At 39.3% G+C, this 65,265-nt stretch overlaps 2 protein-coding genes across 2 annotated transcripts; both read right to left on the bottom strand.

Annotated features, from left to right (window-relative positions):
* Positions 1-37,839: 37,839 nt before the first annotated feature.
* Positions 37,840-40,829, bottom strand: LOC131220608 (cysteine-rich receptor-like protein kinase 10). The gene is made up of 5 exons (XM_058215432.1): positions 40,516-40,829; positions 39,933-40,143; positions 39,041-39,278; positions 38,402-38,552; positions 37,840-38,305 (listed from the first exon to the last, which is right to left on the bottom strand). Exons 1-5 carry the CDS (start codon positions 40,786-40,788, stop codon positions 38,219-38,221), a joined length of 960 nt encoding a protein of 319 aa, XP_058071415.1. The 5' UTR covers positions 40,789-40,829; the 3' UTR covers positions 37,840-38,218.
* A 7,789-nt stretch (positions 40,830-48,618) lies between these two features.
* On the bottom strand, positions 48,619-49,437 carry LOC131220198 (cysteine-rich receptor-like protein kinase 25). Its single transcript, XM_058215161.1, has one exon. It carries the CDS (start codon positions 49,435-49,437, stop codon positions 48,619-48,621), a length of 819 nt encoding a protein of 272 aa, XP_058071144.1.
* Between the last annotated feature and the right edge of the window lie 15,828 nt (positions 49,438-65,265).

Raw genomic sequence — 65,265 nt, forward strand, 5'->3', positions numbered from 1 at the left:
TCAGTACGACCTAGGGTAATGAGTTACGCAGTACGTAATCCGCTTCCCCTAGCATTACTCTTCCATACCAACGACCCGACCACCTTCGAAAAGGGTGCAGATGCCTGTGACCCTGGAGAGCGGATTAGGTGAGACCCCAGCGTCAGTCTTGGGCACTTCCTGTAGGGCCTTCTTCGATGTACGTATTATGTATCCATGCACTCCATTTTTCCAGATTATTTTTGGGCATTATTTTAAAAATGAAATATATCCAATTATCAGGTGTACCGTACGAAAAGAAACAGTTGTGATGGACTGTCCTACCATTAAAAAAATCTTAAGCCAGACCTTAATGTTTCTGTGTTGTTTATTTACCGTCCAATAAATTAAAAAGGTCACATAAACTTAGATGAAATGAAAAAATAAATATCAACTTGATCCAAAACTTTTTAAGTTAATCAATACTGTTTTCTATAGTATGGTACATCTGATAGTGGATGTGTTTCATTTTTCAGATAATATAATAAAATAATCTAGAAAAATGTATGGACTGCAGATATATAATACATAGATTGCGGATACACAATACATAGATCAAGGTGGCCCTACGGTAAGGGCCGCACCGTCTTGAGTGAGGCAAGGGACTCACCTAATGTTGACGTCAGCAAATTCTACAGGCCCACTATGATGTATGTATTGCATCCAAACCGTCCGGCCATTTGGCGAGGATGTTTTAGGCGATAAGCCTAAAAATTCAGACGGATTCAAAGATCAAGAGAACTACACCATAGAATTCAAGGGGATTGAACGTCTGCCATTGAAAACTTCTTGTGGCCGCTGAAATTTTAGATCAATCTGATATTTGCCTTTTCCCTTCGTCAAGGTCGTTGTGATCTTATGAACAGGTTAGATGGAAAATAAACATCATGGTGGGCCTTAAGAAGGTTTCAACAGTGAGAATCATTGTCTCCACTGCTTACTGCTTTCTGTGGGGTGGTCCACTTGAACTTTGGATCTACTTCATTTTTCAGCCTGTGTACTAAAATGATGTCGCAAAGTAGATGGACAGTGTGGATATAACATACACATCATGGTGGGGGCCACAGAAGTTGATGACATCAACACACGAGGGACACCACACAATCGGCTTCCGAAATAAAGGTCATGATAGACAAGCCGACAGGACTGTTGATACAAATTTTCAAAAGCGTACCTATCTGTTGCTCTCGCGGAACCGAAATCATTTGAAAATTTTAATCACCGAATTATAAGAGTCATAGTGGGTGGGTCGACGATGGATACATGTGTTGCTAAAATTACAACTAACAATTTCAGAAAAATAATAAAGAAATTGAAAAATTAAGGATAGACTTGTGCACATGTGACCATACATGTGATCATCTTTAAAGCGTTATTCACTCCTCAAAATGATTGAGAATGTTGCTAGGTTGCAAACAAATAACTTAGAGGATACGACGAGCTTATATAGGGTTCCGCGTTCAACAAAAACAAAAAACCATGAATGAAACTCTGTGTACATAAATTATTCTTGGCAGATAAATAAAATAAAATTTCAAATTAGAGAGAAAATTAAAAAACTCATAGTTGGTTTACACTATTACTTTGGCTTATTTTTTGGAGGATTGTTGTGTAAGATTTGTACTAAACCTTGCTAACTTGATCTCTTCTTGTTGGGTTGTTTGTGAGAGTGGTTCAAGTTGTTGGTAATGGAACCACCCGAGCATGTTTATATAGGCCAGGGTTACTGGCTATTTTGGTATAGAGTCACAATTCCATATGACCAACTTATGGATGTTGGTGAGAAACTAACTGTTATTGGTTGTTTCTAACCGTTATGCATGTGGGACAACTAGCTGCTGCATGCTAGCCATTTAGACTCATTAGCTAGCTGTTTTATGATGGTTGAGCTAGCCGCATGCAACAATTTATGCATGGCCTGGTTTAATGTTGCATGTGCAGTTAAACTTATCTTAAATGGTTAGTTTTCAGCCTCTACAAAGATAGATTAGTTTCATTCGGTCACAACAAGTTGCGAGAGAGCGAATCATCTGTGACACGATGTGCACACGTAAAGTGCAAAGTACATTAGTAGTGCCTTTACAGCCACACTGCTTTACATGATCACACCTTCGCAGTGAGCCTGATCCCATGACCGTGCTCGTGTCCATGTACTCACCACGCAAGTCATAGTACTCCACAGATTTACCAACTAAATAATAAGTTACTTCATACCTCATATATAATCACATTATTTTCTTCTCTCATTTCTGATATGGAACTATTCCCAAAATATCAAAAAACCAAGTTTTTGATATATATATATATATAAAATTGTAATCAATATTTTCACAACAACATGTGTGTATGTATGGTGCCACCTTCTTTTCTCCTTGTGAATAAACAGAATGAAATCTAAAATAATCAGGGGTTTTCTCATATTGTGTAATGGGTAGATCCAAACATCTAGAAAACAAGACATGATATAAACATTGGCCCATTACAGGTACAAAACCGCAAGAAAAATCACAGTCAAATTATCGAGAAATTCTGACCTAATTAAGTGATCCATAACCTAACAGTGATTTTTCTCGTTAGGCAAGGCATTCCATGGAGCATCTCAAGTTTACCACAGGCACATATGGCCAGCCTTCTATTTATCCATTTATGCCTGTAATTCTTGTCAGCATTGGGCAGGGGCTAGGCTTTTTTTTTTTTTTCTGTCCTTTCAATTTCATCAGATGTCTTTTCAAATTCACCAGATGTCTCTAAAGTCGGAGACAACTTTCAAACGGCCATTAATTGTCAAGTAATTAGTTTGGTATGAATCAATGCAACTATAAAAACATAATCAATGCAATATGTACCTTTTGGTTTATGATTAATCTAAACCAGGGGTTCAAAGTTTGAACAGTTTAAGTTGAGTTTCATATAAGCATGGTGTGAAATTCCTTAGTTCGTATTATCCGCTGCACTGTATTCCAGTATCAAAATTTCCCTTTTCAAATTTAGAAGATACCTCTGAGAACATTTAAGAGGTTTTTATTTTATTTTATTTTTTTAAGGTGGAAGCAGGTTCTCCATTATATACCATGTCTTACGACTAGGTCTTCCCCACCAAAGGACAGCGGCACATGAATTCTATATCAAAGAAATGTTGGCCCCCACCGTGAATATATCGCTTTTCATCAAAAAAAAAAAAAAGAAAAAAAGTTGGTTTGGCCAATGTGGTGTACCGGAATAGTAGCACTCAACAAACAGGTATGGCTCCCCTGATTTGCGGACCGGCCTCATTTTTGTGCTAGGTGATTTTGCAGTGGCGCCCACCATTTCCATGGCATGAGTTTATGTTGGCTGGAATGAATTGGTTGATCGACTGTCTCCAAAATTTTCACACTAAAAGATACTAGTGACCAAATATGGGACTTGTTTTAGGGTTCACTTAGATGCCCGGAAATTTTGTGAGTTGGAAGGGGATTACATGTAATCAGATTGCAGAGCTGTTTGGATAAACACAATTGCCGTAAAATTTTTAATATAAAAAGTATAGCCTTTACAGCCAAAAGAACATTAGACAGAGCAGAACATCATGGTTGATACATACTTGTGATGTCCCAAACCTGGCGCACGACCTGTTGAACACAGAGTTTAGCACCCAGCACTCATATGAGCTTGTGACCTTGCCAACAAGTTGGATGGTTGGAGTCATCATAGTGGGGTTCATGGTCAGTGAGTCTCATAAAATTGGGGAAAGAAATCAGGATAGAGATCAGTCCACACATGAGGATGCTCAGGCGCCATGATGAAGCATTGAGGTACCGAAGTTGGGTCCTCAACCTGTCAATAGAAAAACTATCACTAAAAACTAGCTTTTATGTAATACAACATGAATTAACAAGTAGACTTCCAGAATGACACTGAACATCAACAAGGTTGAAGCAGCCTAAAGCATAAGGCAAGGAAGGAGAGAGGTGGAAGAGAGAGAGCGCCTGCGAAGGCTCGCCCGTCTGCGGCAGGCTAATCCCTCTCAACACCCGTCTTCCTCAAACCTCCATTTTCGTAGCCAACCTAACGTATGATACTTCTGAGGATGACCTTTACCGAATCATTGGGAAATACAGTAAGCTTTCGGATGTTTACATTCCCTGGGACCACAACAGTCACAGATCTAGGGGTTTTGTATTTATCCGCTTCATCTACGAACAGGATGCATTCAATGCAGCCAATGTCTTGAACGACAGAAGAGTTGATGGCCGTATTATTTCCATTCAGAGGGCCAAGAGATAGGGAGTTTCTTCCAGATCTGAGCAGATCCAGCCACCCAAATCACAACCAATCCCTCCCAAATCACAGCCAATCCCTTCCAAGGCCTCAACATATGTGGACCGTTTGAAGAATGCCCCAGGTACAGCTCCTCCAATTGTTACGCAGGTGCGCAATAGAGATCAGCCGGTGAACCCCTTTATGGTGGAAACAGAGAAGCTGATGGTCGATAGTCTAAGCAAATCGCTCGCTCTGGCCCTCTTTGCAACGGCAGAGAGTGAGACGATTTCGATTTTGCATCTCATTGACACTTTTCGAAAGTCTGATTTATCAGCTTCGATGGTAGATTTTACAAGGGTAGCCTCAAACCGTTTTCTTCTGAAATTCCAGTCTAAGGAGGAAATGTAGGCGCTGGAAACAAACACTCCTTTGCTCCGGAATATGGGGCTCCTAAGAGTTGAACCCTGACCGCCGATATCCCCTGCTTTTAGTCAAGGGGTCTGGATCCGATTGTTTGGTATCCCGTCCCACGTGTGGTACCTGGAAGTGATAGAAAATCTGGCAAGCACATTTGGTACGGTGGAAGAAATAGATAGTGTGGCTTCCCTTGGTATATTTCAAGCTTTTGCCAGGGTTAAATTAATACTTGCTTCTGATACCAATTTCAATCGATCTCGTACCCTACGAGTAAATGGTTTAGCTTTCCCCATTGTTGGATTACTAGAAGAGGCTTTTGTGAGAGCCCCCCAGGCTCCCCAGCCCTAAATGTGGAGGAGAATCAGCATCAAACATCAACCAGTGAGTGGTTCATGAGATCTTTCCATGCTCCCCGGCTGCCTGCTATTACCTACCCACCCGCTGTTTGTGGAAATGCCAGACAGACCCTATCAACGCCCTCTGTCCTGCTCTCTCCTAAACCTGTTTGTACAAATTCCCAGCCGACATTACCTTTGAATCCCTGCGCTGATCCCAGCCTTTTCATCACCCACCCCCCTCTACAAATCTTATCACCCAATCACTCCTCCCCCCAGGCAGTTCCCTTCATCACGGTGACACCCCGGCCCCTGACCCTCCTAGAATTCAGCCCAATGGTCTCCAAAAATGGGCATCAGGAGGACCCAGATGGTGGATTGCGGCATCCCTTGCCTCTCGCATCAGGGCCCTTTTACTTCTCTAATTCCCATGGACAGCCGGAAGGAGGTATTCTCAGCCCTGCGCCTGCCTGCTTGGATTCAGTATCTGCTGGTCCTACTTTATCAGATCGCTAAGCTCTCATCCCCTGCCCAGTTGGCACAAACCTGTCACAGTCGGACTCAGTTATTCCTACTGACGAGGACTCCAGTTCAGCTCAGGAGAATCATATTCGAAATCAGATGCAGGAATCTAATGCAGCAGCTCCATCGACAGCTTCTACCCCTCCGTGCAAAGCTACCAGTCGAACCACGTTTCCCAACAAAATTAAAGCTAGATCTGTTGGAACTTCGCCGCTGAATCCTCAACATGACCCTCTTAGTTGGACTGATCCTCCATGGCTCAAAGATCAGTTCGAGAAAGGTGGATTTGCTGATCCAGTGCAGCAAGTAGAGCCGCCCAGTGATGAGGAGACTGGGGGCCAGCTTGTAGTAGATCTTTCGTCGTTCTTCCAAAAGTTGCCCAGTGGCAAGTTTGATCAGATTTCAGTCCCATTCAGGGACATAGAAGAGAGGTCTGAAGAGCTCCTGAGGAAGTTGAAACAAGTACTACCTCCCCAGATCCAAACAACTTAGCCCATATGAACATTTCAGCTACACAAATGAGGAAAGTCAGGAAACCCACAGTCAAGAAACTTAACAGACAACTTGAAGTAGGAATGTGGAACAGCAGACTTAAAAGACTGAAGCAAAGGGCCATGAACTTGGGATGTGTGACTGATGGATAGAGCCCTTATTTGGAATGCTTATGGGGTGGGCAATGCACCTACCATGAGATATTTAAAGGATCTTACCAAGAAGTTCAATCTGTGCTTTATTGTTATCCTGGAGCCTATTTTGAGAGAAGACAAAAGAGTTGCCATTGGTTTAAAGCTCGGCTTTCACTCCTCGCTATCTAACTGCGAGGATGGGGGTAAAGTCTGGGTTTTCCATCACTCTTTCCTAAATGTATCTGTGGTTAGTTCGTCTGATCAAATGCTTTCGCTAAGCTTGTCATTGCAGGTTCACAATGAGCCGATATCCATCTTTATTGTTTATGCAAGTTGCAGTAGAATTCAAAGGAGATCTCTTTAGAGTGAGATGACAAATCTTGCCGGTTCTATTCGAGGCCCGTGGGCAGTAGGTGGGGATTTTAACGCAGTTTTGAATGTGAATGAGAAACTGGGGGCCCGTCTTCCAGACACTGCTAGTTCAGCTGACTTCTCGTAGGCAGTTCAGTCTTCCTCATTGCACGATGTAGGCTATATTGGTAATAGATTTACATGGTGCAACAACAGGGAGGGGAGCACACGCGTTTGGGCTAGGCTTGATAGAGTGCTTTTTCAACAACAATTGGGGGGTTGTTTTTCCTGCTTTCTAAGTGCAGCATTTACCGAGATATAAGTTTGATCATGCCCCTTTGTTGCTCTCATTCCCTTCCCAATTCCAGCCCAAGGTGAATCCTTTCCGTTTCCAAAGAATGTAGATGCTTCATGAGTCATTCTAACAGCTAATCAAGAAAGCCTGGGAGGGGGAATGCTCTCCTCTGCATATGATAAACGTGTAGCTCAAGATGAAGAAATGCAAGCAACTGCTAAAGGTCTGGAACAAAGAGACTTTTCACAACATATTCCAACAAATTCACAAGGTGGAGGAGGATATAGAGATCATTGATTCTCGTCTGCAGGATGACGTGGATGATGATCTGATCCAACAAAGCGTGGCCATCAAACAATGGATTGATCATCTCCATCTGATGGAAGCAAAAAGCAAGAAATTCCAGGCTGTCTGAAGGCGATAGGAATACAAAATTCTTCCATGCTTCGGCGAGAGATGGAGCAAGACACGCGGCTATCTCTTCCATCCAGGATGCAGCCGGGAATATATTTTCTACGCAAGAGGAAATCAAGTCAGCAGCTATGAGGTTTTTCTAGGATCTCTTCACGGTGGAAGGTACATCTCGCCAGTCTGTTTTCATGTAAGCTATCCCCTGCCTGGTCACTGCTGAAGACAATGTGCATCTTCTGGCTTCGCCTTCCTTAATTGAAGTTTGAGAGGCTGTCTTCTCTAACCCGAGAGATGGGGCTCCAGGCCCGGATGGCTTTTCGGCTGCATTTTTCACGAACTGTTGGGATATAGTGGGGGTAGATATTCATAAGGCAACGACTGATTTATTTTATTTTATTTTATTTATTATTATATTTTTTATGGCGGTGAAATACTGAGAGCCTTCTCCTCTTCCTTGATCTATCTCATCCCCAATCCCCTTGAGCCTCCAAGTTTTCGAAATTCAGGCCTATCAGCCTATGCAACGTTATCTACAAGATCATCACAAAAGTTATTGCCACCAGGCTAGCTAAGATTCTGCCTAAGCTGATTTCTTAAGAGCAGGGGGCTTTCGTCCAAGGCAGGGATATCTCTAGCAACATCGCTCTGGCTTAGGAGCTGATGAGAGATCTTAATAGGAAGGTTTGTGGGGGGAACATAATCATCAAATTGGATGTGGAGAAAGCATATGATAGAGTGGATTGAAATTTTCTGAAATTAGTCCTCTCCAAGTTTGGTTTCAGTGAAAGATGGATTGCCTTAGTGGAAAAGTGCTGGGCCAATAACTGGTTTTTAGTGTTGGTGAACGAAGAAGCGACAGGCTTTTTCAAATCGTCGAGAGGTTTATGCCAGGAAGATCCACTCTCTCCCAGTGTTTTCATCCTTGCCTCGGAAGCTTTTAGTTCAAGTCTCCGATCCATGGTGGCGTCCAATAGAATTTGGCCATACAAGCTACAACGTGGCTGCCCCACCCTTTCCCACCTTTTTTATGCAGATGATACTCTCCTGTTTCTCAACGGGAATTGCAGATCGCTCCTGGCGTCCAAACGTTTCCTAGATGAGTACCAAGAGGCATCGAGTCAAAAAGTGAATTGTAGGAAGAGCTGCTTCCTCGGTCCAAAGGGGTTACTGGCAGCGCGGGCTAGAAATATCGAACGACTTTTGGGTTTCTCGATGGTGTTAGATGGTGTTATGTATATGGGAATGCCTCTCCATCGAGACAGAACCAAGGTAGCAGATTTCCAGTTTCTGATTGACAAGGTTAGACAGAGAGTTAGCGGTTGGAAGTCCAAGTTTCTATCGCAAACAGGTAGGATGACTCTTATTAAGCATGTCTTGGGGAGTATTCCTATCCTTAGTATGTCAGCTATGCAGGTGCCAGGGCAAATTATCAGGAAAATGGAAAGTTTGTTTGCTAGCTTTTTCTAGGGTTGGTTAGATGGAAAAAATAAACTTCACTGGATTGCTTGGGACAAAATTGCTAGGCCTATTAATGAAGGCAGGCTAGGAATCAAACGTCTAAATGAAGTCATGGCTGCTCTCAGGATGAAGATGGCATGGGAGGTGAAATTTGGAAAGAATGTAAGCCTCTGGGTATCCCTTATGTGGGCCAAGCATCATAGGGACCTGGGGGGGAACTCCACGGTTAGAGGTTTGGCGTCAGCTTCCCTTTTGTGGACAAAAATCAGGCCTCATTTCCCTTTCATTCTAAGCAATGCCCAATGGAAGGTGGGTCCAGGGGACATAAATCTATAGGTGGACAACTGGTCCGGTTTGGGGCCTCTTTAGCGGCATGCATTAGGCCCAATCCCCGACGAGCTGATGGGCCTTAAACTTCGTCATTTTCTGGATGCGGTGGGTCCTCTCCCTTCATCTTTAGCCCTCACCTACCTCCCGATCCAGGTTCTAGATCATATCTTTAATGGTGGCTTTGCAATTTCTAATGATGGCGATGATGAATGCTTCTGGCCTTTTAACTCGACAAGGAGATTCAGGCTCAAATCAGCTTGGAAGGTGAGTCGAGCTTCCTCCCTGATCATCAAATGGAGTAAGTGGCCGTGGCACAAGAATATTCCCCCCAAAATATCTATTTTTGCTGGAGCCTGCTACAAGGTGCCATTTCGGTGGATGATCGGGTTCAGGCTAAAGGAATTTTGCTGGAGTCCAAATGTAGCTGCTGTTCAGGAGTCGTCCAAGGTGAGTCGACGAACACTGAGTCCATTGAACACCTTTTCTTCACGACTAGCACGTTGCTGCGATCTGGTGCCATTTTGGCCGTAGCTACGGGATCCCCCTCATGACCAATCAGTCTGTTGAAGGGAGACTTCTGTAGTGGCGTCGTACAGAAGCTACTGATGGAGCACCTTCATATATCAGGTACATACTCCCCATTCTCATTTTCTGGGAAGTTTGGCATGCTAGGAATGAAGAAAAATTTGAGGGCGTCAAGATGAGGTTGGCTTCATCCATTGCTCCTATAAAATGGTGGACTCCAACAATCTCGCGGAGATGCGGGCTATTCATGATGGTATCAATTTCTATCTGTCGAGGGGCCTAAAGAATATTTTTGTTGAATCTGACTCGGAGTTTGCCCTCAACCTCATCCTTGGGAAGTCCTGAATTCCGTGGCCTATGAGAGCTTGGGTCTCGCGGATTCTTTCCCTCCTCAAAGGTTGTTCGGGGTCCTTTTCCCATACCTTCAGAGAGGGGAACGGGCCAGCGAATGCTATGGCCCATATGGGCAGCGAGAGCCAAGCGGCTTCCTTCCACGTGCATCCAAACTCCCTCCCGGGGTGGCTACGGGGGCTACTCGTCCTTGATAGGACTTGGTTGGGGGTCCTTCATTCCTTTCATGTTTAAAGTTTTGCTCCTCGGTCTTGGGGCTTTTTTTTTTTTTTTTTTAAAGGTCTTTCCTCAAGATGGCTGGGAGATTCTTCACACTGTGTCCTAGTTTTTTTTTTTTTGGGCCTTTTGCTTCTGTTGATATGTAGACGATATGATAGTAGAGGTCCGGGTTTTTTTTTTTTTTTTTTTTTTGTGGTTGCCCTCCTGAATCAATACAGTGTACATCAGATGCTTGTCTTTTAAATGAAAAAAGATTTAAGTAAAAAAAAGAGTCTCATAAAATTTTTACTTTAAGTGAAGTTAATATTTGTATTTTCCCTTCCATCCAACCATTGAATAATCCAATCGCTCCTTGATCTCCACCGTGGGATCCACCAACGCTTGATCCTACACCTACATCAAAAGAGAAAGAGATTCAAAAGGATCCAAAGAAAGAAAAAGAGAAGGAGGAGTGCATTCAACTTGATGGAAGTCCTAAATCAGTTTGGATGGTAGTGATGGTCTTGATCAGCGGTCCACCTCTGCTCTTTCTCTCACTTTTATCAATGAGTGAACTAAGGATAGAAATTGTGCATTAATGTGCTTAAAATTTGGCTAGGTGAGGGCTATATGTAGAGGGGAGAGTCATTAGGAGAGATTTCTAGATTATTTCTTAAGTGGAAGCACCTCTTTAATTCAAGCTTGATTTATTCTACAAAAATATGATTTAAGGGTATTGATGACACCTTAATTAATCTCAAGTTACATTTTAGAAAATTAGAGGACAAGATACCTGGCTCTCCTTAATTTTAGAAAAAGTCATTTGACTTTTGTCCATGCACTTTATTATTTGTGTTAATTTAATCATTATTTTGGGTTAACTAATCACACATAAAAGGGCCTTAATGGTATTTAGATTAAGATTAATTGTTTCTAGAAAAGTGTGTTAGTAAGCTCTCCTTAATTTGTGAGATTTCAACAACTTTCGATTCCTACCACTTTATAAAGTTAATTAATGGAATCTATATATACCATATAATCCATAACCTTAGGCTCTAAAGTTTATTTTATTAGGACTTAATCACTTTTAGAATCCTTTAGGCACTATTGTGTGGTTAGATGGAATCCATGCCTAGGTGCACTTACCAAAAGGTCCAAATCGAACGAATAAGCCACTAAAGAATAAAGGATGAAACCATTGGACTCTAGATAAGTGAAAAGCCCAGTTTACAAGTGAAACCATGCTCTATCAGCTCGACCTACAACCCTATCCATTTGATCGATCTGAGTAGTCCCAAAATCTAGAAAATCTATATTCTGTTGGTTCAATTGAAAAACCCTATTGGTCCGATAGACAAGGTGCAATTGGCACTTTTATTTGCACTTGCAAATTACCCAACTTGAGGCCTAATGCTATATAAGCCTTCATTTTTCATTTTTCTATTTTATTTTCATTTTAGTAGCTGGAAATAATGAAGAGAAAGACAAGGGGGAGAGAGAGAGAGAGAGAGAGAGTGTGTGTGTGTGTGTGTGTGTGTGTGTGTGTGTGGGAGGGGATCAGCAATCGCCCTAAGCTGGATCCCATCATTTGTGGTTGTCCCAAGCCTCTTCGATTGGAGATTTTGGCTTGCAGGCCGTGTAGAATCTTGTTTCGCTAGGTAAGATGTCTTCCAAACCCTGCATGAAAGTTTTACCTTCAATTTTCTGTCATTCAATTATAGTTATCGAGTAATTTCCCCCATTCTTTTGATTTCCCTAAATTTATGACTAAAGCCCTGCGCATGTCAGATTTTGGGTATCCTGACTGACTATAGGCATAGCCTAGCTGTGTGCATGAGTTGTGCTAGGGCTTAATCGTGTCAGTTTGGCAGTTCGAGGCCTAAATTCAGGGCCAAGTCACCAAGTCAATTCAAGTAAACTTAGGTAATTAGGTAAGTATAAATTCCCTACTAGTCTTTAAATTAAGTTCAAATGAGACAGAATTTTATTTTAAATCTTGGATTATGACATTAGGGTTTGATATTCCCCAAAACTCAATCTTAATTTTCTATCGTAGAATCCACCGTAATTGATATGCATCCGGGTTGGCTTGCCCAAAACCTATAAGCCCTGATTTTGGAGGTGAAAATTTATCCTTCAAGCTTCTCTCCAGTATTCTAGTTTGGTCTTTGCTTGTTGTCTTTTATGTAACATATGCTAGGTTGTTTATATTCTTAGGATCTTGGAGATGTTTGAATTTTGTTTATATGCATAATGAAACATCTCAGATGTTTTCCTTTTTACTTAAGTCTAGTATGTCGTTGGTTAGGTTTATTTTACTTAATTAATGTGAAGTTTAACTAGTTTTATGAATAACTCCTTATCTATAATAATTTATATGATGATTCTTTTATAAGATTTGCTTAGAAACATCGCTAAAATCATGTAGAACCATTAGATTTTTCGCAAAAACTAAGATCAGAAATATTAATAATTTGCCATTAACCTAGACCCTTGATTTTTAGATTAAATGATTCCCTTGATCCGATCGACTTGAAATTTTATCCTATACATATCTATCATAAATGAACTATACATGTAAATTTTTAGCCCTTGGATCGTAGTAAAAGTGGCCCAATTTCTAAATCAACTCCTTAACTCTTGATTTTAGTGTCCATCAAGTGGGGAGAGTTAATGGGTAATCATAGTTGAATATTTTCCTTCATGTGAGTGGCTTGGATCATCTATCACGTAGACAAAATGTGAGATATGATTACCTTACCTCAATAATCATATTTCTTAAGCTCTAAGTTATCCTATTTATAAAAAAAAAAAACAACTTTCCCAAATATTCCCAAAGGTGGACATTCCAATTGACTCACATCTCACCAATCTATGATCCTACACCGTCGAATGATGATCACCCTAAATCCAATCTCCGACTTTTGACACTATAGGTGGAATATCAGGTTTAAGCCTTATCCGCCATCGATCTACCACAAAAATTTTGTCAATCATTTGCCTATCATGAATACACATTTCCTCCAATTTTGGGCACCGATCATCATATGTGGACACTTAATCATGATCAATTTCATGATTTATTTATGATATATGGTGTTTATATATGCTATAAATTCTATGACGGATGATTATTTTTTTTCATGAAAATTATGATTAAAGATAGAAATTTCAACAATGTTGGGTCTATAACTATACCGAGTTAATTTAATGATTCATGGATGTGGGATGTTGAGAACCACCTAGGGTTTATACACTCTCTTTCTAAATTGCTTCTGGTCTTTCTCTTTTGATGCATGGATGTTAACGAGCTTCTCACAACGTTCGGAGTTCAAAATCTCGATTGCACAAGGAATATAAATGTCGAGTTGTATTACGAGGGTTCAATTGGTTTAGTTTACTTTTCAGATTTTACACGTAGGTTTTGAATTCTAATTGGTGTTTGATCATGATTGGGTTTATACAAGGAATATAATTGGGTTTATACACGTATGTTGGTCGTGAGGTGTTCTTAAAATGGATCAACTCTTTGAATCAAAAGTTTATATAGGTGGCCGTTAGGGTTAAGATTGGGAAGGTGGTCATGAGTTATAATGAATTAAACATTTGAATATGTTTGATCGTTCTGATTGTTTTGGACGGTGTAGATGGACCATATATGCCTGCATATTATCTTTCTCAAATCTTTACCGACAATTGGCTAGTGGGTTCAATCTTTGAACAGTGCTGCTGTTGCACATTTTTTGCGAGAAGCCGAGAAGAAACCATTGTTCAGAACTGGGTCTTTTGGTTGAAATCCGATGTCAAATAAACTGTGGTTCCTACAAGTATGAACGGTTGAGATTGAGGAGTTTATAAACTCCACTATACTAGTGTCTTCCACACACAGAGAGATATCAATGCCTGGTTTTTCAATTCTTGGTTGATATTAGCAATAAAATCAAGATTGGACAGTCAAGATTAATCAATTATAGGCTTCCTAAATCGAAGTTTGGCTTGATTTGGAAAATAAAAGGACTAGAGATGATTAACTTCTCTCATTTGAATGTTGTTTGCATGAGGAAGGGAGGTAAAGAGTTTTGATTTCTTACTGGCATTATGGGTTAGGTGGTGTCCACTGCAATGTTTTTAAAGGAATCCAATCCTGCTATTTGGGTTTTCCATATCATGGTGGGGCGAGAGTTAAAAAACCAAGGTTAATTTGGATTCCCGATGTGTCGCACAAAAGGAAAAGGTGAGGATTTGATACAGGGCACCAAGGGCTACTGATGAACGGTTCCAATTAATCTAAGGTGGGTCCTGTAGTGGTGATCTATGAGAAGAGAGATGAATAAAGAGAGTGGGAAGATGGAAAGAAAAGGAAGTTTGAAAGGAAAGGGTAGTTGGGTTTTCCATTCGTGCAGGCGACGTGCTTTGCGCATGCAAATTTCATTTTTATATACAGTTGGGAAGTGGGCCCCACCAAGATGTTCACACAATATCTGGTCCATCCAAATGCTATGGTAGATCGCTTTAAGGATGAGCTCAAAAATGGGGTAATGCCAAAGCTTAGGTGGGTCGTAGTTCTGAAAATAATTAATATTGAACGGCTAAGGTGACTGAATCATTGATCATCATAATAACTAAGAGGAGTTTTACTAAGATGGTGTGCCAAATGGTTTAGGATATGGGCGTCAATCATGCACACACACATACATACACACGTTGAGTGTCGCAGTCTAGTTCACATATGTGAATAACCAATAATTGGTCTTCAAGATCAATCAAGGATCAAGGGTCCAAATTGGAAACAAGGGGTTAGGTAGGTCAATAGGCCTATGAATAGTACTCTCAATGGTTAATATTGGTAATAGATCAAGTACGTTATGATATATAGGGATTGGGATAGAAAAAAGGTGTGTTTATACCTATATTCATGAGTGGAGTTGTCTGATCGTAATCTTGACAGTTTGATATGTTTATACAAGGGTGGTGATTAAGATGAATGGGTAAGATTCACAGACTGATAAGCTTATGAATGGATGTGATGATCTTGAAGTTGGTTTACATTGATCAGGCGGTCCGACGATGAGGTAGGCAGTCGAATATCTAAGTCTAGCGATGGATAGTATTTTTAATGGTTGGTTTGGTAGTAGGTCCATTGTATGATGATATATTGGGTCTCGAAGGTCATTACGGGGTGTTTAAGGGTCTAAGTGAGCATTTATGAGCTTAAGTCCAAGCATTATATTCCTAAAGACATGGATTCAAATTAGGACCTACACTAGGACACGCACTCATGTACTTACACTAGCTGAACAAAAAAAAATCCTCAAAATTTATTCTACCTATGAGTATGTTCAAGTTGGGTGGCCTGGCGAGTATAGGTATCGAGATTACAAGTTTACATACTTATAGATATACATATACACACTGAAATTATATAATTATTTACTACATACATCATCGGTTGACACTAAATGTAACGCCCCGGTTCTTAAAACTCGAGTTTAGCATTCATTTTCTGAAAACTCAGGTGTTAACCTTTAAAAATAGACCAAATTTCACACACACACACACACACACACACACACACACACACATATATTCAAAATTGGCAGTTTAGCGGAAAAGAAATAAATAAAGCATAAAGGAAATTTTAAATATACATATCCAAATATTCAAGTGACTGCCTAAAGGCTTATACAAATAAATGTCTCACTACTAACAAATACCTAAAGGAAAACAATTTAACACGTGAACATAATAAAATGCACGTAGACTTGGGTTGTAAGATCAGGTAGCTTTCTCTTTGAGCAGATACGACCATACATCTCTAAACTTTATATTCTGCTCCTCATCAGTCTGAACATGAGTATAATTTAATTTAAATCACTTATACATATGTATAATTATATATTCAATGAATGAGTGGCCAACTTAGTGAGAGTTACCCCCAAGGTTACACACTACCGCATTAGTTAAGTATATTTTAAACAAGTAAAAACAACAGTTTACATCATATGAAACATTCGAGAAGTCTTACTTAAATGTATGAATGCATGCATATCCTCATAAACCAGGGGATGCCCATCTATTTGGAAAAATTGTCTCCCAAGGAGAACTAGTCACCTATAAAAGTATTTAAACGTACAACAAGGAGAGATCACCACCTGAAAAAGACCATGAAATGAAGACACCTAAGGTGAACTAGCCTCACATGAAAGTACTCTAGGGTACGCTTAAGAAGAACTAGCCACCCAGAAAAGTCTATATGATAAGGACAAACCACTGTAGTTCAATTGCACACAATTTTAACTTAGGATCACTCAGTAAAATACTTTATGGTATAGCCTATGATGACCCAAGAAACCCTGTGTCTTACATCGACCACCTGGTAAAGTCTGTATGAAATACATAATTAGCCCAACCATTATTATTCTAATTTCAAACAGTTACTTAAACAAAGCTCAAATGTCACTATGGGGGGCTTATCACCCACATAGGCCGATAACTCGGGCATAAAATCTTATACTATCATCCTCGACTCATGAGACATTAATACTAGTATGTTTAATGGTAACCTCTTTAACTAGTGACTAATTATAGTTTAACAAGCTCAAATGCACGCAATGTTAACTTAGGATCATTAGGTAAAATACTTTATGGTATAACCTATAGTGTCCCAAGAAACCCCATGTCTTACATTGACTAACTAGTAAAGTCTGTATGAAATACATGATTAGCCCAACCATTATTATTCCATTTTCAAACAGTTATTTAAAGAAAGCTCAAATGCCACTATGGGGGGCTCGTCACCCACATAGGCCCACAACTCAGGCATAGTATATTATACTACCATCTCCGACTCATGAGACTCCAATACTAGTATGTTTAATGGTAACCTCCTTAACTAGTGGCCAATTATTACTTAATTATAGGCGCCGTTGTCAGGGACTACGACTATATTTTTCTAAGATTAATTAGTATTAGAATTAGGTTAAGATTTTTCTTATTTTCTGAACTTTTCTAATATAGGGTTCTTAAGATTTTTTTTATTTTATTTTTTAGTTTTCAGATTTTGTTTTAGGATCCATCTTATTTTTATTTTTCTTTCTTCCCTTTCCTCTTCTAATATCACTAACATAGTTTGATTGTTTTAATTTTGTAGGATCTTCAATTATAGTTCTTCGCTTTTGGTAACTTCTTCCCTCAACTTACCTTCTATATTGCTGTAAGATTATTTTTTAGGAATAAAATAAGAATTAAGGTTTAACCAAGTACATGCCAGAGTGAACAAGTAAGTATGCTAATATACTTCTAGAAGATGAGAGATATCGAGAAGGGTTGTTAGATGATTATGTTGGGAAACAACCTATGTTTCAAAATTAAAATTTTCTAAAACTGTTATCGAGAACCGACTGGAGTATAATGCTCCACTAGTTAAGAAGTCCTTCGGTGATTATAGGCGGGAGAATAATTAAACTCCACGAATTAAGAAAATAGTACGTGATTATTGGAGTGAGAACGATCATCACCCATTAGGCAATAAGAAAACATTTTGTGATTATATTATGGGTGATAACGTGTACCAATAACCATCCAACTTTCCTGACTATGACCCATATGACTATGATCAATGGAAACATCAAAACTAGAGAGATGAACCAACAATAGATTATAGTGACTATTCTCTTGGATCACCTACCTTCTAAATTTTGTTTTATTATGAGTTTTATAAAAATTTCTCAAATTTTGATAGTGAACACTGTTCAAAACAGACACGTTTCTAAGGAGTAGTATCTCATCCTATATTTGGTCCTATAAGAGTCTAGATTTTATTTTCTATTTATTTTTCATGGAACTAGACTCTTTGGGATTCAATTTGAATTTTGAAACACCTCAATTAGAGTTGTAATTTAAAAGATATGATTTTTGGAAGTCAATAATTTTCTGTTGTTCATTGTTATCTAATACATCGTAGTGAGGTAAATTCTTAGATCCTTCCCTAAAGTCATAATTTAGGCTGTTAATACTAGGGATAACCTAGATGAGGGTAGGTTCTGTATTATCATAAATGAAAAAAGAGGTGGTCCAATGTTAGGGTTTTTAATTTAACAAAGATATCACAGGGAAGTGTAGTCCTAGATTTCAATTTCTAGTTTGATTGCTACCTTAGGTCCTCATTTTGATTCCAAGCTTGGCTTTGATAGTAAGCTATCATACCCTGAAATCTATGTATTCCAATGATGCAATTCGAGATTGAATCCCATGCCTGTGAAAAATATTTATATTCAAATTTTAATACACATTCCCAATCATCTGAAAATAGATGAGAATATACTCTAAATAATGAAAATTTAATTCCATTTCAAAGTGTAACTCATTAATCAAATGTCCATTATTATAATTAAAATAATAACAATAAATTAAACTACTATATTACACTAAATAATTTATTATAACCTATTATTACGTTAGGATCTAAAACTAAAACTAATTTTAATACTTCCAAAACACAAGTGAAATAGATGCATATGCTTGAACTACTCTGGCTTGGTACCTGAAATGTTTAAGTAGGGTGAGTATAAAAGCTAAATAGGATCACTTCATTCCAAAGTTAGAAATTTCATGTTGGTACCAAACATAACCCTAACTTAGAATCAATATAAGAAATAATCCAATACATAATTAAATTGATATTTAAGAATTCATAAATAATAAATTAATCTAGAGCAAAGCACCCATGTGTACTTATCCTTTTAGAGGATGAACCAAGATAGAACACATGTGCTGATTATTTCAAGGAATGACACTAGGTAGAGTACCGATGTTAATTCTTTTAGGGAATGACCCACAGAAGAGTACAAATGATAATCTTTTAGGGAATGACCCACAGAAGAGTATAAATGATAATCTTTTAGAGAAGAACCCATGACAGAGCACCCGTGTGTCAATCTTTCAGGGAATCAGCTAAGGCAGAGCACTCATGCTAATCCTTTTTGGAACAACCCTAAGAAAAGCACTCGTGCTAGTGTGATGATCCTTTAAAGAATGACAATTTCCAGAACACTTGTATTGTGCCGATCCATTCGGGTATGACCCTTGGCATACCACGCAATTTTGGTTCATCAGGTAACATGTAACAACAATCGAATATACTTAATAAATGATATTTGTACATGTTTAGTAATAATGCCCATTCCACATAACAATACATCCACGAACAAGTGTTTATTAATTCATAGGCTAAACATGAATGGAATAAACGCATCTACCAACATCAAGACGATAATACAACTTAGATAAATTAATGCATCCATAATATCAAATGGAAAGGTAATATTAGAATTTAAAATAAATCAATGCATTCACAACATATAAAGGAAAATATAGTATCTTGTGTAACTCATCGAGACATATATGGGGCTCCACTCAGCTATGAGAATCGGCTCAAATGCATAACTCAATAGGTCGACTTGCTGAGTCGACTCAGCAATGCATCTTTCTCTTTCACTAGTTTTTCTCTCTCTTGTTTGTTTCTTCCCGATCTTTCTCTACTAAACACCACCTTCCAGAAAACGTCCAGCAAAGGCTTGGACTATGACCAAATGGCTACCACGCGACTCACTGAGTCTCATCTCCCGATTTTTCTTTCTTTCCCTCTCCATCTCTCTTCGTTTCTTCCTCTCTCTCTCTCTCTCTCTCTCTCTGAATTGATTCTCACCTTTCTCTTTCAATGCATGGATGCTAATAAGCTTATCTGAGCGTCGGGGTTCAAAATCTTAGTAGCACAAGGAATGTAAACATTGAGTTGCATTGTGAGGGTTCAATTGGTTTAGTTCGGTTTCCATATTCTACATGTAGGTTTCGAATTATGATTGATTTTACATCTTGATACGTTGATCGTGAGGTGTTCGAGATGGATCAAATCTTAGAATCAAAGGTTTACGTAGATGGTCGTTGGGGTCAAGATCGAGAAGATGGTCGTGGGTTTTAATGATAGATTTGAATCCGTTTGATCTTTCCTTGTTCTGATTGTTTTGGACGGTGTAGATGGAACATATGATGCTTGCGGATGAGCTTTTTCAAAGCTTGATCGACGATTGCCCGGTGGGTTCGATCTTTGAATGGTGTGGTTGTCGCACGCTATTGCAAGAAGCTGAAAGAAAGAAACCTGGTTGAAATCTGATATTGAATACAACTGTGGGTCCTACAAGTACGAACGGTTGAGATTGAGGAGTTTACAAACTTTGTTATACTAGTGGCTTCCGCACACAGAGAGATATTGGCGCCTAGTTTTTCGGTTCTTGTTTGCTACTAGTGATTGAATGAAGATTGGACGGTCAAGATTAATTGATTATAGCTCCCTAAATCATAGTTAGGCTTGATTTTTAAAAAGGAAGGATTGGAGAGGATTTGTCTCCTTCGAATGCGGTTTGCACGTGTTAGGGAGGTAAAGAGTTTTGGTTTCCTATGGCCATTAATGGGTTTGGTGGGGTCCACTGCAATGTTTTTAAAGGAATCCAATTCTTATGTCCAGTTTTCCATATCATCGTGGGGTAAGAGCTAAAAAAAACAAGGCTGATCTAGATTCCCGACGTGCCGCATGAAAAGAAATGACAAGGATTTGATACGGGCCACTAAGGGCTGCTGGTGGACGGTTCTGATTGTTTAAATTTGGTTTTTGAAAAAAATCAAAATTTTAGAATTTTTCATTCTGCTGTAAAAGTGCGGATTTTGCTTAACCACGTAGAAAATGAGAAATTAAAACTTATGATTGATACGTGGAGGTGTGTATAATATTTTTACTTGGAGTTTTAGAGATTGAGATGCTAGGGTTACGCATTGGAACACGCACTTAGGCATGGCCAATATAGCTGCAGTGGCACTAGTTGGCGCACTTGACATTCGCGAGACGATGTGATCGCAGTGTGAGAGGACTGATATGAGATATATGATGATCCAATGGTCAGATATTTTGATCTGACAACAAGAAACGATCTAAATTAATAGTCAACAATCAAAAAGGTCCACTACCCTGATGCTTATATAAATTGGATAAGAATGACTCAACGAAATGTGGCTAGTAGCAAGGAGGCTTTGGCCGGTGGCAAACAAGCTATATACATTAAACAAATATATATATATATATATATATATATATATATATATATATATATATATATATATATATATATATATATATATATATATATATATATATATAATTTTAATTTATTTTTGGGTATTTCCAACATATTTCCCAACACTGATTGATGTAAGGTGGGTACCGCATTGATACTACACGAGAAGAGAGATGAAGAGTGAGAGAGCCGCACTGATGATATATGAGAAGAGAGTCGAAGAGAGAAAGCCGCATTGATGATATACAAGAAGAGATAGAGAGAGGTGGAGAGGGAAGTTTGAAAGGAATGGAGAGTTGGGTTTCCCATTCATGTAGGTGACTTGGGTTGCACTCTCTCTCTCTCTCTCTCTCTCTCTCTCTCTCTCTCTCTCTCTCTCTCTCTCTATATATATATATATATATATAGGAAAAAGTACTATACGCTCGATCGTATTATACCTTTCATAAGGTCGAGTGCTAGCAGCACATTATTGGTCGGATGGTAAATATTTTAAACAACGGGAGATATTATAGGGAAACTTGAGAAACAAAACTAGTGCTATGTGGACCCCACCATGATGTATATTTTCTATCCATGCCGTCCATCCATTTTGAAATATAATTTAAGGGATTTACACCAAAAAAAAAGTTATATCTGAATCTCAGATGGACCACACCATGGGAAAATAATTGTTATTGAATTTCTACTGTTACAAACTCCTAGGGTGCATTGTAATGGTTATGTAGGGAAAAATAAGTTGTTATTGAATTTTTACCATCCAACCAATTCATAAGGTCATGTAGACGTGGATGAAGTAAAAACACAAATATCAGCTTGATCCGAAACTTCTCTAGCTCGTAAGAAGTTTTTAATGGTGGACGTTCAATTCCCACCTTGTGGTCCACTTAAGCCTTGGACTTGCCTCATTTCATATATTAAAATAATCTGAAAAAATCATTGAATAGCGTGGATATAAAACACCTACATCACGTTGGCCAACAGAGTGGTAGGATGCAATCCGCGTTCTAATGGAAGCAGATTGGGATTGGCTAGTGTACCTCACACCAGCCATATAGCTGCTGTAGGTACGTGTTGTGCGAGACGAGCACTGAAGCTCCTCCAGCTTCGAGTTGTACGAATGGCTTAAAGGAGATCAAAGTTACATGGGCCCACACTGATGTATTTATTATATCTACATGGTCCATCTATTTTTTTTAGATCATTTTAGAGCATTATTCAAAAAATGAATCATATCCAAAGATCATCTGGACCACACCACAAATAGCAGCGGAGATAGTGATTTTCACCGTTGAAAAATTTGTAGGGCCTACCATAATGTTTATTTTCTATCTAATCTGCTCATAAGGTTAAAAAGACCTTAATGAAGAGGAAATTTTTTTTTTTCATACTGATCCAAAACTTCTGTGACCCAAAAAAGGTTTCAATGATAGACGTTCAATTTCACACTGCTTTTTGCAGTGTGGTCCAATTGATAGTTAGATCTGTCTTATTTTTCATCCAAAGCCTTAAAACGAGCTCACCAAATGGATGGACGGTTTGGATATATATATATATATATATATATATATATATATATATATATATATATATATATATATATATATATATATATATAAAACTAATACCTCATGATTAGACCAAAAAAAACTTGCTAACTCGATACAGCGTACAGCTGGGTGAGGCACACCAGCCAATCTGCTTCGCCTTTTAATCTGGAAGTAGATGACCGCACAGTTGAGTGGCGAGTCGGCTACTAAAGCTACATCACCATGTTCTATGAGCTCCACTATGATGTGTGTGTTGTATCCACACCGGTCATCCATTTTGAAATATCATTTTATAGCATGAGTCAAAGAATGAGGCAGATAAAAATTTGTAGTGGACCCACCACGAAAAACAGTGGGGAGAGTGATTCCCACCATTGAAACTATCCCAAGGCCCACCATAATGTTTATTTGAAATCCAACCTGTTCAAAAGTTAAAAAAGACATGAAATAAGAGAAAACACAAATATCAGCTTGATCTAAAACTTCCGTGGACTTTAGAAGTTTTCAATGGTGGGCCTCACTATCCCCACTATTTTCTGTGTTGGGTCCACTGGAACTTTGGATTTAACTCATTCTTTGCATATTGCCCTAAAATGATCTCTCCAAATGGATGGAAGATGTGGATATAAAACAAACATCATGGTGGGGCCCACGGAACTTGGTGATGTCACTTCAATAACGTTTCTAGCTATTTTAGTATCTAATACACGCCATGTTTCTTCAGTTTCCTATAAAATTAATCTCCCCATTGTTTAAAATTTTTACCATCCGACCAATAATGTGCTTCCAGCTCTCGACCTTATGAAAGGTATAATACGGTCCAGCATATAATACCTTTTCCCTATATATATATATATATATATATATATATATATATATATATATATATATATATATATATATGGGAAAAGGTACTGTGCGCTTGACCTCACGAGCCCGTCCCATGAGGTCGAGCTTTGTGGGTCCCACCGTGATGCGTTTCGAACATCTACCCCATCAGTCAGATGCACCATTCCATCGTGGGCCTAGGTCTCAAAAGTCAAGTCCATTCGTGACTTGTGTCGGCCACACCACATACAGAAGTGGGGAGGGGCCGTGCACCATTAAAACATTCATAATCATTTTTTGTACCCACCGAGATGTGGTTTGCAAATCCAGCCCATCCATTATGTGTGTCTCACTTGCATGAGGGTTCAGACCAAGTTTTAGCAGCATTCAAAACTCAGGTGGGCCCCACCAAGTGCTTTTATATGTTTTAACGGTGTCTTCACATGATTTTAGATGGTATGGCCCACCTGAGTTCCGTATACGGCTGATTTTTGGGATATCCATAATTTAGAGGGGACCCATCAAATGCATGGTGTTGATGGTCGACACGCATCACGGTGGGGCCCACACAGCTCGACCTCACGATACCTTATCGTGAGGTCGAGCACATAGTACCTTTTCCCTATATATATGTGTGTGTGTGTGTGTGTGTGTGTGTGTGTGTGTGCGCGCGCGTGGTTGACCTCATGGGAACTTCCCATGAGGTCGAGCTGTGTGGGCCTCACCCCGATGTGTGTCTAACATTGACACCCTGAATTTGATGGGTCCCCATTAGGTTATGGGATATCCCAAAAATGAACCGTATACAAAGTTCAGGTGGGCTATAACATCTAAAACCACGTGAAGACATGTTAAAACATATACAAGTACTCGGTGGGGCCAGCTGAGTTTTGGATGCAGCTAAAACTTGGTCCGACCCCTCATCCAAGTGGGACACACACAATGGATTGGCTGGATTTGTGAACCAAAATTTAGATGAGCCCAGTAAATGATTATGAATGTTTTAATGGGAGGGTAACCCCTATCGATTGTTGTATGTGGTGTGGCCCACCTAAATCATGGATTGACTTGATTTTTAAAATTGTGGCCCACCATGGAATGGTACATCTGGCTGATGGGATAGATGTTCGACACATATCATGGTGGGGACCACACACGGTTGAGAAATGGGTCCCAACGAGACGTTCGCATAAAATCTAGTGCATCCAAATGCTTTAGCATATCGTTTTAGGATATGGCTCAAAAAATGGGGTAATTGCAAAGCTTAGGTGGATCGTTGTTCAAAAATTAATAAATGAACTGTTAGGATGACTGAATGCCTGGCCATGATCATAATTGAGAGGATTTTTTGTTGAGATGGTGTGATGAATGGTTTGGGATATGGGCTTCAATCTTGCAATGACACACGTTGAGTGTTGCGGTCTGGTTCACAAATGCGGACAACCAACAATTAGTCTTGAAGATCGATCAAGGATCAAGGGTCCAAATTGCAAACAAAGATCAAGGATCAAAGGTCCAAATTGCAAACAAACCGTTAAATCGGTCCATCCATGTATGAAAAGTACTCTCAATGGTTTAGATTGGTAATACGTCAAGTACATTGTGATATGTAGGCTTGGGATCTAAAAAAGGTGTGTTTGTACTTTGTATTCGTGAGCGTGGTTGTTGGATCGTAATCTTGATGATTCAAAATGTTTATACAAGGGTGGTGATAAAGACGAATGATAAAGATGAATGGGCCAGATTCATAGATGTAGGCGTACGAATGGTTGCGATGATATCAAAGTTGGTATACAATGATCAGGGAGAAATTTACAACTGTACGACCCATTTATGGCCCATTTACATTTCTAAGCCCACTTCTTTATACCTCTCAAGAATAAGCCCCATATGTACGGACGGCTTCCAAAAGGTCGAAAATGCCCCCGCTGTTCCTTCCGCAATAGGATCGGCTGGTGCTCGAAGACGAGCGCTGACGCTCAGAATTCCGAGTTGTTCGAACAGTTCACAAGAGATCAAAGTTACATCGGCCCCACAGTTATATATTTATTATATCCATAACGTTCATCCATATTTCGAGATCATTTCGGAGCATTATAAAAAAAAAAAAGAAAAAAGAATCAAATACAAAGATCAACCGGAACACATCACAAAGAGCAGCGGGAAATTTGATTTTCACCGTTAAAAATTTTGTAGAGCTTACCATAACATTTATTTTCCATCCAATCTATTCATAAGATCACAAAGAACTGGATGAACAGAAAAAACAAATTTCATAATGATCCAGAACTTCTGTAACCCTTAAAAGGGTTTCAATGGTAGACGTTCAATCCTCCACTGCCTTTTACAGTGTGGTCCACTTGATAGCTAGATCTTTCTTATTTTTGTCTCAAGCCTTAATACTAGTTCGTCAAATGGATGGACGGTTTGGATATAACACATATCTCATAATAGGACCCACAAAAAGTGGTGGGGATTACAACAGGGAAAAAAAAAAAAAACCATGAACCTAACTACCGGGTTCTCATAGCTACGGATTACAAACGTAGCCACAACCGTAGCCCTTGCTTTTTCAATATGTCCTTTGATAAGTATCAAAGGTCTTTCAATATAATCGAAAAGGATCCAGAACTGTCCAGTGAGTTTGTCTCAAAAATCCTGCAATTTTCGATACATATCGAAGAGTATTCGATATGTATCGAAGGTATTTTTACCTATGGCTGCGTATTATAACTGTAGCCATAATTGTAGTTGGTGGAAATTTGTTCAATTTTTTTTTTTAATTTTTTATTTTACATGGAGAACTTTATTCTACCTATAATTTTCTCTAATACATATTTATATAGATATATATATATAACCATATAAATTTTTATTTCTCTCTTTTTTTCATTGATTTCTTTATTCATTTAACAAGAGTATCTTCTAAACCAAAATTAGTTATTTGACATACCCTATATGATTTTCAGGTAGGAGAAGCTACTTTAGCCAACCAACCTGGTTATTTTCATAGATTCCATTAGGTCGATGGTCGAAAATCCATTTCATTCACTTCGCGGTCAATTTCAATGAGTTCGTGATCAATTTCATTCATTTTATTTACTTCACGATCAATTCCATGCATTTCATGGTCAATCCCAGCTATTTCCCTTCACTTCACCGTCAATTCCCTTCACTTTACGGTTAATTCCGTGTATTTCACGGTCAATTCCCTTCATTTCACGGTCAATTCCATGCATTTCACAGTCAATCCCGGCTATTCCCCTTCACTTCACGATCAATTCCATGCATTTCACAGTCAATTTCCTTTACTTCACGATCAATTCAATGCATTTCACGGTCAATTGCCTTTACTTCATGGTCATTTCAATGCATTTCACGGTCAATTCGCTTCACTTCATGGTCATTTAATTTCTATGTATTTCATGGTCAATTCGCTTCACTTCACGGTCATTCCATGCATTTCACGGTCAATTCCCTTCACTTCACGGTCAATTTTGTGCATTTCACAGTCAATTCCCTTCATTTCACAGTCAATTCCATGCATTTCACGATCAGTCTCGGCTATTCCCCATCACTTCACGGTCAATTCCATTCATTTCACGGTCAATTCCCTTTACTTCAAGGTCAATTCAATGCATTTCATGGTCAATTCTCTTTACTTCACGGTCATTTCAATGCATTTCATGGTCAATTCACTTCACTTGACAGTCATTTCCATGTAGTTCATGGTCACTTCACTTCACTTTACGGTCATTCTAAGCATTTCACGGTCAATTCCCTTTACTTCACGGTCAATTTCATGCATTTCACAGTCAATTCCCTTCATTTCATAGTCAATTCCATGCATTTCACGGTCAATCCCAGCTATTCCCCTTCACTTCACGGTCAATTCCATGCATTTCACGGTCAATTCCCTTTACTTCACGGTTTACTTCACAGTCAATTCAATGCATTTCACGGTCAATTCGCTTCACTTCACGGTCATTTCCATGTATTTCACGGTCAATTCACTTCACTTCACAGTCATTCCATGCATTTCACGGTCAATTCCCCTCACTTCACGGTTAATTTCGTGCATTTCACGGTCAATTCCCTTCATTTAACAGTCAATTCCATGTATTTCACGGTCAATTCCGGCGATTCCCCTTCACTTCATGGTCAATTCCATGCATTTAACGGTCAATTCCCTTCATTTCACGGTCAATTCCATGCATTTCTCAGTCAATTCTGGCGATTCCCCTTCACTTCACGGTCAATTCCATGCATTTCACAGTTAATTCCCTTCACATCACGGTCAATTCCATGCATTTCACGGTCAATTCCCTTCATTTCACGATCAATTTTGGTGATTCCCCTTCACTTCACGGTAAATTCCATGCATTTCACGGTCAATTCCCTTTACTTCACGGTCAATTCAATGCATTTCATGGTTAATTCCCTTTACTTCATGGTCAATTCAACGCATTTCCTGGTCAATTCGCTTCACTTCACGGTCATTCCATGCATTTCATAGTCAATTCCCTTCACTTCACAGTCAATTCCATGCATTTCACGGTCAATTCCCTTCATTTCACGGTCAATTTCATGCATTTCACAGTCAATTCCATGCAGCTTTGCACAGGTCAAAAATGTCGATGCTTTATCAATTTCACTCCATTCACTCACTTACACTCAAATATACGTCCGAACTCATCTCTGCCATCCCTATTCCTTCTTTTCACTCATTTTTCTTCATTAAATTACCATAAGGATGACAGAGATGAATTTGGACGTGTATTTGAGTGTAAGGGAGTGAATGGAGTGAAATGCATAGAATTGACCGTGAAGTGAAGGGAATTGACCGTGAAATGCATGGAATTGACCGTGAAGTAAAGGGGAATCGCCGGAATTGATCGTGAAATGCATGGAAATGACCATGAAGTGACGGGAATTAACCATGAAATGCATTAAATTGATTATGAAGTAAAGAGAATTGACCGTGAAATGTATGGAATTGATCGTGAAGTGAAGGGGAATCGCCAGAATTGGCCGTGAAATGCATGGAATTGGCCGTGAAATAAAGGGAATTGACCGTGAAATGCACGGAATTGACCGTGATGTAAAGGGAATTGACCGTGAAATGCATGGAATTGACCATGAAGTGAAGGGGAATCACTGGAATTGACCGTGAAATGCATGGAATTGACCGTGAAATGAAGGAAATTGACCATGAAATGCACAGAATTGACCGTGAAGTAAAGGGAATTGACTGTGAAATGCATGGAATTGACCATGAAGTGCAGGGGAATAGCCGGGATTGACTGTGAAATGCATGGAATTGACCATGAAATGAAGGGAATTGACTGTGAAATGCACGGAATTGACTGTGAAATGCATGGCATTGACCATGTAGTGAAGGGGAATCATCGGGATTGATTGTGAAATGCATGGAATTGATCACGAAGTAAATGAAATGAATGAAATTGACCGCAAACTGATTGAAATTGACCGCGAAGTGAATGACATGGATTTTCGACCATCGACCTGATGGAATCTTGGAAAATAACCATGTTGGTTGGCTAAAGTAGCTTCTCCTACCCCAAAATCATACAGGGTACGTCAAGTAACTAATTTTGGTTTAAAAGATATTCTTATTAAATGAATAAAGAAAGAAATGAAAAAAAGAGAGAATTTTTTTTTTATATGCTTATATATACATATTTATATAAATATGTATTAGAGAAAATTGTAGGTAGAATAAAGTTCTCCATGTAAAAAAATTAAAATAAAATAAAAAATAAGAAAATTTGTACAAAATGGCATGGACTACAGTTACAGCTATGGTTATAATCCGTAGCTATAGGTAAAAATACTTCAATACATATCGAATACTCTTTGATATGTATCGAAAATTGCAGTATTTTTGAGGCCAAGTCGTTGGACAGTTCTGGATCTTTTTCGATCATATCGAAAGACCTTCGATACATATCAAAGTACATATTGAAATACCTTCGATATATATCAAAAGACACATCGGAAAAATAGGTTAACGGTTATAGCTACGGTTATAATCCGTAGCTATAGAAAACCCCAGCTTTCAACAATTACGTTTCTAAAAAAGCAGGGGCATTTTCAACCTTTGGCAAGTTGTCTATACGTATGGGGATTATTCTCGCGAGGTAAAAAGAAGTGGGCTTTGAAATGTAAATGGGCCATAAATGGGTCATACAGTTGTAAATTTCTCATGATCGGGCAGTCCTATGGCATGGTAGCGGTCGGATATCTAGGTATTGCAATGTATGCTATTCTCCACGGTTGGTTAGGTGGTCGGTCCAAGTATATGATGATATAGTGAGTCTTGAAGGTTTTTATTGGTTGTATGAGGGTTAGAGTGTGCATTTGTGAGCTTTAAGTCCAAGTGTTATTTTCCCAAAAGTACGGGTTTAAATGGGGATGTACGCTAGGAAACGCACCCACGTACCTTACACAAGCCTCCAAATTTTCAAAGTATTACGGATATCGTTTAAAGTTAGAGTCATTGTTGATAAAAAAAAAAAAAAAAAATTTACAGCCGTATCAACTATCATTTATGGCTGCTTGACAATCCATGGCGTTGGCTACTCGATTCTATGGGCCACATCGCGTCTTTACTCGCATCGGGGTAGTGTACATACTAGATATACCAACCGGTGCGTGAATCTACCCAACTTTCAATGTCTCATGCCTCGGAAGAAAGTTGAAAATTTGATAGCGGCTACTGCAACTCTATCAGTTTTTAGGGAGGATGGGTTGGTTAATATTCTCCACCCCGAGAGCATTTGGATAGACGACTAATCAAGCCTAATAATTAGGTCGCACGTGACCTGAGTGTTAATTCAGTGGGTCGGTTTGTCTGTGGGAGGAAGAAACAATGTGGGAATTATGGCGGAAGATATAACAGCAGTTTCTAGAATTTTGACCTTGAGGGCAAGGTCATTTTTAAAATGGATGAATTGTAATGATTGTTATACACATAGGACTCATGTTTGCCTTCTTTGTTATGTATGGGGAATATCTTTGTGGAGGAGATATTTTGGAGTTATATTAGATAAGTGAATTGCTTTGGGATTATTCCTTTGGTAGTTTCTTGATTTGGAGGGAGTCGTGGGTGTCTTCTCATGTTGGCAAAGTAGGGATGTATGGTATTAGTACTTGTAATGCTTTGTTTTGTCAATGAAGATTACACTTGTTTCCAACCAAGGGGATGAGAACTCTGTCCATTGAGTTCTATGGTTTCAATATCTCTTTGATGAGATTGGTTGTTTAGTTTTTCTTGAATCAAAATTTTAATCACCGTAACATGTTGTGAAAAAAAATATATTTTAAATAAATTAAAAAATTTATATAATTATAAGTGTTTTATGAAAAAACAATATGCGTTTTGGCATTTTTGGGAATAGTCTCATATCGGAAAGGAGATAAGAAAAAATCAAGTTTATATGTGAGGTATGGAGTACCTTTATGTCGAAGCACTGGAACACCTGCATGCGCGCATGTGCTCGGACTTAGGCTCGGTGCGAGAGCATGGGCATGTGAGACAGTGTGACTGTAGAGACACTAGTGGCGCACTTTGCACTTGCACATCGTATCGCAGATGGGTCGATCCTTCGTGACCTTATGCGAACCGGTGTGACAGATAATATGGATTGGGTGGCTAGGATGAGAGCTAGTGGTCTGAATAAGACCTATGTGACTTTTATAGAGGCTCAAGAAACGGACCAATGCAGTGGTCTAAAAAGATTTTCTTTTTCTTTATTTGCCAGAAACTTGTGTACAAAGTTTCATTTGTGGCTCTTCGTATTTGCTGAATGCAGATCCACACCCATGCTCATCGTATCCTATAAGTTGTTTGCCTGAAACCTATCAGCATTCTCAATCTGATTGAGAAGGGGCAAATAACGCTTTAAGGATAGCGTAATTATACATACTTCAGCCTGTCCTGATATTTTCGGTTTAATCATTTTACATAAATTATAAAATCTGTAATTTTTCTACAGTAATCTTAAAGCGTCATTAGAATGGAAAGTGAAATTGTATCTTCCATCAAACTGATAAATCATGATCTGATTCATTTTGATCAGTTTAACAGACCAACTTTACAAGTGGTAAGACAAGATCAAGTTTCTTCTGACGGCCTTCAAGATCTATTGCATTTTAGATCCAAATTTGCAACTACAGCCTGTTGCTACTGACGAGTACACACTTGAACAGATTGTTGCTCGCAACAAACGAGCTAAAGATGAACTTCTGTACCGTGGACACATTCTGAATGCACTCTCTGACCAACTGTACGATCTATACATATAAATGTCATTTGCAAAAGAAATTTGGACTGCCCTGGAGTTCAAATACAAAGCTGAAGAAGAAGGTACCAACAAGTTCCTGATAATCAGGTACTTCGACTATAACATGGTAGACAATAAATCGCCATTGCATTAAATCCAAGAATTGCAGCTAATAGTGAATAAAATCAAAGTCCATTAAAATTGATCTTCCTGAGTCATTCCAAATAGGGGCTATATATTATCGCAAAGTTGCCCTTAATGTGGAAAAATTATAGAAAGAAGTTATTACATAAGACTGATGATTATACACTGGAACAAATTTAGAAATATCTTCGATTTGAGGAAGAATCCCGCAACCGTAATAAAAAGACTGAAAATGGGAATTCCTCATCCTAAGTACACGTAGTAGAAAATACTGATAACAAGAATCTCGAGAACGACGATTCCCTGAAACCCAATAAATGGAAATTCAAGAAAACTCATAAGAAGAACGAAAAGTTCAAATGCCCTTACCATGTCTGTGGGAAAACTGGGCATTATGCTTAAGTTTGCTAATATTGCAGATAAAAAAAGAAGCTGCTGTAGTAGAAGGTGATATAGTGGCAATGATCACTGAACTTACCACAATATAAGAAAAAAATTTCAGTTGGTGGTACGATACTGCTGCCACAGTATATGTCTACTAAAACAAATCAACCTTCAAAACCTATGAGGAATTTACCAATGGTCAAGAAGTCCAAATGGGTAATGAAGTCTGATCGAAGGTCATCGATAAAGGAACTGTTGAACTGGTATTTACTTCTGCAAAAAAAAAAAGGATTCTAACAAATGTGTTGCACGTCCTAGACATGAGGTGAAACCTAGTTTCAGGGGATCTTCTAGGTAAACCTACAATAAGGGTAGTGTAGGAATCAAGAAAACTAATTCTATTAAAGAATGAGATTTTTTGGCAAGGGATATGCTTCTAACGGTATGATAAAATTTTCATTAAATGAAAGTAGCACTTCTGCGTATATGGTTGAATCTGTTGGACTATAACATGGTATACTAGCACATATAGGATATAATACATTAAAATTCATGACTAATAATGGTTTTATCTCATACACAGATAATGAGAACGATAAATGTGAAGTGTGCATACGATCCAAAATGATAAAGAAACTGTTTCCTAGTATCAAGAGGTTATCTCAAGTATTGGATCTCCTGCACAGTGATATCTGTGAGTTAAATGTCATTTTTACTCGTGGAGGTAGAAGGTATTTTATAACTTTTATTGACGATTGCTCTAAATATGTGGATGTATACATATTAAAGAGCAAAGATGAAGCATTAAACATATTTAAAGTTTATAAAGCAGAAATAGAAAATCAAGTAAATAAGAAAATAAAGATTCTTCGTAGTTATAGAGGGGGAGAATATTTTTCAAATGAATTCTCTAACTTCTGTGAAAATATGGATCAATACACCACTGTATGCACTATATACACCACAACAGAATGGTATATCAGAAAGGAAGAATATATAACATTAGTAGAGATGATCAACTTAATGCTAATACAAGCAAAGTTGTCACTCAGTCTATGGGGTGAGGCACTGCTTGTAGCATATCACATTCTAAATATAATTCCCTCTAAGAAATATAAAACATCACCATAAGAGATATGAAAAGGTAAAAAACCTAACTTAGAATATCTTAAAGTGTAGGGGTGTCTTACTTATTGTATGACTCGTGATTCTAAAAGAACCAAGTTAGGACCCAGATCTATAAAGTTCACCTTTGTAGGGTATGCACAAAATAGTAAAACTTATAAAATCATATATGTAGAGTCTAACACCATAATAGAATCAAGCGAAGTTGAATTCTTTGAGACCTCACTATCTTTAAAGTCAAGGGATAATAAAGTCCAAACTCTTAATAGAAAACCAGTGAGTATAACTCCATAAGAAGTGAAAGCTCTAAGTGAACATCGTAGGAGTCAGAGGTTAAGAATAGAGAAGAGTCTTGATGCTGATTAAATAGATTCTCAGCATATCTTTTTCCATCTTATAGAAGGAAATTGAGAAAATGTTATCAGAAAAATACCTATAATAATGACTATAAAAGATGATCCTAAAACATATAATGATGCTATGTCTTCTAGAGACTCACCATTTTGAAAAGAAGTCATTAATGATGAAATTGAATTTATAGTGTAAAATCAAACATGGAACTTGGTAACTTACATATAGGTTCTAGATCTATATGTTGTAAGTGGGTATTTATGAAGAAATATCATACTGATGGGACTATCTAAACCTTTAAAACTAGATTATTAGCTAAGAGATTTAGACAAAAAGAATGGATAGATTATTTTGACACATATTCTCATGTAGTTAGGATAATATCTATTAGGATTTTATTCGCGCTAGCTTCCATACATTATTTTCACATCCACCAAATAGATGTAAAGACTGCATTACTTAATGGTGACCTCAATGAGGATGTATACATGTAACAACCCGTATAATTCGTTCTACTAAGAAATGAAAATAAAGTTTGTAAATTAATTAAATCTTTGTATGGATTAAAACAAGCACAGAAACAATGACATGAGAAGTTTGATTCAAAAATACTATCTCATGGTTTCATGCATAATATAGCTGATAAACACATATATTCTAAAGTTGATGGTAGCTATATAATTATTATTTGTCTATTTGTTGATAACATGTTAATAATTAGTAATAAAATGGAAGATGTAACTGAAACAAAGAAGTTTCTGTCTTTTGTATTCAAAATGAAGGATCTTGGACATGTGGATATCGTCCTAGGTATCAAATTTAAAAAACATAGTGGGGGCTATGCTCTGTGTCAATCTCATTACATTGAGAAGATACTAAACAATTTTAACCATCTCAATATAAAAGAAACAAAAACCTCATTTGATCCAAGTATTAAGTTGAAAGAGAATAATGGAAGAGCTGTTGCACAACTTGAGTATGTAAGTATTATAGGCAGTTTAATGTATGTTATGCAAGGCACGAGACCAAATATCACGTATGCTCTGAGTAAACTCAGTAGGTTTACTAGTAACCCCAGTGTGAAACCCTGAAATGTTATCAGTAAAGTCCTTAGTTATTTAAAAGCAACCAAAGACTTATGGTTATTTTACTAAGAGTTTCCTACCGTATTGAAAGGTTATACCGATGCGAGCTGGATATCGAGTGTAGGGGACAAAAAGTCCACTACAAGGTGGGTATTCTCACTAGAAGGTGCAGCCATATCTTGGGGATCTAAAAAATAAACATGTACAATTCACTTGACCATGGAGTCTGAGTTTATAGCCTTGACTGCAACAAGCAAAAAGGTTGAGTGGTAAGGGATCTTTTATTAGAAATTTTTTTGTTTGTATAAAGCCTATACTGGCTGTGTCACTACATTGTGATAGTGAAGCCACATTTTCTAGAGCCTAGCTATAATGACACTTATAATGGAAAGTCTAGACATATAAGTCTACGACTGGTTATGTGAGATAATTGATACGAGATGGAATCATTGCAATTTCCTATGTGAAATCAAGTAATTACTTAATTGACCATTTTACTAGACCTCTAACGAGAGAGGTAGTAAAGGCAACATTTAAAGGGATGGGGTTGAAACTCTTCAACCAAGTTACGCCGGTAATGGTAACCCAATCTTTTTAAAAAAATCATTAATTTCAGGTTCAATGGGTAAAACAAGTTACTGACATGTGAAAAATTTCAGCACTAAAATTATATACAACCTCATCCATAATGAATAAGTGCTGAGCGTTACAAAAAGAGGGTTGAGTCTTAAAACTCTTAATGAAATATAGTCTAAAGGATAAGTGCCTTAATAATAATGAAGATACTAGAAAGATTTTACCTATGTGAACGTAGAGATGGTGTCATCTCTCATGAGCATTGGAGTTTCTCTCGGGATCGTTCATGAAATAGGATGATCAGCACATGGTTATTAATTGTTCTTAGCAAGATTGTGGGAACTCTAATAAACATAAAAATGAATATGCATGTGGTTTCTCCGGATCTGTTATGTAGGAATAATTTTTTCAACGATGCCTCTATTGGTAATTTCAATAGAGCTTTGAGATACTAACACTAAGGAAAGATACAAATTGAAAGATATTTTTCTTTATGCATATAAGTTGTTTCTATTCTGGCAGATATTTTTTTGAAAAATATTTTCAATCAAGTAAGGGATTGTTGTGAAAAAATATTTTAAATAAATAAAAGATATACATAATTATAAGTTTTTTTTTTTTAAAAAGACTATGCGTTCTGGCATTTTTGGGAATAGTCTCATATTGGAAAGGAGACAAGAAAAAATCGAGTTTATATGTTAGGTGTGGAGTACCTTTATATTTCATCGGTTGATCCGTGGAGTATCGGGGCTTACATGTTCCAGTGCGAAGCACTCGGTCACAGTTAGGGTCACAGTCTCGGGCTCAGGCTCGGTGTGAGGGTGTGGGCATGTGAGGCAGCATGGTTGTAGAGGCGCTAATGACACACTTTGCACTTACACATTGTGTCGCATATGGGTCGCTCCTTTGTGACCTTACGCGAACTTGTGCGAGTCATGGTGCCACAGAGCATATGTGTCATGTGGTTGGGATGAGAGCTAGTGGTCTAAATGAGGCCTATGTGGCTTTTATAGAGGCTAGAAACTAGCCATTGGAGTGATGTTTAACTTCTCATGCAACATAAATTCGGACCATGCAGAAACTACTGCATGTGGCTAGCCCAACAGCTATAAAACGGCTAGCTAGTGAGTGTAAACGGTTAGTATGTAGCAGTAATTATCCCACATGCACAACGGTCAAAAACTGCCAATAACGGCTAGTTTCTCACCAATAGCTAGAAAATGGTTACATTGGTTAATTGCCCTGGATCAAAACGGTCAACCACCTTAGCCTATATAAATAGTACTTGGATGGTTCAACAGGCCATCGCCAATACTCGAACCACACTCACATACGAACCAGAGAAAAGAGCAACTAGTGTGCTCTAAGCAGTCAACAAGCTTCATATGAACCTTAGGTAGAAGACCTTAAGAAATGGACTGATACAGTGGTCTAAAATTTTCTTATTCTCTTTCTAAATTTGAGATTTTTTTTCCTTTTTCTTTATCTACCAGAAACTTATGTACAGAGTTCCATTCGTGGCTCTTCGTATTTGTTGAACACAAATTCACACCTAGGATCGTCGTATCAAGAAGCTGTTTTCCTGGAACCTATCAGCATTATCAATCTGAGTGAGAAGGGGCAAATAATGCTTTAAGGACAACGTAATCATATATGCTTCAGCCTTTCTTGATATTTTCGGTTTAATCATTTTACAGAAATTATAAATTCTGTAATTTTTCTACGACATAATAGGTATGAAACGATTCTAGACTGTTTCATTCTCTGAGTGGAGGCTTTGGTAGGCACTACAGCCCTTGGTGTGGTGGTGCTAGCCGGCACTGTTGCATGGTGCAATGGTGCTGGTAGGCCCTATTGTCTGATGCAGTGTTGTTGGCTAGTGCTGCTGCTAGAAGCAGCAGTACTGGCCAGCTGCTACTGTCTGATGTGAAAATGTTGGACAATGTTGCTGCTGGATGCAGCGGCTAAGCTGGTGGTAGTGCTGGTCGGAGGTGTTGAAAGAGAAGGAAGAAAGAGTAGAAAGCAATTAAAGAGAACAAAGTAGAGGGAGGAAAAAGAGAAGAAAGATAGAAAGAGAAAGGAGGAAAGGAGTGGAAAAGAAGGAACTAGGGTTATGATAACCCTAGCTCTGATGCAATACTGTTTTGGAGAAAATTGTTATCAGGGAGAGAATAACTCCCTAATCTCTTTTATTAAGAAAACCCCGATTACAAATAAAATGGTGCGCCAAGGGAAGGTGGAAGTACATATACACAAAATAAACTCAAAACTAACACATTGGCTTCAAGAAACGAAATTACTGAATCCTGCAAGCTCATCAAGCCCCGAGTTAGAAATGAAAATGTATATGGACATTGTGTCTCTGCAAACATTAGACTTTTTGTAAGCTGTGATTGAACCATCACCCGTTAGAGTGCGAAGCCGAGTGCTAGGTTGGCTCACTCACCTGGCTTCAGTACTAGAGATAGTAATCTCATTGGTAGAGCTGATTATAGCATTGGCAGAAGATTTTTCTGATCCAATCATTGCCCTTGCCACGAAAAATCCTAGTTGTGTAGTCTGTGGAAGATTCACATTTTCACTTCCCAGCATGACAACAACCGTCGACATGGTGGGCCTATCTACTGCATCTTCTTGAACGCATAATAGTCCAATGTGGATCCATCAGAACACTTCATTTTTCGGACATTTCTCCACTAAAAAGGGATCAACCATCTCCATAGCTCTTCTGTCACGCCATAATCTCCATGTCTGCATTGGCGTGTTATATCTTAATACTATTTCGTCATCAGAAACCTCAAAGGAAGGGGAATAAAAAAAGTTCATTAAAACCAGAGAGAAACCTACATAAGTCAGGAGACTTTGAGCATGTTCAGGGAAATTGAGACTGGTGTTTCTTTTTCCGCTTACAATCTCTAGCAGTAGAACTCCAACGCTATACACATCAGACTTCACAGAAAATAACCCTCTCATTGCATCCTCTGGCGCCATGTATCCACTGCAAAAATAAAATGATCATGAAAGACTAGAAGCATTAACTTTGTGTTTGGATGCACTATTAAATTGAATTGCAATTACTAATCTAGTGAAGTAGAAATAACCATACTGAACTTTGTAATTCATGTTGGGTTTTGGGTCCAAATTGCAAATTGTAATTTGAGTACTAATTATCCATTATGAATGCTAGGTAACATCATTAATCTTTGTCTTTCGTTCTTGACTAAACTGAATTTTCATGAGTAAATTTAGTTGTGCATCCAAACATAGCCTAGAATGTCCAAGCATTATCTTGAATAAAGGAACTCTAAGCCGCCTAAGAGGAAGCTCACCTATTTTCACAATAATCACTCAGCCACTCACCTAGGGCCCACAAAGTGCATGTCCCTACACATGCATGGATGGACTGATTATCATGCAACTTGGCAAGGTTTTCATTGTAATATATATGGCATGCATTTCTAAAGTAAAACATGGAAGTGAACTTACTATGTTCCAACCACTCTATTGGTATTGACCTCGCTTTGATTTCCTCCAAAAATCCTGGCCATTCCGAAGTCAGATATCTTTGGGTTCATCTCATTGTCCAGGAGAACATTGCTAGCTTTCATATCCCTGTGAATGATTCTCAGGCTTGAGTCCTCGTGGAGATAAAGAAGGCCCCGTGCAACTCCACCTACGATGGTATGGTGTCTTTCCCAGTCTAATTCTACCTGCTTGATTGGATCTGCCATCAAGAGAAAATAGGAGAAAGGTATAAACTATTCCTGGCATGTCTAAGAAAGAGAGAAGTTGGGGTGGTAACAAAATGGTTTGGGATCAGCCTGAGCCTAGTGTGTTTATTAGTTGGGCGGATTATCTGGCCCAAGGCCAACCCATGCAACTGATCAACGGACCTACATCCGGTTCAGACTCAGTCCCCATTAAAGAATGCTGATCGGCGTCAATAAAAGTCACACCATTAGTTCTATGTAAAAGAAAGTATCCGGATAATAGAAACTACTAGCGATCCGTGGGGCTAAAATCCATATATGTGGTGGTTGGGATCATCATTTGGTACAGGTGTTTGCGGTATTCCATCTACTTGGATATCGTGGAATAATTGGCTCCAACCAGTGTACATGACCCTTGTGTAGGAGTGGCAATTGGGAAAGCCACCAGCTCAGGTGACTTAAGAAATTTCCAAATTTCTTCCCATTTCTCTTATGAACCAGTAGCATGCATTGTTTGGGGCGCAAATTTTAGGTAATTCTTGTCATTTCCTATTTGACTAAATTGAATTTTGGAGATTCAATTCATTAGTGCAATAAAACGTGGCACATATGTTGTGTGTTTTTGAGTTTGTGAATTTTACAGAACTCAAGTGAAGAACAGACCATACCAAAGAGGAAGACATCAAGGCTAGTGTTGGGCATGTATTCATAGACAAGCAACTTTTCTCCTTTCTCTATACAACAATATAAGAGCCTCACTAGATTCCTATGTTGTAGTCTGGCAATCAAGGTAACTTCATTCTTTAACTCCTCTAGACCTTGCCTCGAACTCCTTGAAAGCCTCTTAACTGCTATTTCCTTCCCATCAGGGAGCAAACCCTGAAAATATTCACATGCAATAGTTACTATTTTAGAGAACATATATATTGGTTTTTGGTTTCAATGAATGGGCCATGGACCAGTGATATGATTGAACTTGCACAGGAACATGCACAAAATCCTCCATATTGGAAGATCCTAGACCTCCATTGGGACTTTTTCTGTTTGATTGTCAACTTTTTTCTTTAGAGATTCACTGAACAGTTCTGTGGATACTCCATCCACAATGGGGACAAAATATCATAGTTTTGATCATTAAACCATGGACCTCATTTGAACAAATTGAAATATATAAGGTACTGTACAATGTTTGGCATTAGCATTGTATTTAATACACTATTCCAATTACTCCAAGGTTGAAAGTATCATTACCTTGTAGACAGGGCCAAATCCACCTTGTCCAAGCTTATTTCCTTCTGAGAAGTCATTTGTAGCTGCTTGTATTGTGGCTAAGTCAATCATAGGTAGTTCTTGTGTATGCACTTCATCTTGTCCAAGCAAGATCTCTGGAACGAATGGAGAACCCAAACCGTGTAACAGACCTAGATTGCTTTTCTCTTCCCCTGCATGAAAGTTTATAATATGTTTTAGTACATCTTTTGGATAGTCCATCACTTGGCCAATCGATGGGACCTGTGGATACATTTCTAATGGCCCTTCACTTGGCCTTTAAAAAAACAAAAGAACAAAAAACAAAACAGGTGGAATCAGCCCAACTGTATTTTATTGCCAAAAGGAAATATGCAGCCATGTACTTCAGGTAGGCTCCACAAAACAACGGGGCCTCACCTATCACATAGCAATTACACGACCACACGGAAAGAAACCCATAAGGGAAAAAAAGAAGAAAAAAGAAGAGGATCAAACTCCAACAAGCTACACCCTAATGTAATAAGTGCATATGGAAGAGGAGAGGAGAAGGTGATTGCCTTCTTCCTCTTTGATAATCCTTACATCTATAAAGAGTACTTAATTAAAGTAAAACTGTTATTGAGAATAATGAATGAATTGTTATTTCCACGTACTTGATGTGACTTATAAAAGCAGGACTTTCACTACTCTTAATTCCACTCGAAGTGAAATACTGCCAAAATACTAAAACTTACTAAAAATTAATAAAGATATCTAAATCAATTCAAACATGTTCAGAAACGACTTTGAGATAACACGGTATGCTAAAAACCCTAAGTAGAAAGAAAAATGGCAATTACATAATTTACTAAAATTAGTAACCTTATATAAAGTAGATCTTTGACCTTAGCTGACTTTGTGAGTCAGCACATGAAAGAGGGACCGGCCACTAGAAGTTAAGTGAGGCCCACCGTGATGTATGTGAGGAGTCCACCCTGTCCAAGCACTAAAGGAAAAGGTGGGTAAGGAGACTTCTACCATTGAAACCTCCTCTGGCCTTCGGTGATATTTATATGCCATCAAGTCATTCAACTTCGACGAACAGAAAATAGAACAACATTAGCCTCATTCAAAACGACCTTAGCTGACTTTGTGAGTTGGCACATGAAAGAGGGATGAGGATTGCCGGCCACTAGAAGCTAAGTGAGGCCCACCGTGATGTATGTGAGGAGTCCACCCTGTCCAAGCACTAAAGGAAAAGGTGGGTAAGGAGACTTCTACTGTTGAAACCTCCCCGGGCCTTCGGTGATATTTATATGCCATCAAGTCATTCAACTTCGACGAACAGAAAATAGAACAATATTAGCCTCATTCAAAACGACCTTAGCTGACTTTGTGAGTTGGCACATGAAAGAGGGACGAGGATTGCCGGCCACTAGAAGCTAAGTAAGGCCCACCGTGATGTATGTGAGGAGTCCACCGTGTCCAAGCACTAAAGGAAAAGGTGGGTAAGGAGACTTCTACTGTTGAAACCTTCCCGGGCCTTCGGTGATATTTATATGCCATCAAGTCATTTAACTTCTACGAACAGAAAGTAAAATAATATTAGCCTCATTCAAAACTTCTATGCCCCACGAATGTTTCAACGGTGGATGTTCAATCCTCACGGATGGCCATTACCGTTATGGCCTTAAGTATTTTGCATGAAGTTGGCCGTGTCAGTAGGACCTGGCATAGGGACGGCCTGTGCCAGCTGATATTTCAGCTGGGTGGGCCATAATTAAACGGCCAATGATGATGTAAGCGCATGTGCAGAACGTCATCACCCAACATTCACGTGGCACACATGGACGAAATCAGAACCGTTCATTTAATATAGGTAGTATCAGGCAGGCCAGATACAAGTATTACACTGTTTGTAGGATTGAAATACTTTAGGCAAGCCGGAAATGGCTAATTTTCGGCGAGAGAGTGTTCATTGATTAGAATATTTTGATGATCTAATTTTGGTAACTTTGGTTGGGGCCCAACAAATATAGGAATCCCAGGGGATGCACTGTTCTGATCATCATCCACATCTGCCACGTGTACAGTACACAACATCGCGGCGAGGGATGGAGATTGGATATCTTCCAACATTGGGACACTGATTTCCTGCAAGGTTCCTGCGCTGGAAACCTAGGTGGGCCACCGTGATGTTTGTTGGAAATCTGCCCCATCCATCCATTTTTTGAGAGTAGGACATGGAACCAAAAATAACCCGAATACTCAAGTGGGCCGCACTAAAGGAAAAGGTGGGTAGGGAAACTCCTACCATTGAAACCTCCCTGTGGTCGAAAGTGATGTTTACATGCCATCCGTACCGTTCGTAAAGTCATTCCCAATGAGATGAACTGAAAAAACAAATATTAACCTGATTCAAAGCTTCTGTGGCCCCACTAATTTTTCAACTGTGGACGTTGAATACTCACGTTTTTGCCCACTTGAGTAATGAATCCGGGTCATTTTTGGTTCCAAATACTAAAATGAGATCAAAAAATGGATGCACGGGGTGGATTTCTCACAAACATCACGGTCGCCCCACCTAGGTCTAGTTCCGGGCTTTTGCAGCAAATCCAACATTGGCACTTGGGAGAGATTGCTTTATTGAGCGCGACTTGCTCGCCGCCCGTAACCAGCGATGTGGGTGAGACACTGACCGTGGGCCCACATTGATTGTATATCCATGCCGTTCATCATTTTTTCAGTTTATTTTAGGATCTTGTCTCTAAAATGAAGCAGATACAAATTTCAGGTGGGCAACGTTGCAGGAAACACCGATCATTGAACGCCCACATTTAAAAACTTACTAGCGTCCACTGTAATGTGTTTACTGACCATCCAACCGCTTGATAAGGCCAAAAAGATCTCGATGAAAGAAAAAATCAAATATCAGTTTGATCCAAAACTTTCGTGGCCAATAATAGTTTTTTAATGGTCAGTAACCACTGTTTCCTGTGGTGTGGTCCACGTGAAATTTTTATTTGCTTCCGTTTTGGGACCATAGCTTCAAATAAGCTGGAAAAACAGATGAACGGCGTGGATATACAATGAATACTTCGAGGTGGTCCCTACGGTTAGAGTCTCACCCCCACATCCTTGCAGCCCAGTCGCGCTCCAGTTTATTGGGATTTTGTTGTTTACCTTTGTGTAATCTCTTACTCGACCGAAGATAGAAGTAGATACAAGACCCGATGAGAGCCAACCCTGAAACCGCTGCTACAGTATTAATTATCACAGTCGTTGATCGCTTCCTGTTGTTATATGTAGCAAGAGCAAACCATTTCTCATTTCCATCGCAATGCGCAAGAATTAATATAATATTCTCATACATTCTACACGGTAATGCATGTTCACCTACAACGCATAGCATGTGTACTTTGGATTCGACCCAGCTCATGTGACCATGCAAAATATGGGCCCCACCATGATGATTATCTGAAGCAGAAATCAAGTTGCTGCACTCATCAGGCGGTCTACATGTATATGTTGATAATAGCCGTTCATTTTTAGTTTTTTGTTTTGAACAATGCGGTCGATCTCATCTGTGGGCGGCCCTGATTGTTTTAACATGGCATCAAAACATAGAATCAGCTGGGTAAAGTTATTCGGCACACACTGCAAAACCTTCCATAATTATGCGACTGACCTGATTTGTGGAACGACTGGATCCAAGATAGGTCCCACCATGATCCACAAGTCGTTGGATGAACGGTCTCAATCAAAATTTAAAACTTCAAAGACAAGAATTGTAATTAGCAACTGGGTTTCTTTCAGGTTGGAACTTTGAACTTGTCTAACTGTGACGTCGCATCATGAAGAAGACACGAAACAAGGGGTTTGCGAACACCACAACCGATTTGTAAAATCACGGAGGCACAAGTGCCAGTATGCGACACGTAGGCAAGAACTGATGGACGCAGATTAAGTACTACCCCCGCCTGTTCCGAGCTCGGGACAGATGTATGGATTTCATCAACACCGTCCATCCAGTTTTCCAAATAATTTTAAACGATGAGATCAGAAATAAGAAAGAACCAAATTTCAGGTGGACTACACAAAGGAGACTAATTTACTACCGTTGAAAAGTTATCAGGGAATGAAGTTTTGGATCAAAATGATATTTTTGTTTTCACTTCATCCATGTGGATACGATCGTATCAACAGGTTGGATGGCAAATAACATGGTCAATGGTGGGCGCACCGGTGCTTCTTGTGGTGTGGTCCACTTGAGCCTTGGACCTGTATTATTTTAACAGTAATAATATAAAATGATATGAAAAAAAGAAAAGAAAAAGGATGGACGGTGTAGATAAAAGTCATACATCACGGTGGCACCTCGGTGGCCCCTCGAAGCGTCCGCCTTTCCCATCTCAGAACATGCGGGGTAGTACCTAATCCGCGCTTAAGACTGACCTGTTTATCGGGTTGAAAATGCTAATATAAAATAATAATAATAAAAAAAATCGGATGAGATCCATGTCAGTAGAAGAACGAGAATCCCGATTCAGACAGAAGCGGATTGGCTGGTGTACCGCACGCCAGTGATCTGGCTGCTGTGGGTAGGCGTCGTTCAAATGATATCAAAGTTACGCGTCCTCAAAATGATGTATTTATTATATCCACACCGTTCATTCATTTTTCTGAGATCATTTTAGTGCATAATTCCAAAAACTATTCATATTTAAAATTTACGTGGACCACACCAGAAATAGCACTGGAACAATGATTCTCGCTGTTAAAACATAAGTAGGGCCACTATAGTGTTTATTTTCTATCCAATCTGTTCATAAGATCACAAATATATGAATGAAGAGGAAAAACAAATACGACACTTATCCAAAACTTCAGTTACCTCAATAGGTTTCAATGGCAGACATTGAATCTTATAGCTTTTTGCAGTGTGGTCCACCTGATATTTGGATCCGTCATATTTTTTGGTACAAGCCATAGGATGAGCTTGTAAAATGAAATGAAGGTTGTGATATAACACATACCTCGTGATGGGACTCAAACAACTTGGTGACGACAACACACAAGCTAGAATAGTAGTGTGTGGTACAGCAGCCAATCCACTTTCGATCTAGACATGTACTGAGAGGTGGTAAGCGGATTTACTGGTGTACCAGCTGCCAGCAATCTTACTGATTTGTTGACGTCACTAAGTTTCGTAAGTCCCATCACGAGGTATGCGTTATAATCAAAACGCCCACTATGTTTCATGATTCCCATCGCGAGCATCGGACGGGATTGGATCGGAATGGGTATAATCCGATCTGATCTGAAAAATCTACAGCTTTGTCCAACTCGATCTGATTGAGTCACCTGACACAAATTGATCCAATGTATGGTGGGCCTAACCCGAACCGAGTCCAACTCAATTAGGAAAACCGAGTCGGATTGGGTTTAGTACGATTTGAACCATTTAAATTTAATACAACTGTTTCATATGGTGTGGTCCACTTCAACCTTCAATATATTATATTTTTTTACTCAAGGCCTAAAATGGTATGTTAAAATGGTTGAATGGCTTAGATAAAATATATAAAACAAGGTGGGCCCCATATAACTCTGTAAAACTATATCGGTGCTTGTATTACAATTTGTGCCATCCTTTTCACATAAGCACGTCAATTGCAATTATATATAACTTCTGAATTATAAGCACATCACTTGTTTTATATAAGCACGAAGGTATGTGTTATATCCAAACCGTCCGTCCATTTGGCAAGTTCGTCTTAAGGTTTGAGACAAAAAATAAGACAGATCTAACTATCGTGGGGACCACACGAGTTATTTAACGGTGAAAATCATTCCCTACTACTATTTGTGGTGTGGTCCATATGATCTTTGGATATTATTTATTTTTTGGATAATGCTCTATAATAATATCTAAAAATATACGAACGGTGTAGATATAATAAATACATCACGGTGGCCATGTAACTTTGATATCCTTTGAACCCTTCGTACAACTCGAATCTCGAGGAGCGTCAGTGTCGTCTTCGGACGTGGATTTTCTCCGAAAGACTTTCGCAGAAAGTTCCTACGTGGGAACCCAGGTGGGGCCCACTGTAATGTTTGTGAGAAATCCTATCCGTTCATACGTTTTGTGAGTTCATTTTAGGCATGATGCTAAAAATGAACCCTTTCCAGATCTCAAGTGGGCCGAAAATGTGATAATTCAACGTCCACGGTTGAAATATTCGTGGGCCACAGAAGTTTTAAATCATGCTAATATTTGTGATTTCAGTTCATCCTAGTAGGGATGAATTTATTAACGGTATGAATGGCAGATAAACATCACTGTCGAACCTAGGTAGGTTTCAACGGTAAGAATTTACCCAACCACATTTTCCTTTAATACGACCCACTTGACCTTTGGATATGGCTCATTTTTGGCATCATGTCCTGATATGAACTCAAAAAACGGATGGAAGGGGGGGATTTCTCACAAAAATCACAATGGGTCCCACCTAGGTTCCTAGCGCAGGAACTTCTTGCGAAAGTCTTTCGCAGGAAATCCGCGTCCGTTGTCTTCTCACGACACGTATCTATATAGGCTAGCAGCTGGAGCCTGGATGTCAAATTGACATCACGCCGACGCATAGAGAGGGAAACCGACTGACTGACATGGTCGGTGCTATGTGGGCCCCACCATGACGTATGTGTTTCATCCATGCCGTCCATATATTTTTACAGATAATTTTATAAGATGAATGTAAAAATGAGGTATATCCAATTCTCAAGTGGACCACATTACAAGAAACAATGTTGAATGAGAGTCGACCATTAAAAACATTTTGAGGGCCATAAAAGTTTTGGATCAAGCTGATCTTTGTTTTTTCTCTTCCTCTAAGACTGTATGACCTAATCAACGGATTGGATGTCAAATAAACAGTATAGCAAGCCTTATATGTCAAATAAACAGTATAATAGGCCTTAGGAGGATTTTAACGGTGGATACCCAACCGCTATTGTTTTCATGTGGTGTGGTCCACCTGAGATCTATATTCCTCTCAATTTTAGTACCAAGGCATGACATGAACTTTAAAAATGGACGAAAGGAATGAGCGAAACACAGACACCCGGATCGAGGCAGGATTTGCCAGCTCTAGCGAGATATGTTATATTCAAACCTCCTCTTGATGGGCTCGTCTGAAAGCTTCAGTTGACAAATAAGACATATAAATATCAAGTGGACGAAACTGCAAAGAGTAGTAGAGGATTGAGCGCCTACCATTGAAATTATTTTATGATCACAGAAGTTTTAGATGAATATGATATTTGTTTTTCTTTTTCATACAGGTATGTATGACATTATGAATAGATTGGATGAAAATAAATGGTACCGTGGGTCCTACAAATGTTTTAATGGTAAGAATCGTTGTGGGACAACGGTGGCGTAGTCCACTTAAGCTTTGTATATGATTCATTTTTGGGCTCATGATCTCTTCGGTGAATTAATGGGCGATATTAAAAATATAATATTTTGGAGCCATATAACTTTGATCTCATTTGAACTGTTCGTGCAGCTCTAAGCGTGAGTCGTGTAAGCCCTCGTCTTCTTGCACATGTACCCACACCATCCAGGCCGGTGGTGTATGGTACACCAGCCACCAACCAATCGGCTTCCTTTTCTTTAAAAAAAAAATAAAATAAATTTTTTTTTTTTATTAATGATAGATCAAAACATACGCTACTGGAAGACTAAAACTCTTATTTTGTTTTTTTCCGGCTTATATGGACATTGACAATGCTTTCTTTCTTCCAAATATGTCACTTACATAAAAATTATATATCATAGAAAAGGTGGGCTGCCTCCATTGAAATCAATGGATACCAGATGGCCTGACTCGATGTATCGGTGTGGCCCCACGGAAATAGTGGATTTTTAACCAAGGTTGCAAAACCTGGATGGTCATGCTCATGAGGCAGGCTACCTTTCGAATCAATGGTTAACAGATGATCGGTTTCAATGCATGTGTGGCCATATCAGCTTGACTCGGCCGATCCTGGAATGACATGCCCTGAACCCTAAACGCTAGCTGTTCTATTTTCTTATAAGTGAGACTAATGAAATTCTTAGAAACGATGCTTACCAACAGTAGTAGTTGGAGGTGATGGAGCGGCTGGTGCAACCGCAGCTGGAGACGCAAAAAAGCGGGCGATCTCGAACCTCAAAACACAATTTGCACCGAGAACTCGGCCCCCTATCTTTCCATCACAGCACTTCGGAATCTTAGAAATAGCATCTTGCAAGCACGCGTTGCAGTCGTCATTAGTTAAATCCTGGGTGCACTGCACAAGTCCATATATTGTCTGATTGATCGTAGAATTAGCTTCTCCAGTTGCAAACTTCCGAACCAAAGGATCGAACGCAGCCACAGAAGAAATATTCTTCATCAAACGGTTCAGTGTCGATTTAAACTGCTGAGGGTCCGATGCATCCGCCACATTCGATAAAAACACATCTATAGAATTATATGTGGGATCGTATACAGATCTGAATCTGCGGTCTGAGTAACGCAACGTACAGTAATCATACCATATGACTGCATCTGTTGTCATGCCGCACTTCTGTTTGATTTCTTGACTGGCCTGGTTGACGCAGGTGCTGCAGAGGTCAGTAGTGATGTCCCCTCTGCAGAGGTAGAGACCATAGGCGATTGCAGGATCGTCGCCCTTGTTGTCGTAGAAGTATGTGTAGAAGCGAGCGTTGGAACTTAGAACGGAAAGTACCTGGTTGAGATTAGTTCCGAAGGGGCTGTTAGCAGTATAATTAGCTCTATTTGAACAGATTCGATTGAGATATTGGGCATGAGAAAGGGTAGGGAAGAGTAGAAGAAGAAAGTAAGTTAGATGGAGGAGGAAATCCAACGGCTTCGATTGGAAGTTATGCATCTCTTATTTGTTGGTTTGTATGGAGAGAGAAGAGTGTATGAAATCTGAGTGCAGGGAAACTTCGGTTTCAAAACTCATTTGGCATGGACGAGGAAGCGGATTGGATGGTGTACCACACACCACCAATGTGGCTGGTGTGTTGACGTCACCAATTTCTGTGAGTCCCATCGTGAGGTATACATGAGTGCTTTGGAAACCGTTTAGCTTGTCGTAAGTTTGAGCCGAAAAATAAGATGGATCCAAAAATCAAGTGGACCACAAATTAAAAGGCAGTGGAGGATTCAACGCCTGCCATTGAAACTCTTTTGGGGGTCATGGTAATTTTGGATCAATATGATATTTATTTTTTCTCTACATCCAGGTATTTGTGACCTTATGAATACATTGGATGGAAAGTAAACATTACGGTGGGCCTCAAAATGTTCTAACTATGAGAATTATTGTCCCCACTGCTATTTGTGGTGTTGTTCACTTGAGTCTTGGAAATTACTCATTTTTGAATCAAAATCCGAAAGGATCTCGCAAAATGGATGAAAGGTATAGATATAATAAATATATCAATTTGGGGCCATGTAACTCTGATCTCCTTTGAACTGTTCCTACAACTCGGATCTCTCGACCATCAGCACTAGTCTTGGCACGACACCTACCCACACCAGGTAAGTTGCTGGTGTTTGGTACACCAGCCAATCCGCTTCCATGGAGGACGTCTTGCCTATGTGTGTCCCCTCCCGTTCTTTCTGCATGTGATGTCAAACAGGACCCACATGAATAAACCATCGAATTAATGGTTTTTATTATTATTATTTTTTTTTTTACCAAAACCGCCCCATCCTATTAGGGCTGTCGACGGACGGGCTTGTGGTTGGTCTTGCCCAGGATTTTGAACTAGGTCCTATTAAAAATTCTAATTTTGCAGGTTCAGCCCTGGCCCATTGACACCCCTACATCCTCGAGTCTTTACATGTTTTTTCCGACCATTTAGTTAAGCAAGTATTATACTTCAAGAAAAGAGGTATGATTCTATTGTTTGCACCGCTCATCATACTTATACATAAAGATTGGGTGCAAATTTGATCCAAAATGAGATGTCTCTTTCTTGTTCCTAGAAGAAAACAATGATAGAAATTTTTATTATGAAGATTATCCAGGAAAAAGTCTACCAAATCAAAACGGGCACTACCAAAAAAATGAGCTATATAGCTACGGATTTAATCCATGCTATAGACTACGACCCACTGTTGGACTTTTATAAGTTGACGGTTTCATAAGGGTCTTTGTGGGGCCCATTGTAATGTATTTGTTTTATCTAAGCCGTCCATCTGTTTTGATATCGTATTTAAGTGTATGAGCCCAAAAAAGGAGGCATATTGAAGCCTCAAGTGGACCACACAATTGTAAACACGGAAAATTATGTGCATATTGTTGAAAGTTATTTTGGAGTGGTGTGGTTGACTTGGGCATTCAATCTGCCTCATTTTTGGTTTCATATCCTATTCATGGTTGCCTAAATGAATGGACTACGTGGATAAGACACATCCATCATGGTGGCCCCCACAAAGCCCCTGAGATCAACGTCCAAAATAATATCCCAAGCATTGGCTTGGAAGCGGATTGGCTGCTATCGTACACACCTCGTGATTTGGTGTGTTGACGTCACCAAGTTCTGTGGGTCCCATCATGACTTATGAGCTATATCCAAATCGTCTGTCAACTTGGCGACCTCATCGTAATGCTTGAGACAAAAAATAAGACAAATCAAAAAATCAAGTGGACCACACTGTATAAAGCAGTGGAGGATTGAACGGCTGTCATTGAAACCCTTTAGGTGGTCATGGAAATTTTGGATTCACATGATTCGGCCGCCTAAACCCTCCCTCTCCCTCTCGCTCCAAAAGCCAAAAAAAAAAAAAAACCCTCTCTCCCTCTCGCTCTCTCGTGCTCCCTCGCTGTCTCCTTCTCCCTCTTGCTCTCTCATGCTCCCTCTCTCAATCTAGCTGCCACTCTCCTTGTGGATAGAAGGTTTCATCCTATCAGGTAAAAACAAAGGGTTTCTTCCCATCTCGCTGCCACTCTCCTTGTGGACGGAAGGTTTCTTCTCGTCAGGTAAAAACAAAGAGTTTCTTCCCGTCATCCCCTCATCGTCCTTGGTATCTCTCTCTCTCTCTCTCTCAAATATTAAATGTCCAAACCCTATTCTGTGGTCATCAACGATGAAGAGAATAGAAGAAATCTGAGAAGGCACTTGAAGGTACTCTCTCTTTCTCTCTATTTTCCTCTTTTGATGGCCAGAAATTGAGTAGCATCCATGGCAGCGGTAGCCATGTCCGCCGCTGTCCACGGCCCCCTACATGTTTGAAGAAATGCTTCAACCACGATTGGTAAATAAATAGGCCCTCCCGAATCGGCTTTTGTGTGATAGTCAGTCATGAGCTTTTTCATTACTGCTTTAAGTTCATCTAGCTCTTTACAAACTTCATCCATTTCCAAGGCTTCTTTCTGTTGATTTTATGTATTTCTGCTTGTAAATGAAGAAAACAAATCAGACAAGATATCAACATAGAGCTATAGATTTAAGATTCCGCAAGGTGGAGAGGTTTGCAAATCCAACACTGAATGATACAGCTCCAATACACACCACCACATGCACCAATATGGTACACTCGACGAGATCCAGGCTGCCCATCAAGTGGAGCCCACCATGTAGATGCCCCACGCTTGAAATCAGGCCATTCGCTCATTAGGCAGGCCATAATGTTAGAAAAAAAATGAATAGTTTAGAAAATTTTGGGCAAATGTTTTTTTGGGCTTCTATTGGTTTGGTAGATGTGGCCCACCTGGTGAGTCATGTGGCCTGATCTTAAGGCAAGGGTAGCTGGGTGTTTGGGCCAAGCTGATGGACTGCTCAAGTGTTCTAGAAACAAACTCCTAAGTGTTGTATGTTTTTTCTTTACTCAACCAAGCATCATATAATAACTCAATCCAACAAGGGATAGAGAATGACATCATTCATGCATCACATGGCGGTTTTAAATAGCGCCTTTGGGGTAAGACCCGACAGGAAATGGAAACTAGTATGACTCGCCCTGAGTCGTTCTGTTTCAGTCACATTTCCATCTACTGACTTCTTTTACTTGCCACCAAAACCAAGACGGCTCGACCGAGTTGACTCGGTTCCATATGATAGGAGTGGCCTGCTGTTTAGTTGGGCCCTCCCGAATCGTCATATTGTATACTTGTCCGTATCAATATATAACATTTATAAAAAAAAAATTAAAAAAAAAAAAAAAAAAAAAAAAGAGAGACAAAATCACACTTGACATAATTATACACAGGTATTCCATAGAAAAACTATGTATGCTTTCTTTAACTAAATAATGATGTGCTTGTCATCTATCCGTATATTATCTTAGAGTCCTGATAGGGTTAATCGTTGTAGGAATTTGGTTCCTACTCCCAATACATGTAGGTGTGGCAACATGTATGAGTTTGGGGCATTCATCAAGTGGACCCCTCCATGCAGCCAAAAATCAGGTTGATGAGGTCTCTAGTGGGTCTCATGTAGAAAAAAGATGGATGATTAAAGGAACTGGAAACAATCCACATTTGGCGTACATCTGTGTGCCAATTTATGATTAGAACAACCTACTTATTTATTTATTTTATTTTATTTAAGCAGTAGAACTTATTGTATGATATCTTGAATACTAATTGATTTATTTTTATTATTTTTTGTAGGTTGTAGATAGAAATGGATGATGACTAAATGGGTGGATTTTTTTTATTAAGTATTTGGAACTAAATGGTTTCAGACTTTTGGATTGAGTTAGACACATCTAAACGGTTTATTTTTATCTTAGTTTAATCATAGAGGGCACATCTAAACTCATTTAATTTCTTTAATTTAATCTCTTCTGTTTTATTTATGGTAGTTTTATTTACTGTAGTCTAGATATCATCATCAATCAGCCAGTTTTGACCATCCAACCAATGTTTACTCACATTAAAGTTCACAACTATGAGAGGTGGGTCCACAGTTATAGACATCCATTACTCTGTTTTGAAATTTGCACAATACACTTGAGCTCATCCAATTGCAGGGCAGCACACACAAGGAACCTTCAGGTTCTATTTATGAACACAGGATGCATTTTGAAAAGGATAAAGCATTAGCTCGACGATTCCAGCCTGTGTTGATTGGTGAGTAAATTTGCATACAAGTCTTAGGCTCCATTTGGTCATCACATCAATCTTTATGAATATAATTTTTTTCTCAAACCAAATGGAGCTTGAGCCATTTTTTAACTCTGCAAATGCAACTTCTTGCATTGTAGGTCCCAAGCCCAAGTAAAGGAGGCCGAAAAGGGCGTTAAGGTGAGTTGTGTCCTTGTCTTCCATTGTATTTTACATACAACGTTAATACACACAAAATAATCCATGAGCTGACTCTCTTTTACATGTTGAGATCAATCCAAGGCCATGACAATGCCAAGAACAACCACCTAGTGACTTCTCTATTGCTTAGTTCTGGTTTCTGGTGCGACTACTTTTTATCCATGGGCACTAGTGCTATAAGAGGATTACCCAAATGGTAAGAACTACAGAATCCCTTCTTTCTCTTTCCTTTTCTTAAAAGAAAAAGTATAGTACAATGCTTCTAGGTTCTTACATATATTCCCTTCTTCCATGTTAGGGGCCTATTGTTACCACAATTCGAGCTTTACTGACACCTCATCCAATGAAGGAACTTCGAGTAAAGGTGAGTAGTCCCACCTTTTATTTTGTGATATATTGTATGGTCCATGTGACATTTCCCCAAAAACATTTATATGTTTTTATACTCCAACAATAAACTACATCATTCCACCTGATCTTTATTGAAGAAGAACTAAAATTTACAGCCATTCAGGCAGGCCCCAACAAAAAGGTTTCGGGCACTGCCTATCATATAGGACAGCTACACTTGGCTATACAGGAAAATAGAACAGAAGCCAAATCTGGTGGGTCCTGCCTATCATATAGGACAGCTACTCATCACATGCATATGTTGAGTCAGCTACACTTGACTTATCATATGCATGTGAGTCATTTCTTGTGATTTCATGATAGAGTTCACCCTTTTGAGGACTCACATCTTCCACAAAAGTGACACATAAGAGGAAAATAGAAATGTTAAATGTTTAGTGCATTTGACATTTTTCTAACAATAGCAACAACTATAGCAATGTGACAATTTTGTTGTTCTAATTTGGAGGTGGTATTGATTCTAGCACATTTTTTTTTTGCTATTTAATCGTGTTCATGTAGTGGACAAGATTGAAGACAAGTATGCAGTGACTGTACTTGCATTGACTGTAGCCATCGGTTGTGGGGTTCGACAGGTTTGATCTCGGTGAGGACATGTGTCAATGCCCTTGTTCAATGTCACAGTTTATTTTCTCCTATTGCAAAAAAATTATAAAAGAAAAAAAATCTTTTTATTACTGACAAAGCCTGTAATTTATTTGTATGAGTTCATATCTAAATCCTTCTCATTTCATTTTTTAGAGAAATGCTTTAGTGCTTGCAGAGAGCCTTATAAGTTATAAGTGCTTCTACTTGTAGTGGTTGACAGTGATCAATTGAACTATCCATTAAGTCCATGACACTTTTTCATGGGCTACTAAAATGGGATGATCCAATCAATCCTTGATTTGACCTTATTTTATATAACCATCCTTTTTTCCAAGCTATGGATGATTTTGATCATATGATGTCCAGCACATGAATCATAAGCAATCAACAATGATGATTAACACTGATTAGTTTTGTGTAAATGATGTCGATTGTCCATATTAAAGGCCATTGATCAAATGGTTGTGTATTGGTTGAATTATGCGACCAATACACAACCGGATTGTGAGATACGTCCATGGGTTGGTTGGCTAAAGTAGCTCGTTCTACCCCAAAATCATATATTTTACGTCAGATAACTCATTCTGGATTGCGAGATACGCCCGATCCAAGGTCCGATGGTCCAAATCACTACTATCGTCAACCGGGCCTTTTTTAATCCATCTTGGCCATGAAACTGTCCGCGACCTGCTCTACATTAGTCCCCTCCACTTCAAAAGAACTCGTCCTGGAGTTCTCATCCAACGCTGGTTCATAATACTCGGTCAGGTCCGGGACGTTGAAAGTCCGTGAGATTGCCATGTCATCTAAAAGATTAACAACATAAGCATTGTCATTAATCTTCGGATGATTCGTACCGGTCCAATCTTTTTATTCTTCAATTTGTTGTACGTTCCGGTCGAAAATCGTTCTTTGCGCAGATGGACCATTACTTGGTCGCCCACCTCGAACACTTTTTGTCGCCGATGTTTGTCCGTTTACTCATTCTACTTTTCATTCGAGGCATATAACTTGTTTTGTACCTCCGCATGAATGCCCATGATCTTATCAACCATATGTTCTGCTGCAATGCTCATGCCTGGGAGCTTGGGTAGAGGTACCAAGTTTAGTGTGTGGTGAGGTACTCGTCCATAAATAACTTGGAACGGAGATTTTCCGGTCGAGCGGTTCACCATGTTGTTGAATGCAAACTCCACTTGAGACAAGGTCAAATCCCACTGCTTCAGTTTTTCTCCTGAAATCCATCAAAGGAGGTTACCCAACGCGTGATTCACAGCCTCAGTTTGACCGTCAATCTGTGGGTGGTAAGCACTGCTGAACTGAAGTCGTGTATCGAATCGAGTCCACAAAGTCTACCAAAAATGGCTCATAAACTTCGTGTCACGGTCAGAAGTAATAGTCTTGGGAACCCCGTGTAGCCGCATAATTTCTTTAAAGAAGAGATTCGCCACGTGTGTTGCATCGAGAGTCAACTTGCATGGAATAAAGTGCGCCATCTTGGAGAAACGATCTACTACCACGAACACTGAATCAATGCCGCGTTGTGTTCATAGGAGACCAATCACGAAGTCCATAGATAAATCCTTCCAAGGGCTGTCAGGCACGGGTAACGGGGTGTAAAGGCTCGTATTATGAGATTGCCCCTTAGAGGTCTGACAAATATAACAACGTTGAACTGCCTTTCCCACATCACATACCAATTATAGTCAATAATACCGTTCTTCCACAAGAGCTCGCGTCTTGTCTCGCCGAAGGTGTCCACTGAGGTCACCTCTATATAGCTCTTGGATTATCTGTTCCCTTAGCGAACTGTTTGGGATGCACAGTCGATTTCCCATGAAAAGGAACCCTCTTGCATATGTAAGTCACCGAGGTGACCTTCTTGGCATCTAACCCATGCGTCCTTGAAGTCGCCGTCATCGGCATATATGTCTTTGAGGCGCTCGAACCCGACAACCTCATTACTCATAGTGACTAACAAAGTTGCACGGCGACTCAGTGCATCAGCTACCTTGTTTTGTTGCCATGACTTATGTTTTAGTACGAACGTGAATTCCTGCAAAAATGAGATCCATCTAGCATGCACACAGTTAATGTTAGCTTGATTATTAATGAATTTGAGAGCTTGATGGTCCATGTAAAGTATGAATTCTCTTTGAATCAAATAATGTCACCAGTGCCGCAGTACCTAGATCACCGCGTATAATTCGATCTCATATGTAAACCACTTCTTGCGTGCATCGCTAAGTTTCTCACTGTAGAAGGCCACCGGCTTATATTCTTGAGACAAAACTCACCCAATTCCGACACATGAGGAATCACATTTGACTTCAAAAAGTTTGTCAAAGTTGGGAACCGGGGTTATGGACAACTTACACTTAATTTCAGCAAATTAAGCTCCTGTTGACTTCGTCAGTCTACTGAACCTGCCCATTCTTCTTGCAATCTGTGATTAGTGACACAATGGTACTAAAATTCTTCACGAACCAGTGATAGAATGTCACCATTCCATAAAAACTTTACACTTCGTGAATATTTGTGGGAACCGGCCATTCTCTGATTGCCTTCACCTTCTCCTCATCTACCCGAATGCCCATAGATGTTACTACAAAAATAAAAAATAATAGGCTATCAGTCATGAAGCTACACTTTTTAAAATTGAGATACAGTTTATTTTTAGTAAGCACTTGAAGGACCTTCTTGAGGTGTATATCAAAATATCATCAAAGTAAACCACAACAAACCACCCAATGAAAGGTTTCAGAACTTGGTTCATCAATCTCATAAATGTGTTAGGCGCATTCGAAAGACCGAAGGGCATGACCATCCATTTGTATAATCCTTCCTTGGTCTTAATGGCCGTTTTTTACTCATCACCCGACTGTATTCGAATCTGATGGTAGCCGCTCCTTTGGTCCAATTTAGAGAATATTTTTACACCCTCTAGCATGTCCAGTATGTCGTCCAACCATGGTATAGGAAACCTAGATTTTATGGTGATTTTGTTGATGGCTTGGCTGTCGACACACATGCGCCAACTCCCATCTTTCTTTGGAGTTAATAGAGCTGGTACAGCTCATGGACTCATGCTCTCTTGAATAAGACCCTTATGGATCAACTCCTCTACTTGTCCCTGCAGAATCCTGCACTCATTCAGACTCATTCAATAATGAGGACGATTAGGTAAACTGGACCTATGGACAAAGTCGATATGATGTTGGATATCCCGCATTGGGGGTAACCATCGGGAAGGTCATTGGGCCAGATTTTCTTGAATTCATATAGTAGGGGTCTTAGTCTTTCAGGGATGATGGTAGGCTCGAGTTCTTCCCCTTTTACAATTAATATATAAGTCTGTCCTGTTTCTTTGGATTCTTCTATGAAGTCCCGTATGGTTAAGAGAAAACGACCCTCCATTTTAGAAGTTTTAGGTGGTTCCTCTAGATCCATAGGAGCCAATATGGTCTTCCGGCCATCCTTGATGAAGATATATATGTTATCTCGCCCTTTATGAGTGGCGTCATGGTCAGATTGCCAAGGCTGACCAAGTAGTATGTGACATGCTTCCATATCAACCACATCACATACTACTTCATCTTTATAATGTTTACCAATTGAAAAGGATATGGTGCACTGTTCAGTTACCTTTGTTTCGCTGACCTTCTTGATCCAACCGATTGTATATGGAGAGGGATGATGCTCCGTTTTCAATTGCAGTTTTTGCACTATGACGTTAGAGATGATGTTCTCGTTGCTCCCGCTATCAATGATCACGTCACAAACCTTTCGATTTACCGTACACCTAGTGCGGAAGATGTTATGCCACTGTAGATGCACTTCTTTTCTTGGCGCATATAATAGCCGCCTCACGACGAGCGACTCGCCGTGATCTTGCTGAATCCAACCTGAATCATCTACCTCGTCCTTGGTGGTATGCTCCTGTTCTTTAATATCTGGATCTTCATAAGCGTTATCAGTACTACCATCATTGATGGTGAGGTTTGCCACTTTTCGCTGTAGACAAGTATTTGATAGGTGGCCTGGTTGGCCACAACGACAACAGTTATTGGGCCTTGGCCGAGCATAGGGGTTCAGGATTTTATTTGGACCAGCAGCAGTCGATATGACCATTTGGGGTCTAGCTTGCCCACTTCCCCGATCTCAGTTCTCAAACGTAGGAGGTTGAGTGCGTACTCCTACGAGCTCCTTGCCCTTAAGCTGTACAGTTCCTTGGGGCAGACCTGCCACAGGGATCTTTGTAGTAGGATAGGTCCGTGTGTTAAAACATTCAAGTTGCGCTTCTGCCCGAGTAGTCAACTTGATCGCATCATTCATCATCCAAACAGACTGCACCTGGACCCGATCCTAGATAGCCATATGCAATTTACTATTGAATCAGGCAACTTACTGCGATTCAGTCTCGACCAAATCGTTACGTGCCGCCACGCGTTAAAATTCTTCTGCGTATTCTCTCATCGATCGACTACCCTATCACCAATTTTGGTATTGTTGGAATAATATCTGATTGTAATCGTTAGGGAGGAATTGAGCATGTAGTAGCTGCTTCATCCGCTATCAGGTGCGGATTGGTACTTTCATCTGCCTGGTTCGCATGAGTTGCAGTTGTTCCCACTAAGCTGAAGCTCTTCCTTTCAGCTTGTAGGCCACAAGTTTGACCTTCTTTGCTTCAGGGATGTCCATATAGTCAAAAAATCACTCAACTTCAGAAAGCCAATCGAGGAAATCCTTAATGTGTAGTTGGCCATTGAAGCTAAGAATATCAACTCGCATCTTAAATTCTCGATCCGTCTTAAATTCTCGATCCGTTTGATCTACTCGATCGCCACCTTGTCTGGGGTGTTGGAAGATTATGTCATCGATTTCCTCCTCACTGGAGCCCCCTTCCTCAGGAATGACCCTTAGATGCACTGCCGGTACTATCATGCGATCAGGATGATTATGAGTTTTAGCAATTGGCGGTGGAGGATTACCACCAGGAACACGGAGTTTCCTTAGGTTTTTCACCAAGAGATCCGCTATACGGTTGATGGAAGCCTACATCCCTTGTATGGCTTGCCGATTCTCTCGTTACGCTACTTCGAAAGCTGCCGCTGTTAAAGGTAAATTTCTTGGAGCACCGTTCATGAGATTGTTGCCTGACCCATTGTTAGAAGCCATCAATCTGAGGAGAAACCTCACTTTGATACCAAACTGACGCAGGGGAGGACGTGAGGTCGAGCACCGTCTTCCTCAAGAGGGTAACTATTCTGAATCCACGGAACTTCTCTAGACTCCTCACAGAGTCTTCTTGAATCCACGAGGAAATAAAGCAAAAAATAGAAATAAATTCTAATAAATTCGAAATTGATTAATGAATGAATAAAAATGAGTTCAAAACCCTTTAAATAGGGGTACTAAGCAATGGAAAAGAAATCAGAATCAAACTACAACTAAAACTCCTAGAATTCGCGACTTACTATAAATAGTAAACTTACTATTTATAGACGGTCGTGATGTCTACTAGTGCGCAAGGTTTTTGGCCAAAAATAGTAAGTGTCCTATTTGGCTTCACCAAACCGTTCTCCTAATTATTCTAAGCTCTTTTCACGTTGGGCGTAACTCCTAAAGCCCGACGGATGAAGAGTTATAATCAAACTAAAACTTCCTATTTATAGTAAAAACAAAATTAAAACAAGGAAACGACCGTCGATCAAGGGTTTCGCAATTCTAGGCTGCATAACCCAGCATAGCGGCTTGGTTATTAAAGTAGCCTGCCTACCCCAAAAATCATATATTTTATGTCGATAACTCTTTCGGATTATTAGTTTCGACTCCATTCTGGTCATAGTGACATTCCTTTTGCCTATTTTATGGAATGTATAGGCTACTCATATGTTAGTCGATATGCCTGTTGATGAAGCATCAATCCATCATCTGATCTTCAACAATATAAATATTAATAAAATGAAGTTGGATCTGCTTCCTGAACAAGGTGGTGGTGGTGGTGGTCCTGAAAAAGCTGGTGTTGACATTAATATGGATGACATTTTTGAGGAACTGGATTCTGACTCAGCAAATGATCCAGATTTTGTACCATCTGATGTTGATGCACGTCTGAGTGCATTAGAGGGTAAAGTTGAGAATATAAATGTTAAGTTGGAAAACATGTTTGTTGCTCATGATTTGCAATTCAAGTACATGCGCAAATATCTCAGGCGCTTGAACAAAGGCATGCACCAACTTGATCCCTCTATTTCTGCTCCGTCTTCAAGTTCTAGTTCTGACTAGTTTTTATGAGACTTCTGGTCTGTAATAACCTTATAACTTAGCACTTGGGTGATTTAGAGTTGGATTTTATTTATGTTTTATGCTGGATATTTGTTCTTGATGTAATATTTATGCTGGATATATGTGATGCTTTCTTGAGTATCTCTATGACTCTTTTACTATACTCTCTTACTTCCTCATGTTTCCTCTCATGACTTCCTTTATTTAGTTCTCCTTTGTCATATTGTGACAAAAAGGGGGAGAATGGTTTGTTCTTAATGTGATTGTGAGAGGAGTAGCATTGGTTATGTTACTCAGGGGGAGTCAGGGGGAGTATATGTTTGATCTTGTTGAATGAAACTGGTTGAATGTTGAATATTGAATATTGATTTGCAGGTATTAACCAGCTGTTTTACTTTTGTTTATCTTAGTTATGTATTTTGTCACTAATTTGACAAATGGGGAGATTGTAAGTGCTATAGTTTTTATCCCTGTCTGTTGTCAAATTTGTAGTACCAAAATCACTGTTATGTTATATATAACTTGCATAAGTGACGCTCTCTCAAGGATCAACATTCATGAACAAGCAAAGCTCACAAGACAAGACTCAAGCTGCAAGACTTCAAGAAGAGTACAAGGCAGAACTCAAGACCCTTTCAAGATTGAGCTACTTGAAGATTTCAAGATTGATCTATATTAAGACTTCAAGGCTCATACTTCAAGGTCAATAGTTCCGAATGTTTCAATGTCCTTTACTTCATGATTGAGGTTTGATTGACCATAGGTTGACCTTAGAAGTAGGTCATTTCGGATACATAAACCGAATGTTTATTTTACATGTGATTGAGTACATTCTTGACTAGTCCTCGCCTTCTTCGACTAGTCTGAACTTGCTTCGACCGATCTAAGAAATTCCTGGATCGATCGTAAGTTTGTTACAAATTCGGATAAAATCATTAGGCTTCGACTAGTTCAGAATCTGATCGATCGCGAGAGCGATGTGCATCTATGACCGATCGAACATCTTTGACTCGAATTCCAAGTTTTATAGGACCTACGACCCGATCGAAGGAGACCTACGACGATCGTAGGTGACCTACGATCGATCGTAGGAAAGCTTCGACCGATCGTAGAACAGTCGAGCATATCCCGCCGATTTTTAAATATCATTGTTGCTTCGACTAGTCGAAGAGCACTCTGGACAATCGAAGACCCGATCTTCTCACCTATAAATAGTGCACGAATCTCAGAAGAAATTATCGATTTAATTAATTCATTCAAGCCCATCTTCATCGAACTTCTGAGAGATAATTCTGTGCTCCATCTAAGCTAAGTGTGCTTATTTAATATTCTCTTTCCTTAGCTTTATTTTAATTGATTTTGTTTCTGCTATTCCAATCTGATTTAATAAAGAGGAATTATTATTCCCTTTCTTTGGAATCATAATCAATTAAGGCAAGCCCTGTTTGGTTTAATTTAAAATCAATTAGAATTAGAACCATTGTAATCGAGTACTGGACATTGAACTTGGACATTCAATCATCTACTTTGATTTGGTTCTACCGGGCTGCTACAACGAAGGAGATATTCAGGTATTTTACATTTAATTGTAAATTCCTTTCTATTTTGGTTTCTTTCAAGATTTGCTAGAAAAATCTTGTTGTATTGATTTTCTGAGGAGAGCCAGGAAAACTCAAAAGTGGGGTTTTTTTTAATTGTGTAAGCCCACAGACAAAGACACAATTGTAAAGGTTTTGGGTGAACCTGGGAAAACCTATATTTAGTGAACGCTAATATCCCCTGTGTGAGGATATTAGGAGTGGAGTAGCATTTTGTGTGGCTGTTGTTTAACAGTTGGTGAACACACAGGCGAACCACTATAAACCCTTGTGTTGTGGTTGAATGACTTTAATTAATTTTTGTGGGATGTATGTATGGTGGTGAATGTTGTAATTATTTAATTCAAGCTTTGTGAGAATGTTGTAATAGCTTATAATTTATTTTCTGCTATTCCTTTATAAGCTTGATTTTCAATTTCATTTGAAAGTTGTTCCATCAAGGTTGCCCTGCCATTTTTATGGTGTATGGATGTCCCTAGAATAATACATTTTTAATTATAAGTTATTTCAATTCAGTTTATATTTATTATTGTATTCCTCTTCGATTTGAGACTTGATACAAAGAACTTTCTAGAAATAAGGTTGTCCTACCATAAACTCTATTTTTGGTGTAAGGTTGTCCTTAGAACAACGTTTGTATCAACCTCTCAAGATCTGAATTTTGAGGTTATTTTAATTTACTGCATTGTGATTTACTTTGGCTATCATTTTCTTTTTATTTCCGCTGTTATTATTTTTATTTGGCCTCACCCCCCCCCCCCCCCCCCCTCTAGGACATATAGCTTGGCCTTTTCAGGGTGGAGTTGGCCTTACATGATAGGTAAGGGCTGGCTGGTAGCCACACACCTATTGTTTTCCGATGATACCCTCCTTTTCTTAAATGGGAGCAGAACTTCGCTGCAAGTAGTGAAGTCTTTCCTGGACATTTTCCAAGATGCCTCGAGTCGGAGAATTAACTTCAGAAAGAGTTTCTTTATTTTCTCAGATAAACTATTAGCAGGCAGAATTAGAAGTATCGAGAGGATTCTCGGGATCTCTAAATCCAATACTGGGGTCTGTTACCTAGGCGTCCTGCTAGCTAAGGGTAAAGTTAAGTGTTCGGATTACTAGTTTCTCCTAGATAAGGTGAAGAGCAAGGTCAGTGGCTGGAAAGCTAGATTAATGTCACAAGTAGGCAAAGCCACCCTGATCAGGCACGTCCTGAGCAGCATCTCGCTGCATTCTATGTCGATAGCGGGGGTCTCGCATCAGGTTACTTCAAACATGGAGAAATGGTTTGCTAATTTCATTTAGGGTTGGGCTGATGGGAAGAGTAAGATTCACTAGATTTCCTAGAAGAAGATATCTAGGCCCCTCGAGGTAGGTAGCTTGGGGATTAAGAAGCTGTTAGAAGTTGTGAAAGCAATGAGCCTGAAATTAGCTTGGGAGGCGAAATATGGTGAAATAGTGGACCATGGGTCGAGCTCATAAGAGCTAAACATCGTGTTGATCTTGATTGAAAATTTATGGGATCTTTTGCTAGAGTCTCCTACCCTTTATAGAAAAAAAATCAGGGAGCTAATGCCGTCACTTAAGTGTAATGTCTAATGGCAGATGCATCAGGGATTAGGGAACTTTTAGTCAGTTAATTGGACCGGGTTGGGCCCTTTGTAGTAGTTGGCAACCTCTCTGATCCCAAGCAAGCTGCTCTCCTTGAGGATTATGGACTTTCTCGAGCCTTCGGGGCCTTTCCCTTCCTCCGCAATTTGCTCATTTCTTCTACAAGACGTTGTTGATTTCATTTTCCAAGAGGGCTTCGCTATGACAGATGACAGAGATTCATGCTTTTAGCCTCTTGATCATTCATGAAAGTTTTCTGTAAAATCTACTTGGAAGGTAAGTAGGCACGCATCTAGCATTTCTGGCTGGTCAGGCTGCATGTGGCATGAGAAAGTGCCACCCAAGATCTCTGTGTTCATTTGGAGTTTGATCCAGGGGGTAGTCCTAGTGGATGACTGTATCCAGGCTAAGGGAATTCCAACGGTTTTCAGATGCTATTGCTGTGATGAGGAGCTTGATCGTAGACCTAACTTAGAAACGATCAACTATCTATTCTTTGGTGCTTTGGTTAAATCTATCTAGGATCACTTCGTCACCATTTTCAATATCTTCTTCCTGCAGGATCAATATGTAGAATCTAGACTAAGGCAGTGGTGGACGGTTATGGCGACTGGAGCTCACTCTAACTCCCTACGTAAGATTACGCCCTGTATTATCCTATGGGAGATCTAGCGTGCGAGGAACTCGGCTAAATTCGACTGGAAACTTGCAAAGGTTTTTGTGTGTATCACCAAAATCAAGGGATGGTTGTTCTCCCTATTCTTTCCTTCCAATTTCTGTTCTCTTCGTTCTCCAGGAAGGACCCACTTTTGGGACAACCTAGGATTGTCCCCTCCTAGGAGTGTTTGGGAAAGAGTGGAAATCGTTAAGTGGTCCAGACTATACGGGGACTAGGTGAATTAAATGTTGATGGTTCGTCCTTGGGCAATCTAGGCCAAGCTGGAGGGGG

The sequence above is a fragment of the Magnolia sinica genome, chromosome 12 (genome assembly GCF_029962835.1).
Source record: "Magnolia sinica isolate HGM2019 chromosome 12, MsV1, whole genome shotgun sequence".
Lineage (NCBI taxonomy): Eukaryota > Viridiplantae > Streptophyta > Magnoliopsida > Magnoliales > Magnoliaceae > Magnolia > Magnolia sinica.

Excerpts from the sequence above, each read along its gene's own strand:
- LOC131220198 (XM_058215161.1), bottom strand. The coding sequence starts at position 49,437 with ATGCATAACTTCCAATCGAAGCCGTTGGATTTCCTCCTCCATCTAACT.
- LOC131220608 (XM_058215432.1), bottom strand. The coding sequence starts at position 40,788 with ATGTATCCACAGGTCCCATCGATTGGCCAAGTGATGGACTATCCAAAA. Across the intron at positions 39,279-39,932 it reads CCTTGATGTCTTCCTCTTTG|ATCCAATCAAGCAGGTAGAA; the intron begins GTATGGTCTGTT and ends TCTTGATGGCAG. Across the intron at positions 38,553-39,040 it reads AATAGAGTGGTTGGAACATA|TGGATACATGGCGCCAGAGG; the intron begins GTAAGTTCACTT and ends TTATTTTTGCAG.